Source organism: Nicotiana sylvestris, chromosome 11 (genome assembly GCF_000393655.2).
Source record: "Nicotiana sylvestris chromosome 11, ASM39365v2, whole genome shotgun sequence".
Taxonomy (NCBI): Eukaryota; Viridiplantae; Streptophyta; class Magnoliopsida; order Solanales; family Solanaceae; genus Nicotiana; species Nicotiana sylvestris.
This window is the reverse complement of record NC_091067.1, coordinates 4,365,498-4,416,540: the sequence shown is the minus strand read 5'-3', so window position 1 is coordinate 4,416,540 and position 51,043 is coordinate 4,365,498. Positions and strand designations below refer to the sequence as shown.

The window sequence follows — 51,043 nt, the reverse complement described above, 5'->3', positions numbered from 1 at the left end:
CATGAATATAATTTTGGGTTGTTTTTGAAGTTTTGTGAGTGATCCGAGTGAAATTTTTGAAAAACAGCATTTGGAGTTTTTCAATTTTTCGAAAAATTCCATAATTCATCTTCAATTGAAAATTAAAAATTTTATGGTCAAACACTAATTTCGAAAAAAAGTAAAAGAAATTCGAAAAAAGTGAAAAAAATTCTTATGTCCAAACGGGCTACCTCCCCCATACTCCCCCCCCCCCCCCCCAAATGGATGTATCATGTCTTTTCTTTTTCCTTTTTCTCTTTACCATTATAAGGCTGCAAATTTATAATGTGCCAAAAGAACATCAAAACCTAAAACCAAGATTTCATAAATAGAACTCAACAAATTAACACTAGAAAAGAAAAAAAGAAGATAAACTGTTATTAATTATACATATATAGATAAAAAGAGTTTAACTATTTCTCGATTTGCATGCATCGTGTTGTATATAAATTATACTAATTTTCTCTGTATCATTCTAATTTATCGAAGAGGACAGAGACAAATATACATATATATATATATATATATATATATATATATATAGGTACATAGATATATATTCCTTTTTCCCTTGGCATGAATATTGTGTGTACTATATGTCAGTCTACCAAATTTACATTTTATTTTTTATTTTCCTCATTTTATATGACACGATTGTTTTGGACTTTATCTTAAATATTATGCTTATTCTAAACAAAACTATTAAAACAATTTTAAAATGATTTTTTTCGAAATTAATTATTTCCCCACCTTAATAAGTTAAAGTTCCTACTAGGCTACTAGTACTTTCTTAATGGTCCAAAAGTTCTATTTCTTGGTTTAAAATCAGGTTATTTTTATGATTATAATTTTGTGATATAACTCGGATTATAATCTAAATAGTTTAATTTATTCCAACTTTTATTTGAGATATTATCAAGATTTTAATACAAAAAGATACGAATTTTAGGTTATAATTATAGCCAAACACGAAATATATTTAATTTTAAAATTTATATCAGAATAATTCATTTAATCCAATGAACCAAACAGCCCCTGAATGGACTAATATTCAGTGGCGGAGCCAGGATTCTCACTAAGGGTGTCAAAATATGAAAAAAATAAATACACTGAAAAGTCAATGGGAGTCAATCTATAGTAAATATACATAAAACAAAAAGTTTTATCTAGTAATACAATGTAATTTTCTGACGAAGGGGTGTGGATTGACACCTTCTTGGTTGACTGTGGCTCCGCCGCAACTAATACTTACTGACTATTTTACTTCAAAGGGGAAATAGTAAAATTTCTAGAAAAGGGAGAATATTTCTAATTTTGTAATACTCATTTATATGATTGAAAGATACAAGAAACTAAACATAATAATCCCTAATAATCAATATATAACCAAATCTATGTAAATAAAGTCTTTGGACACCTAACACTTGACATGGCTCTTCCTTTTATTACCTTTTATTTCATCCAAAATTAAAAATTAAAAAAAGAAAAGAAACAAGAAATTAAAACTTTTACTAATATTTGGAAATGGATCATAGCCTTAATAATTACTCCCTATATTGTCAAGTCTTATCATTAATAGGCTATCAGAAAGAACAAAATGCACATAGACTAGTATTTTCAGAACCAAAACAGTGTGTTTTCTGCTTTTTCTACAATATCCCTTCACACATTTTTTTCATTTTTTTCTCCCTTTTTCTTGGTCAAAGTTCTTTTTATTATCGACGGTTGTAGTGAGATGAATTAAAAATTTTAATTAATTTTTTTTTTTATAACTAGATTATTTTATAATTATAACAATAAAAAATTCAGTAAAATCTCACAAAGTGAGATTGAGAGAGGCTGTTTCTAGTATACTCTCGGTTCAAGAAGCATTTTCACTTTTAATAGATCTTATGCGGCGCACGTTTATATTAATTAGGCCCAAAGCAAGTACTAAACATTTAAAAAAAAAGAAGAGAAAATACAAAATTGGCTAGTCAACTGAAACTAACTACATTCGTTAGCCAAAAAATATAGAGTATAAAATATGTGTATTATATATAACAAAAATGACACTGTATAGCTGCTGTAAAAATAATAGCTGAAAAATGTACAAAATTTGTATATATATACACACACACACACACATTCTGCATGTTATATACAAAAATTATACAAATTTTATAGACTTTTTCGGCTATCATATATAAATAGTTTCTAGCGCGAGCTAAATGTGATAATACCCCATTATATATATGTATATTCTGCCCCTTTTTTTGTTTTATTTGAGCCAAAAGTCTTTGAAAATAACCTCTTTATCTTTCACAAGGTAAGAATAAGGTGTGCGTACACACTATCCTCCTCAGACCCCACTTACGACATTACACTAATTTTGTTATTGTTATTATTATATTATATATATAGAGAGATAAAAATATATATATTTTATTGGTTATTATTTTTAAGTACGATTAAAAAAATACATTTTTCGAAGAAAAAAATTTGTTTTTTTTAAGAGAGAGAGGGGGGGTGGAGGGGGAGGGGGGGCACTGTGTGTGTGTTTCCAGTAACAATATATTGCTGTCACTCTCAAATTCTGAGCTTCAAACCAGCTCTTCTCTGAGTCCTCTCTCTGTCACTGCAGGCTTCTCGTATCATATCATCTCCACCTGATTCGCTTAGTACAAAAACTAGGAAAATCAAATATCCAAAAAATAATTATAAAAAAAAAATTTACTCCCCTATAGATAAAGCAAAAAAAAAGAGTGTATTTGGTACAAATACCAACAAAATAGACAGACATATAAAGAAGCTTTCTTTTCTTCCTTCTCATGTTCTGCACTACTCTCTCTCTCTTTAGCTTTCTTTACTTTTTTATTTGACTGAAAAAAAATAAATTAAAATCTATTTTTATGGGTTTTGCTTAATATATTTGTTGGAACATTTCACTTTCTTGATATTATTATGGCTACCATGTTTTTAGTTCTCTCTTTGCTTCTGTTTTCTGCTACTGTTTCTTTCTCATATGAAGCTCGAAATCATGAAGGTAAAAAATAAGAAAAAAGAATAAACCCCATTTATTATTTTTTCATATTTTGTTAGAAAAAAACTTTTTTTTTTGCTCATTGTTTTGTTTTGTTTTTGTTGGTGTAGTGGAAGCTTTAATTGCTATAAGGAGAAGTTTAAATGACCCAAATGGAGCTTTAAGTAATTGGGATGAAGATTCTGTTGATCCTTGTAGTTGGGCTATGATCACTTGCTCTTCTGAAAATCTTGTCACTGCACTGTAAGTTATTGTTTTTTTAATATAATTTTTATGGTGTTTCGGTTTTCTGATTGCATTACTTAGCGTTAGTCTTGTATTTTCGCTTCGATTTTTCGATTGGTTTGCTTGTTGCCCCTTCTCTTTTATTACTCTCTCCCCTCTTAGAGGCTAGAGGCAGGGGTAAAGGTGGTACACACTGTCCTAGACCCCACTTGTATGATTACTTGTTGTTATATATAATTTGTATGGTGTTTTTGTTTTCTGATTGCATTACTCAGTGTAATCTTATATTTTCGCTTCGTATTTCCGATTGTTTTGCTTGTCATTGCCCCTTCCTTTTCATCTTTCTTGAGCCGAGGCTCCACCGGAAACAACTTTTCTGCCTTCTTGAAGGAAGGGGTAAAATCTGGGTACACTGGTATACACTACCATTCCTATGCTCCACTTGTGAGATTACACTGAATTTGTTGTTGTCATAAATAATTTTTATGATATATCATTATTTTTGTAGTCAAGAAATTATTTTACTGTTTTTTTACTGTGCAGAGGAGTACCAAGTCAAGGTTTATCAGGGGTTTTATCTGGGATGATATCAAACCTTACAAACCTTAAACAAGTGTAAGGGACAACATTTTTTTTGTACAAGAATTTAAATATTAATGACCCCATTTTGGTTAATTTTTTAAGTTTTTGATAATTGTGTTTTTAATTTTGTAGTTTACTGCAAAACAACAATATTTCTGGGCATATTCCAAAGGAGTTAGGGAAACTGCCCAATCTTCAAACATTGGATCTGTCTAATAACCATTTCTCTGGTCATGTACCTGAATCTTTGGGTCTACTAAACAGTCTTCAATATCTGTAAGTAAGAGATATTCAATATTTTAGTTTCTGTGTGATTATTGAGAGTTTTTTTTGCCTCTAGTTGTAAGAGCATAGCTTGTGATATGTGGGTTAGACGCACGACAAAAAGGGTAAAGGAGCGGGACCCATTATCTATAGAGTTTCGAATTATCCGCCCTGGGATGTGTGGGATAGGCATACATCGAAGAAGGGTAAAGGGGCAGGACCCATTATTTATCGAGTTTCGAATTGTGTGCTATGTGGTGTGTGGGTTAGGTGCATATCTAAGAAGGGTAAAGGGGCGGGGCCCATTATCTATCTAGGTTTCAAACTGTGCGTTATGTGATATGTGGGTTAGGCGCATATCAAAGAAGGGTAAAGCGGCGAGACCCATTATCTATCTGATTTTCGAATTGTGCGCTATGTGGTTTGTTGGATTGGCGCATATCAAAGAAGGATAAAGCGGCGAGACCCATTATCTATCTGAGATTCGAATTGTGCGTTATGTTGTGTGTCGGATAGGTGCATATCAAAGAAGTGTAAAGGGGCGGGACCCATTATCTATCTGAGTTTCAAATAGTACGCTATGTGGTGTGTCAGTTAGGTGCATATCAAAGAAGGTTTAAAGGGGAGGGGCCATTATCTATCGAGTTTCTAATTGTGCGCCACATGTGATGTGTGGGTTAGGCGCATATCAAAGAAGGGTAAAGAGATAGCCGGGTTATACACCGAGTTTCGTAGTTTCGTACCGTGGCGCAAGGAAATTTCTTGGTTATAGAAAAAATTAAGAAAATTTCTGATTTTTTTAAGTACCCTTTTCCTTTAGTTTATGCTTTGGTATGTTGACTATGTTTAAGTGCTATCTTTTTCTTTGACTATGCTTTTTTGATGTCTTGTTATGTGGTTTTTGTCATTTAATGGAGTAGGAGGTTGAACAACAACAGTTTGTCTGGTGCTATTCCTCTTTCTTTAGCAAGGGTCCCTCAACTTGCTTTCTTGTAAGTATAATTCTTCTTTTTTATCCATGTCTTTGTTTGTGATTTTGTTTTATTCTTTTGTCTGAATGTCCTTAGAATTGAGACATACAATCTTCACTGTAATTTTCTAGTCACTTTCTTGAATTCAGCCTTATGTAAATGTTTTTTGTGAAAAGGGAATGAATAGTGTTTTCTGTTTTTGTGAACCTCTTATCATTTCAGGGACTTGTCCTTCAATAACTTGACTGGACCTATTCCTAAATTTCCAGCCAGAACTTTCAAGTATGTGTTCTTTTGCTAATTCTTACTTATTATGTTACATTAAACATGTGTTTTTAATTTATATATATATATACATTCAAATCATGTATCGAGCCGAGGGTCTCTCGAAAACAGCCTCTCTACCTTCACAAGGTAGGGGTAAGTACTACGTGTATACTACCCTCCCCAGACCCCACTTGTGGGAATATACTTAGTATGTTCTAATTGTGATTTTCTTTATCGTTAATGTTTTTGTAGTGTTGTTGGTAACCCTTTGATTTGTGGAAATCACTCCACTGAGACTTGTTTTGGATCAGTAAATCCGATGCCCCTTTCAATGTCTATTGATTCCACTGGTAAAGTTCAGAAAATTTTCTTGTTGTAGAATGTTTAAACATAACTACAATTTAACCCTCTTAAATTGCTTCCCATTGTAACCAGATAAACGCAGGTCAAAAAGACTAGCCGTTGCACTGGGACTTAGCATCAGCTTTGTCTCTATTTTCCTCATAGGCTTTGGATTCATATTTTGGAAACGAAACCAGAACAGGAAACAGTCAATTCTTAACATTAATGGTGAGGCATCACAAAATTATTACATCCGACAACATTTGTCTATTTGACGACTGTTATAAGATATTTAGGCTTCGTCTTTTTGTTCCAGATATGCAAGAGGAGGATCTAGTTAGACTAGGAAATCTCAGAAGCTTCACATTTAAAGAACTTCAACGTGCAACGAACAATTTCAGCTCCAAGAACATTCTTGGTGCGGGAGGATTTGGCAATGTTTACCGGGGAAAGTTGGGGGATGGCTCGTTTGTGGCAGTGAAACGACTGAAAGATATTAGTGGAACTGCCGGAGAGTCACAGTTCCGGACAGAATTGGAGCTAATTAGCTTGGCAGTACATAGAAATCTGCTCAGGTTAATTGGTTACTGTGCTACACCAAACGAGAGACTCCTCGTATATCCTTACATGTCTAATGGCAGTGTGGCATCAAGACTTAGAGGTAAATTTTGCAGCAAACCACACTGTTTTTATGGGGTCGTAACGTTTCAATTTCTAGTTTCTAACTAATTTGGCTACAATTTGTCGGCACGCCTAATTGCTTCAAATATGCTTTAGTTTCTTGAAGATTTTTTGTATGATTTTATCTAAAGTTTTTGGGAGGGAGATGACAATTCCAACATGCTTCTAATGGCTAAAAGACATAGTGCAACTATAACAAGACAAGTGATATGCCCCCACTTACTTTCTATTTGAATATGATGTGACCAAACTCTTATAATGACTCTTTCAAGTAATAGGAATACATGTTTGTAAGTCATGACTAACTTTCACTTGCAAGAATCTAAAATAGCAAAGACGAGACATTCGACATGTCTCTCTAGCAATTAGGCATTTTCATTATTCTCTCTGTGTGTGTGTGGGGTTTCTTGGCCCGAGATTGAGAATTGGATTGCATCCCATTTCGCGCACAAGCAATTTTGTTAGTACGGCGGTGAGTTGAGGAATTAGAACTCCTCGGGAAACATTCTAATAATATATGGGCCTTTTTAGCATCCACTAAGCTACAGAAGCACTTTAACAACAACAACATACCCAGTATTATCCCACACCGTGGGGTCTGGGGAGGATAGTGTGTTCGCAGACCTACAAAAGCATTTTATTTAATGAAATTCTTGGTTCGTTAGTTTACAACTCTACGACACTTTTGTGCTGTATGAGTTATCTTAGACTTGTGTATTGCACTAGGCTCGTATCCATTTATCAAATTTCTGAAAAAAATTAGATGACCTGCTCAATTAGGAAGTATTTTCTCGAACATGGGATTTCAGTATTTTGAGTCTGCATTTTCTGTTAAGTGTGGAGTATGCACGATTGAAGGTTATTTATCTCATTGTATAAAGGAGGTAGGAGGGAATAAATCTCTGTTTCCAGAAGTCAATCTTACAATTTTAGACTTAAAAATAAAAATGTATGTACTCTAAACATTCTTAATTTCTACCTTTCAATGACAGGAAAACCGGCACTAGATTGGAATACTAGGAAGAGGATTGCAATTGGAGCTGCTAGAGGTCTTCTTTATCTTCACGAACAATGTGATCCCAAGATAATCCACAGAGATGTGAAGGCAGCGAACGTGCTATTAGATGACTACTGTGAGGCTATTGTTGGGGACTTTGGCCTTGCAAAGCTCCTCGATCATGCAGATTCTCATGTTACAACAGCTGTTCGTGGCACGGTTGGTCACATTGCACCCGAGTACCTTTCCACTGGTCAATCGTCCGAGAAAACAGATGTGTTTGGATTTGGTATCCTCTTGTTGGAGCTCATAACTGGGATGAGAGCATTTGAGTTAGGAAAAACAGTAAACCAGAAAGGAGCAGTACTTGAATGGGTATGTTTCTTTCTGCTTCTACCAATTATTAAACTTGTGCCTATTTCTTGAATTTTGACTTTAGTAAACTATAAGACAAAGCTGTTCCTGTTTTAAGGACTTGGCGAACATACTAGCATTCATAGTTACAACAAATTTAATAGGGGCGGCCCAGTGCACTGAGCTCCCGCTATGCGTGGGGTCGGGGAAGGGCCGGACCACAAGGGTCTATTGTACACAGCCTTACCCTGCATTTTTGCAAGAGTTTGTTTCCACGGCTCGAACCTGTGACCTCCTGGTCACATGGCAGCAAAGTTGCAACAAATTTAATAAAAGTGAAAAATGTGTTTTGAGTCAAAGAAGAGTTAATTTCATATATGATCACTAAACTTTACTCACAATAATAATAAAGTTACAATACTACTTTTTATCACATGAAAGTACCTATACTTTACCCATTATAAACTGTACAGTCGGAAAATTTTACATACTATAACAGTAAGATCACCTTGATGGATAGGTTTTGTCGTTATATTGGTATTTAATTGCAGTCAAGTAGATGAATCAAGTTTAAATTTGTCTGAGGGTAACATTCTCACTTGTTTAGTGGCTTTAGCAAGAAGGGTTAAGCTTTTTTGATTTGGTTAGTTTTATACATTCTTGATCTAGAATTCCTCAGGAAATACTGTGCTTAGTAATAATGGCTGCTGAATTAATTGCAGGTTAAGAAAATGCAGCAGGAGAAGAACGTTGAAGCGCTCATCGACAGAGAACTCGGGAGCAACTACGACAGGATTGATGTAGGGGAGATGCTACAAGTGGCTATACTTTGTACTCAATACTTGCCATCCCACCGTCCCAAGATGTCCGAGGTGGTCCGAATGCTTGAAGGCGACGGCCTTGCTGAAAAATGGGCAGCCTCTCATAACTATGATAGTAACAAAACTCAGATTAAACATTCTATGGTCCCTGGTTATGATGACAATGATTATGATCATGACCATTTGACCATGTTTGGGATGATGGATGATGACTATGACACTCATGCTATGGAACTTTCAGGTCCAAGATAATAGCTAAACATCCAAAAGAAAAGAAAATATAACAAAAATAGGTGCTTAATATTCTTTTTAATTATTTAGCTTAGTACCACAATCACTGTCTGAAGTAGCATTAGGAGGAGCAAAAGAAAGTTGTTCTTTGTGTTTTTTGTTCTTTAGGATGTAGAGGGTGTGAAAATTGGCCTTTGTTTCATTTGATACCTTTCTAGGTGTTTTTGGCTATATTGTAAATAACAATATCTACTGGGCTTTAACGAAGTATTTAACTTATTTGCACTGACAGTATAAAAAAGTTAAACTCTGGAGTAAATGGTCTTTCTAGTTGTTACCTTTAGGTTGTAGAGGAAATTGGCCTTTGCTTCATTTGATACATTTCTAGGTGTTTTTGGCTATACTGTAAATATTATCTACTTCTCGTTATTTATTTTGTCGAGTGTCTATCAGAAATAATCTCTTTACCCTCCAGAGTAGGGGTAAGACTGTGTATATTCTACCCTCTCCAGACCTTACTTGTGGATTACATTGGGTTGTTATTATTGTAAATAATATCTATTGGTCTTTATAAATGTATCTAACTTATATGCACTGACAATGTAAAAAAAGTTAAATTCTAAAGTGAATAGTCTTTTTAGTTGTTACCAAGGTTGCAGAGGGTGTGGAAATTGGCCTTTGCTTCATTTTGATACCTTTCTAGGTGTTTTTGGCTATATTGTAAATAATATCTATTGATCTTTATCGAAATATTTAACTTATATGCATTGACACTGTAAAAGAAATTAAAACTCTAGAGTAAATATTCTTTTTAGTTTTTACCTTTAGGTTGTAGAGGGTCTTTGCTTCATTTGATACATTTCTAGGTGTTTTTGGCTATATTGTAAATAATAATATCTACTGGTTTTTATCGAAATATTTAACTTATATATACTGACAGTGTAAAAAAGTTCAAACTCTCGAGTAAATAATCTTTTTAGTTGTTACCTTTAGGTTGTAGAGGGTGTGGAAATTGGCCTTTGCTTCATTTGATATCTTTCTAGGTGTTTTGGCTATATTGTAAATAATAATATCTACTGGTCTTTCTAAGTATTTAAATTATATGCACTGACAATATAAAAAGGTTAAACTCCAGAGTAAATGGTCTTTCTAGTTGTTACCTTTAGGTTGTAGAGGAAATTGGCCTTTGCTCCATTTGATACCTTTTCTAGGTGTTTTTGGCTATATTATAAATAATATGTACTGGTCTTTATCAAAGTATTTAATTTATATACACGGACAGTATATAAAAATAAAACTCTAGATTAAATAGTCTTTTGCACTATATATAATCAATATCTTTCTTATTGTGATTGTGATTGTGCTCTCCATTTGTATGCTTTGTATTAAGTTAATTTAACTTAATACAACTATTATTTATCTTTATGTCTTAAGTTAATTTGACTCTTGAGAGTTAGCATCAAACAACTATTACAAATTATTTTTGTTGCTTAAGGGTTAACATTCAATTTACTTTCTTTTTCTCTTTCTTTGGTGATGAATCTTTTCTATAAATTTAAATTTTTTTATTTCATTATTTCAAATTTATTATTCTTAATATATACGATTAAACGATAAAATCTTTATATTATAGAAAGGACATGTCTAATTAACTGATTTGATATATGAGCTTGTGAATTTATTTTCGTGGCAAACGAGGCCAGAGATAGAAGATAAGTTTTCTTCGAGGAAAAGTTGATGGTAAAACTTCATCATGTTTATACCAAATTTAATAAATATGGAATGCATGACATATCTCTCTCATACATATGTTTATTATTTAACATATCTTTGCCTAATTTTTAGTTGCGAATATTAAATCATTTGATTTTGTGTAAATATAAATAAGTATTTAAGTAATTTGACTATGGTAAATCAATCATTACACCAACAACTCTACAAAGATTATCTTTCTTTCTTTTTTTCCCCTTCTTTTTCTTCTTGATTTTTTTTGGGGGTGGAGGGGGATGGGTGGGGGTGGGGTGGGGGTGGGGGTGGGATGTTATCATAAAGATGCCCTTGCCTAGAATCTCTAAAGAACTTGAGACAGTAAAAGGGTAAAGTAAAAAAAAAAAAGAGAGAGAGATTTTGACAGTTTTTGACTAAAAGTGTGACAATGCATTGTTTTAGCTATTGGTGAAAAACTACCAATTAGTCTTTTTTTCCCACTTTGATGCTTTTTCAGAGTCATGAGATTTTTCTGCTGATTTTTTGCTTTCTTTGGAAGGAAAGAAAAAACTAAGATCTTGTTTGGATTGTTACCCATTGTATCGTATCGTATTGTTACTTTAAATACAATGTTTGTTTTGATTGTTACTTAAATTTTATTGTATCGTATCGTTAAATCCGCCGTTACATAACAACAAAATGTGCCACTTTATGTAACGACTGATTTGATGTGACTGTGTTGTTATCTTGTCTTTTTCTCTCAATCTCACCCTTTACTATTATTAAATTATTTTGTTTTATCATTTATCCTACCTTTTTATATAGTAATTTTACGTTGTTTCATAATTATTTTTATAATATTGCAGGTTTATTCTTCATATTGCTGGTGCATGATATCATGAAACGACGGCAAACGATACAATCTATCTAAACATTGTATTTAGCAAACGATACGATACAATACAATACAAGACAAGACGATACAATACATTATGAAACCTCCACTTCCAACCAAAAGGTTGTGAGTTCGAGTCTCCCCAAGAGTAAGGTGAGAAGTTCTTGGAGGGAAGGATGTCGGGGGTCTATTTGGAAACAGCCTCTCTAGTCTCTACTCCAGGGTAGGGGTAAGGTCTGCGTACACACTACCCTCCCCAGACCCCACTAAGTGAGATTATATTGGGTTGTTGTTGTTGTACAATACATTATTAAACGATGCGTAGTGAGAGAAAGTTGAGTTTTTTTTCTTCCTATTAGTGGATTAAAATTTAAGTTATATACATTGACATCGTAAAGATTTTTACACTTTTGGTGAACATTAATATATGAATGTAGGTCGTTAACTATTTTAGAGATCTATCGATTAATTTTATTACAAAAATATACATATAATTATTTTATAAGTGATCTTGATTGTAAGTAGAAGGAGTATTTTGTGTATATTTTCCAAACATATGTACTATTTCTTTTTAACCTAAAAACTTGTTGCTTTTCCATTTTCTTCACGCCTGCAAACATATGTAACAATGAGTATATATTCAGTTGAAATAATTTTAAAAATGATTTCTTGCAAAATAATTTCTAAACTACATTAAAAAAAATAGAAAAGATGAAATAGACATAAACGATACACAATGTTGCACTCTGAAGCAAGCTAGAAATATATATTTTTAACCACCCCAAAAATAATAGCCGATAAAATATATTTTTTTGTATATATATGTATTATAAACAAAAAATAGATATAATTTATATACTTTTTGACTAGCGGATGCAATTAGTTTCGGCCGTCTGGCCAAGTTTAATTTTGCCCAACTCCTATTACTACGAACCCAATAAAGGCCCATGTTATTTGGCCCATAGTCTTCAGCTTAAGTCCTTTAGCATTAGGCCCTTTCAGAATAGGATGATTTGCACAAATAGGATCATATACGACTGCAGTTTAAATTTTGACCCCATTTAAGGAATTTGTGCAAAAATAACCTTACGGGTCATAACTCATAAATTATGTAGAGTGGAAGAATGAAAATTATGCTTTCACAAGTTACACCTACATGTCATAACTTTGGTATAAATTACTTATATGTTTTACCGAATAGACAAAACTTGGCTTGTTCAAAATTATGCGAGATAAGTATTAATTTGGTACAAATAATTCACACATTTTTTTGGATGGACAAAACATGCCTAAATATATTGTTTAATTATTCACAAGTTCTGTCGGACCGACAAGATTTGATACTTATATATTGTTTATGTAACTATTTTAAGTATGCTATTTAAAATATATTCGTTATTTATAATATATTTAAAAATTAGCCAATTCGCCAAACTTATGGATTAAGTATCCGGAATTTTTGATCTGCTAATTCAGAATTGACGACTTAGTGTCCTAAAATTTTCCTAACTTGAAATTCAGAACTAAGTATCTTGAATTTTTGAACATCTAATTTAAAATTCGTGACGTAAGATTCGAATTTCTGGACATAATTTTTGAATTTTAGGGCGCGATGAAAGTTTGAATCTTGAGGTTTAAACGTTTAGCTAATGTTTAAATACATTATAAACTGCGAATATATTTTAAACAATATACTTAAAAGTTACTACGCGTGTCATTTCCCTCATATAAAAATCAAAACAATTGGACCCAACTAGTTTTTTTTTTCCAATCCCAACTTCATTACCCATATCAAGACAAACAAACTACTACTAATTCCTTTACCTTCTGAAATTTGTTTTTTAAGTCTAATCCAAAACTAATACAGAAATAAACTAATACTAATTACAATTTTTAACTACACTGCACTTTCAATCTTTCTCTGCAATCTGCCATTTTATTTCCCTCTACTTAATCAATCATTCATATACAATAATTTTCTTACTAAAAGAATGGCAAATCAATCCTCTTCTTATCCAATTCTCTGTGCTTCCTTCAATCAAGACAACAGGTAATCCTCTTTTTTTTTTTTTACAAGAAAATTTGTGGGTATTAATTATTCGTCAATATTGTTTTAGTTGTTTGTTTTAATTGTTGTTTTTAATCTTTAAATAGTTGTTTTGCAATTGGAACAAGGGAAGGCTTCAAAATCTTTGATTGTAATACTGGAAGACTCCTTTATGAAAGAGGTATGTAAACAATCTCCATTTTTTTTGGGAGGTCCAGTATTTTATTATGAACTAAAAAGGGTTTTTTTAAAGCTTGTAAAGTGATGATCTTTGATTGAAATATGGAATATTTTGGAAGTTGGACAAGTTTTCAATTCAGCTAAAGGTAGTATTTTTATTTTTTGTTGCTTCAATGTTGTTGATAATCAATTTCCAGTTAAAAGTTCAAAATTTTGGTTTTTTGGGGCTTCTTTTCTTGGCTGCAGGTCCAGTATTTAATTGTGAATTAAAAAGGGTTTATATTAAAGCTTATGAATTTATGATCTTTGATTGATATTATGGAAAAATGTGGAAATTGCACTAGTTTCTTGTAGAAGTAGTATTTTTGTTTTTATTTTTTGTTGCTTCAATTTCCTCGTGCCGAGGGTCCCACTTGAAATGGCCTCTCTACATTCACTGTAGGGGTAAGGTCTTTGTACTTACTACCATCCCCAGACCCCACTTGTGAGGGTATACTGGGTTTATTGTTGTTACTTCAATGCAGTTGATAATCAATATCCAGCTAAAAGTTGAAGAATTTCTAGTGTCAAACAGAACCAATGGGATATAACAATCTTTAAACCAAAAATTTGATTTTTTTGCTTATTTTCTTGGCTGGAGGTCCAGTATTTTCTTATGAACTAAAAAGGGTTTCTTTTAAAGCTTATAAAGTGATGATCTTTGATTGAATTTTGTGGAAAAATTGGAAACTTGCACTAGTTTTAAGGTGTATTTGCTTTCTTGTAAAGTTCAGGTAGAAGGAAACTCAGCTAAAAGTTATACTTCCTCCGTCCCAAAATACTTGACATGGTTCACTTCTCGAGAGTCAATTTGACTAATCTTTGAAGCTAATATGAATCAGATTAATTCAGTAATTTAAAATTAAAATTTTGATATTTGAAAACTATATGAAAAGTAGTACAATTTGCAATTCTTCTCATATCAATATAATGAAAAAATATATGTTAAAATGTTAGTGAAAGATCATGTAGTTTGACTCTCGAAGAGCAAAATATGACAAGTTATTCGGGATGGAGGGGATATCTTTATTTTTAGTTTTTTGCTGCTTCAATGTAGTTGATAATCAATATTCAAATTTTAGTGTCAAAAAAAGGAGCTTATGGGATATAAAAGTCTTTAAATTTATGATCTTTTTGTTGGTCTTGCATAAAAATTTAGAGATACAAGTTAGCTTCAGTATCCTGACAAATTGATTTTATGTTAGCTGCTGGAGCATTCATTATAGTAGAAATGTTGTTTAGCTCAAGCCTTCTCGCAATCGTTGGGGCTGGTGAACAGGTTCCGCAATTTACTACTAAGTTCTAGTTATAGTCCTTCTAACTATTCATTGATCTACAAGATTTCTGTTTAGTTACTTTACTATTTGTGTCGTTTCTACAGCCATCTTTGTCGCCTCGAAGACTATGTATGTTTAATACTATGACTGGAGTAGCTCTTGAGGAACTAAACTTCTTAACTTCTATCCTTGCTGTTCGTATGAATAAGAAAAGGTAAACATAATTTGCTTCATTTAAGATTCTCATTTTCCAGTGTTCTATTTGTTTCGCATGTCGTAGTCAGATATTCTCATGGTAACAAAAAAAGCTTGTAGCATTCTTCTTAGGATCGATTAAGAAAAGTTGATATTAGGATCGATTCGCCTTGGTAATAAAGATTAGATTGAACGTTTAGATGAGAGTTTTCTTACTTTATTAACACTCTAAAATTAAGGTCGACCAACAGCAAAACGAAAATGAAACCTTTCTTGCATTCAAACAACTTGAATTCTCTAATTCTATTTATAATTCCAATGGTACTATTACCTAATCATATCCCTATATATAGTCCCCTTAGATATGATAATTAATATCCTACACAAAAATAACCAAGATGGGCTACTGTTATCTTTCTTGTTCCACTTCTGTGGCAGCTACTTTGCTCTTTGGATTTGCCATTTTTTGGTTATTGCCTCAGTCTGCATTTTGCATGAATAGGCATTATGCATTCAATGTATGTTAAGTTTATAACCTGCAGTAAGAGCATACTTACGTAAACCTCTATGGCTTTATCTTAATAAACAAATTAAACGAGCGATAAGAATTCATTTTGAGATGCAGAAAGACTAAACATAGCACAACCTTTAGCAGGTTTTCTCTCATTGAACTGACAATGGTTACTATCGATTAGTCTGAGATCATACTAGTGTTCAAAATTTTCCTGTTAAATTATCAGACTTCCATATAATCTTTTCTTGTGGCAGCTAGGATCCCCCCCCCCCCCCCCGTACTATGGAATATGCACTTGATTCTGAATGAGAACAGAATGAACGTATTTGTTCTTTGTGACTTGATTGTTAATGCATTCAATTCTTTTAATCAATTTTGATTAAAGACCCCTAATTTGTTATTTCTCCCTTGTTCCGATTCTTTATCAAACAATGTCCTCGAATTTGCAGATTGATTGTCATATTGCAGGAGAAGACATTTATTTATGATATAAACAGTCTTAAGATATTAGACACTATTGATACGGTGCCGAATCCAAAAGGTTTGTCCGGAAAATCTTTTTTTCAAGTTTTAGTGACTTCACTCTTATAATCATTGGAGCAATGACTTACGCCATCCTGCATAAAAAGATCAACCAAAAAGGAAAAGAATAAAAGAAGTCACTGCTTTATAACTGGAAGTCTTGACGTAATTAGTAAAGTTGTTGACATGTGACCAGGAGGTCACGGGTTTGAGCCGTGGAAACAGCCTCTTGCAGAAATGCAGGGTAAGACTGCGTACAATAGACCCTTGTGGTCCGGTCCTTCCCCGGAGTCCGCGCATAGCGGGAGTTTAGTGCACCTGCTCTCACTGCTTTATAACTTTCAGGTTTTTGTTTAATGAAAGTAGATGCTATAAAGTTCCAGTTGGCCTAGCACATTTGCTTATCGACGAGTTCTTGTTTCCAATTTTAGGACTTTGTGCATTTTCACCCAGCTTGGACGGTTCATATTTGGCTCTTCCAGCAAGTACAACCAAAGGATCTTTGTTAGTCTATAATGTTTCCGACCTCCGTTTACACTGTGAGGTCGTGTTTCTTACCGTTATGTGTATTGATCTTGCGAAATTATCTATAATAAGATCAATGGGTTTGAGATGTTATATATCATAATTTTTTAATAGTTTAGCGCTTTCCTATCCTTTAACCAACTCTGTTTACAAACATTTTTTAACTTTACAAAACGGAGGAGTTTGTCTTATTCGGTTACTGTTATAAAAATGCAGATAGATGCTCATCGAGCGCCATTGTCTGTCTTGACACTTTCATCAGGCGGGACTCACATTGCAACGGCGTCTGAACAAGGGACCATGATCAGAGTTCATCTTGTTTCAGACGCGACTAAGGTGAACCCTTAAGAACATATTGTATCAAAATGTGATACTAAGTAGTACTCTCTCCGTTTTAATTTATGTAAACCTATTTCGTTTTTAGTCCGTACCATTTCCATATTTGGAAGCAATATATCTTTATGCAATGATTTGTAGCCACACAAAGTATATGTGCCTCATTTTACGCCACAAGATCAAAAGTCTTTTTTTTTTTTTTTTAACTCTGTGCCCAGTTAAATAGGTTCATATAAATTGAAACGGAGGGAGTATATGTTTCGAGAGATGTATTTCTCTGCCATCATAGAGCTTCTGCATTGGTATGTATACTGATGACTGTCGAGCTCAGCTTACAAATTCTAGAACTAGTTTGAGTTTGATACAAAGAAGTAAATAGCGTGTGTACATTATTTGGGAAAAATGAGAACGGAAAACTATTGGTGGTAATTAATACATTACCTATAAACAAAACAGGTCGTTAACTAGTGGGAAAGTACTGTTTCACTTGCGATATGTTATGTTATGTATCATTACAATTGTCAGGTAATTGATGCTTCTGTGTCACAACTTCATTTGAATTGTGCCTTTTGATTGATTGTTAATTCAATTCCTTTGGCAGTCATATAGCTTCAGGAGAGGGACGTACACTTCAAATATCTTTTCTTTGTCGTTCGCGCCAGCAGCAGAACTTCCAGATATTCTTCTTGCAACTAGTTCTTCTGGTTCTGTTCATGTTTTCTCTTTGAGTTCACCCCCAAATCAAAGGTGAGATATCAATTTCCCAAGTGCATTTTATTAACCTCCATCACTTCTCTTCCTTTATTATTTCTTGATACATAAGTATGCACATTTCTATTTCGTAATAGATTAGCCCTCATCTTTTTTTGTTGCTCAACTGCGAAATAAAGCTGCACTGTTGATGATTTATTCAATTTCCTTATCTTGTATCTTCTCCTTACTTCCACTGTAAATTGTACAAGGTCTTCTGGTCTTTTAGCATCAATAATACCAATACCTCATACTGTTAGCGACGCCCTGGATCCTGCTCAACATTGCATACTGCATCGTGCTGTTCCAGCTGGAGTGAGAAGGTATTGTATTCTATCCACAAAGTATACCATCCAAATTTGATGTTTTGACGTATACTAAATTGGCAGTATTTGCAACTTTCAGTACATATTTAACAAAGGCAACCTAATTATCAAAACCTGTTACCTTTTTTTCACGCACTTGAAGTTGTTTTTTTTTGCATCTATATTCCCTACTTTCATGAAAATTATTCAGATGACCTCTCTGCACTTTGATCCTGTGATTATACTTGAAAATTATTTATATTGAGATTTTACACAATTACTTTGATATTATGATTTCCAAAATATTACCCTGTCATTGTTCTCTTAGCCAGCAAGTTGGTTGCTGTACCAAGGGCCACAGCCTCTTCTCGGATTAAACTTTAAAGACCTTACATCATTACTGAAATTCCAGATGTTTTATAGTACTTGTCGAATCTTTTCTAGAAATAGGTGTTGCAAATTGTCCTGCCTATTATTATGAAATATGGTGTCTCCCGCTTTAGCTATCCTGCGTAATGATGGTGTCACCTCTGCTCCTCGCATCTACAAGTGACAGAGACTTTTGTTGTTACCTCTTTCAACTGCCTCGCTATTTCTGATGATTGAGTAGAATTGACATTTTAATATCAGATTCTCCTAACAAAGTGACTATAATATGTTGCTCGGACTCGCTGAAAATATCGTCGGGTGTGTATCAAAGCATTTTTGGAGGATCCGACACAGGTGCAGTAGACTCTAGTCCGTGCAACATAAACTATAACAGCAATTTCAAGCTTGTTCAAAAATAAATTGGGCAACCTGTACCTGGAATTCAAAGTCAGTAAGATTGCCCTTCAAACGCTATGGAAAAATAATAGGTTTCTTGAGTTCATACCAAGATAAGAGCTGGAATTATTTGGATAAAAGAACTGGAGTTCTTCTATGACTGAAAGCGCATAATTTGACCTATAAGATTGTTAATGAAATTTTGGGATCAGCTGCTGGTAGCTGCAGAAAGAGGTCTAATTACTCCATCAAAGTTCCCCTTCACTACGTTGGAAAGAGACTTCACAAATGTGGAGGAGATACTAATAATCCTTTTCTTATAAAGAAGATATAATCGACTTGATAATCTGTATTTTTTTCAATTGGCTTGTTTTGCATCAAAAAGAAATCTTGCTTTTGAACAATGAAACTAGTATGAATTTCTTCTGTACTCTTCAATCGAATTTCAGTTTGTCTTCCGCCTTTTCTATCTTTAGGAAATAAATCTCCTGAAATCTATCTCTCATCAAAATTCTTCTTAAACACTGTCATGCAGTAATACAGTGATCCGCAAAATAGAGAAATTTGACGAGACAGCAACACCTGAACATGTCGTACTAAGGTGAGAAAATGTGACTGTTTCCATTTATTTATTGTGCATCTATTCCTGTAATATTCACCCTATTTCATGAACTGGTAATATTAGTATTTGCCACTAGTAATCATAAGCTTCTAATGAGCGGCCGAAGTGCCAATGAGATGCAATGTCACAATACATAATTTTTTTTATATTTTGGACATAGTAATACTGAGGCTGAGCACGAGGTGTCAACAATCCTCTGCTCTAGCCTCTAGTTATTAGTTATATGATCTGCAGATTCAAAAAAGCTACTTGCTATATAATCCAAGCATCTTGAGTTAATGAAACTCGAAGCTTTGGGGTTTTAGTGTTCAGGTTATAAGTATTATCTTTAAATGGTACTCCTATTTCGAGTTATGTCAACGTAGCACCCTTTTGATCCTCCCTCGGTTTGGTTTTCATTTTTTTTTTTTTGGGGTTGGGGTGTATTTAACTCATAATGTGACATTTCTATAGTATTGGATGATTTACTGAAGATTTATTGGTATGTTATCATACCAAGTTTCCGTAAATCGTTTGAGTTTGTGTTTGAAAATGGATGGCTCTTCCTTTTTACTCTCTTTGGTCTGTATTTGATTCTGTAGAGCCACTATATCAATGATCACATATGGCGGATACTTCCTGGAGTACGTCTACAATGTCAACCATCAGAACAAGTCTTCGTGGACCTTGGAACGGGAATTCAATCTTTTAACAGCAGAAACGTCCTCATTATCATGAAAGTAAAGACTGCGAACAACAATCTTGAGGTTCATCGTAGCTTTATGTTAAAGCCGAAACTGCAGCCTGTCCTGCTCGAGTTGCCACTCTATCGGTGAATGTACAGTAGAAGAAGAAACTCTACATAACTTGTCCAGTAGAACACAATTGACAATTTGTCCAAAATGTACATCTACTGTGCATATAACTTTAGTGTTACTTTTAATCTGCTCTTGATAGTTCATCTGTGTAGCAATTGTACAGCCAAAAAACTGAAGTTATATTTATGGAAGTTCCTTTGTAATATTAGCCTTGTTATACATTGATATGTAAATTAAGTTTTGTTCCTCGTCACAGAGGCGGAGCTAGGACTTTAAACTTTATGGGTTCTAGATTTTAGAACGACGATTTCAAGTGTTAATAATAGTTTTAAATTTAATATTTGTTCATGTTCAATGAATTTTTTGACACAAAATATTGTTTGAGCAAAAGCTATTGAGTTCAGCCAAACCCGTAGTCGGATTTCTAGCTCTGCCTCTGCGTAATCATAGTAAGAGTTATCGCCGTGTGCCAAGGAGATCATAGGTTCAAGCCGTAGAGCAAAAATCAGTTGATGATGTTGTCAACATTATAATATGGTTATCACATGTGACATACTTTTATATCCAATTTAACACTTAAAAAAGATACAAGAATTTCAAATATCCAATCCTTACACTAAAAACAGATCAGAAAATAATATCATGAATATTAGAGAACATTAAATTAATAGATAAAACTCGCATTAAAATTTCAGTTTCTGAGTGTTTTAGCGATAAACTGTCCCGGTAGGATTTAGGAACATGTTTATTTGGATTTTGGAGTTTCAAATTGATGAAAATATAAAGAAAATATGCCCCTTACAATGTCAAATTTAATTTGATTAAATATTGATCTAATTAATCTCACCAACAGTTTCTTAATAACAATTTTTTTAAGTTCCCAACAATAATTCACTTGCCATAATTATTCACTCTTAAAATAACCCACGTGTTTATATCGACCAATAAATACATGATATGTGTTTGCACATAAAGTTAGTTTTTACAATAATAGAGAGTTTCATCCCGTTCCGAAGACATATTTCCATAAATTATCGTTCTCTTCATTAATCTTTATTGGAGAAGAAAATCTTGTTTTCCAAGAAAAGTACCACTAATTTTTACGGAAATAAATTAAGCTAGTCAATAATTCTTTCCAACCAAGAAAATTTAACCTATAGCACCCCCACCACCCCACCCCCACTCCCACCACACAAAAAAACCACTAAGAAAGAAAATAGCAATAAAATTAGGGATATTTATACAAATAACCAGCCGGATTTACTTATATTTTGCTAGCCGGTATACATATATTATAAATTAGTTATACAAGATTATAAATATATAATACATGAATGATACATATATTACTATTTTAGTTTAAACGGTTGGGTGGCGGCTATTTATGTTAATTCTTCGTAAACTTAATTATAAGCCCAGAGTAACCTATAAATACCTACCTTTCCCTCCAGAATTCTACCAAAGTATTATACTCTTTCTCGTTTTGCGTTTTTCGTCTTACTTCTCTCCAAGGTATGTTTAACAAAATTGTTTTAATTAAATTTTATTTTTTGCTTGAAATCTCAAACTTCTGTATGAGTTGAGCTTAACATTGAGGATTCATATAGTCGATCTCAACTTGTCTAGGACTGAGGATTCGTATCTGTTTGTTAGATATTGATTATGCTTGTTTTAATCTCCTACTTGACTTGAGTTAGCTGATTAATTCAGAAGGTATATGATCAATATGTTTCGTTAATTTTGCCTGTTGAAAGAATATATTGTGATCATCCTACCACTAAAGGATGTGGGGCAGTGGATGAGACTGCTATTCTCTTAACCAGAGGTCTCGGATTCGAGTCTGGATATGGAAAAATCCTTGGTAGGGAGCGCTTCCCCCGAATGAGGCCCTTATTAGCGGCGTGAATTCGAATATAGTCGAGCTCCAATACGGGTACCGGACATCGGGTGGGAAACCCAAAAAAAATAATATTGTGATCATCCTAAAAAAAAAGTAGCTCGTGCATAAAGCATCTCGCATTCACGCAGGGTTCGGGGAAGGGGTGTGATGTAGACAGCTATCCTAATGCGAGTATTACTTCCACGCAATGGAGAAGCGAGAAATTTCCCAAGGGTATTCAAACTTGAAAGAAGAGAAAAATTCCATAACAAAGTGTGTTCAATATATATTACTATATACCTATAAAACCTAATATTTTACCTATATACACAAAACTATAGTTTTTCGACGAACTGACCACCCTTAACCCAACATAACTTCGCCCCTGCTTCCACGACTCGAACCCATGACCTATTGTGATCGTCCTAGTATGTCTTTATTTCCATACCTCTAAACCATCTACCACTCGTGACTTTTGGATGATAAAAGAAAGATTTTTCCCTTGAAAGAAAGTAAGAAGAGTAAAATCTCTAATAAGATTCTCTTCATAAACAAAATTATTTGTTGTAAGATGCTATTCTTTTATTTATTGATATTCCATATCTCAATATTCGAACGCTTAGGCATTGTTTGTCATTAGGGGATTGCGTTTGGTATTAGCTTGTTAGGTTTTAGCGACCGACAAATTCTGTAGCTAAACAGAAAAATCCGTCGCTAATGTCATTTAGTGACGGATAAGCGACAGATTATCAAGAAATTCTGCTAGCTACGAGCATTTAACGATAAATTAGTGATGAAATTCGTAGCTAATTCCAGTTTTTTTTGTAGCGTCTTTGTTTGTGTACTAAATAATCTGTGGATTTTTTTGTTTGAACTGCAGTTTGTCATACAATGATGACAGACGATCACAAGAACGACGAGAATATAGAGATATGGAAGATCAAGAAACTAATAAAGGCATTAGAATCTGCTCGAGGCAATGGTACGAGCATGATTTCTCTAATAATGCCTCCTCGCGATCAAATATCACGCGTCACTAAGATGCTTGGAGATGGGTTTGGAACTGCATCCAACATCAAAAGTAGAGTGAATCGCCAATCTGTATTGGGCGCGATCACATCTGCTCGACAAAGACTTAAACTCTACAACAAGGTACCACCAAACGGGCTCGTGCTATACACTGGAACGATCATGGCTGAAGACGGGAAAGACAAGAAGGTTACATATGATTTTGAGCCATTCAGGCCAATTAACGCGTCTTTATATCTTTGTGATAACAAGTTCCATACAGAACCGTTGAATGAACTTTTGGAATGTGATGAGAAGTTTGGGTTTATTGTGATGGATGGACACGGGACACTTTTCGGGACATTGAGTGGCAGTACCAGGAATGTCATTCACAAGTTTAGTGTTGATTTGCCAAAAAAACACGGGAGAGGTGGACAGTCATCGTTGCGTTTTGATCGTCTTAGAATGGAGAAACGACATAACTATGTGAGAAAAACAGCAGAGCTTGCAACACATTTTTATATTAATCCATCAACTTGCCAGCCTAATGTTTCAGGCCTGATATTAGCTGGATCAGCAGAGTTTAAGACAGAGCTTAGCTATTCTAATATGTTTGATCGTCGTCTTAGGGAAAAGATATTAAATATGGTTGATGTTTCGTATGGAGGGGAAGATGGTTTTAGCCAAGCAATTAAGTTATCTGCTGAGCACTTGATCAATGTGAAATTTATGCACGAGATCGATATTATTGGAAAGTATTTTGAGGAGATTAGTCAGGACACTGGGAAGTATATCATTGGCGTTGATGATACAATGCAAGTTCTAGACACGGGTGCTATTGAGACCATTATCGTGTGGGAAAATCTCGACGTTACTAGATATGTTTTGAAAAATAGCAGTACTGGAGAAACAATAATCAAGTACTTGAATAAGGAGCAAGATGCACATCAGAGTAACTTTCGCGAACCTACTACAAATGGGGAGTTAGAGATTATGGATAAAATGCTTTTACTTGAGTGGTTAGCTAATGAGTACAGGAAATTTGGTTGTAGTTTGGAATTTGTTACAGATAAATCACAAGAAGGATCTCAGTTCTGTCGTGGTTTTGGTGGCATTGGCGCTATTCTTCGTTACAAGGTTGATGTTCGAGTTTTTGATGATGTTTCTGACAATGGTGAAGTTTATGAAGAAGTTTATGTTGATTCTGAATAGCAATCATCCAATTTCAAAAATGTCAGTTTAGTAATGGAGCAGGAATGTTGCACTGGTGCGCGACGACTCATGCCTGACTCGGGTGCTGATGTGCTTAGCCACAAATTAGTGGGAGCGCTTAAGGTAAGTGAGCAGAGATGTAGTCTTATTTCTTGAATGTTATAATCTATCTTCTTTTGCGTGCAAAATGTCTTTTGAAGATTAAACTTATCTGCATCATTCACTACTTAAAAAACAGACGGACAAATTTTGTAGCTAAACAGCAAAATCTGTCGCTAATCCTACTAAGTTACGGGTTAGCAACAAATTATCAGAAACTCTTGTTAGCTATGAGCAATTTAGCTGACAAAGTTTGTAGTGATTTCCTTTCTAATAATCTTTTCTTTTTTTGTGGTTTACTAGATGGATGACAGGCATGAAGAAATGAAGTCGCGAGTAGTTTCTTCGCGTTTGTCTGAGGAATATGAAGGTCACTTTCATCTCACAAATGCCGGTGCAGCAGTTGAGCAGGAAGCCAGTACTGGTGCACAGCGTCTAGCGCCTGGATTGGCCGCTCATGTTAGCGGCCAATTACTGGGAACTCTTCAGGTAAGCGGGCAGAGACCTCGTCTTGTCCTTGAACGTAAAGTAGAAAAATCTGCAACATTCTTATAGTCTTTTCTTTTTCCTGGTTTACTAGATGGATGACCTGCATCATGAAGAAACAAAATCGCAAGTAATTTCTTCGCGTTTGTCTGAGCAATCTGAAGGTCATGTTCATCCCTCAAGCGGCGCGTCTGCTGAAAGAACGGAAACAAGATCCATATAGCGGTTTAGCAGCTTTACGCTATGCTCCTTCGAGTAGTCTATTGATTAAGTACTATCATATTATCTAGGAAGCAAGAAGTTTTGAATAATATGCAGTATTATATTCTCTGAAGTCAGTAGTATGTAATGTCAATAACTATATCATGTTGCTTGATTTTTATGACTGGTATGTTGTGGGATAGCTGATTTCTGAACTATGAGTTAGTGATAATGTTACTATAGTTACTACTATTTCGAGCTGCGGAAGCAGACACTAATATTTACATTAAGGTAGGCTGTCTACATCACATTCTTTGGCCCTGCGTGAATGGGGATGTTTTGTGCACCGAGCCGTCGGCTCTTACATAACAGAGATGCAGATAGATGCTCATCGCTCGCCATTGGATATTTTGACTGTTTCAGCAGATGGGATTCACACAATGCAGTGGCCATATTTTGGTAAATGCAACACGCTAACCAAATCAATAGAGGAGATAAAGCTTGGCACTAAGATCCAAAACAGCATCACCCCTAAATATTAAAAATGTATTGTAATATTCTCACCACTTATGATCCACTAGTTTAGTGCTTTGATAATCTCTAAGAGGTTAGTAGTTCAAAAATATTAAAACATTGAATAAGTTGCATTATTCAAACTCTCACATCAAAAGTATTAAAACATAAAATGAGGCTGGCCTCACATAGAAATTTTCAAACTCCAACTTCATAAGTTACTTAGCTCTTTGTGACAAGCGCTATCATTTTATTATATTTTACTGTTTTCTTATTTTTTTCATTTGGATTATATATGAAAGATTAGTAAAAAAAATTTGACGAAGCGGTATCCCTAACTGTTATATTTTTTTCTTTAATTTTGAACTACTAAAACTAAATTATTTGATTTGATATAAACACCGGATGCAAGTATGTATTTACTAGAAATTTAATTCTGGCTTGTGTTTGTGTTGTATACCATATTTGGAGAGAAAGTAATATGAGAGTTTTCAAGTGCAACAACAACATATTGAAGTGCTAATTAAATATATTATTCAAGAGGTGATAAGTAGAAGATTAATGCAGAGTAGACTATCAAGGAAGCTTGAAGAACAGAACTTTTATCCTTAGAATTGTATGATTGCTGAGTAGATAGAGTTGTTTGAGCCTAAGGTCTGTCTAGGATCAATTTGATTTGCTGTTTTGTATATATTGATACAGGTAAATAAAATCATTTACTTACAAAAAAAAAACTAATATCATTTATAATAGTTTCTGAATCTTTTTTTACAATTTCAAATAAATAAAGAATGAATAGTTTTACACTAAAGAAAAACGTCCTTCAAGATCCTCTTCTTTGTAAAATTCTTTGATATTCTTTTTAAACTAGATTTAAAATAAGTACTTGCTTGTTTTAAATGCACGTAAGTTAATTCGAATATTATTGTCATAAAATAAATTACTTACTTGTTGATGGTTACTTTTCGTGAAAATAGCATGAGCTAGTCATTTTCGAATTGGTAATCGAAAAATAGTCAGTGTTTGCAAAGTCATTGAAAAATAGTCATTGTTTTGCTGAAACACGAAAAGTTTGAGCATAATATGCAGAATTATGGAGCTCATGCGTATAAACTTCCAGCATATTATGTTGGAACTCCGCCACACGAAAAGTTCTAGCATAATATGCGAGATTATGGAGCTCCTGCATATAAATTTCCAGCATATTATGTTGGAACTCCAGAACACGGAAAGTTCCAGCATAATATGCTCGATTATGGAGCTCCTGCATATAAACTTCCCGCATATTATATTGGAACTCTAGCACATTATGAAAATCCACCACATTATGTTGGAAGCTCATATGTAAAACTTCGAACTCCAGCATATTATGCTAGAATATTTCCGAAATTTTAAGGGTATTTTTGTTCAGATTTTATCTTTACATAAAAAAGTGGCTAGATTTCGATTACTTTTAGAACTGTGGCTATTTTTCAATTGCCAATGATAAATATGGCTATTTTTGTTTTTTTCCCTTACTTTTCTAATCTAGGGGAAAATGAAAATAAAGAATTGGGCCCGTTCACTTAAGTTGAATTTCAGAATTATTTTGAAAATTGAAAAGCTCCAAAAAATTAATTTTCACTTCAAATCACTCACAAAAATTCAAAAATAGCTCCAATTGATATTCATATCCAAATATATCTCTAATTTTCAAATACCATTTTTACTTGAATATTTATTTTTTTTAAAAAAATTCACAATTCTTATGTTCAAACGCCAACAAAATATATAGGGAAGTAAAGTCGGTATTTTATATTTCTTTGTGGGGCCCAATTAGAATAACTATATATACAAAACGCTCCCTCCGTTTTCTTTAGAAATTCCATAACTGCCGTGTCAGTCTCTCTTTCTATTTTTCTCTCTTTTCTTTTTGACGAATTCTCGTCTCAATTCTCCCTAAGGTATGTTCATCGTTTCGATTTATTTATTTATTTATTTTAAACTTGAAATTTGTGTTTCCTTGATGAGTGATCTATTCATTTGTTTATTAATATGTGTTTTTTGTTTAATTTTTATTATGTTTTATTGATCTAACTAGGTGAAGCGATTAGATTATGTTGTTTTGTTTGGATTATGAAACTGATGATTTAGATTAGTGATTATTGCTTAAAATCTAGTACTCTTACTATTTTATATGAGTTACTTTTATTGGAGAAATTAGTGAGCGCCTTTAAACAAAGTGATCTTAAACGTGGTTATGATTAATGAAATTGGTTTAATCAGAGAACATGGTAAAATCAAAGAGAGTTAAGGCTGTTTATTTTTTTCTGGAAATTTATGGCGGGATTAGACAGAAACAGAATTTATTGTAGGAAATTAAATCCCAACGGATGCACAAAAAAACAAAAAAAATAGAAGCTAGTGATCTCTTACCTTGACTAAAGCTTGGTGGGTAAAGTTACCTGATACTGGTGGAAGGTATTAGGAATCTAGTGGAATAGTCGAGGTGCGCGCAAGCTACTTCGGACACTACAATCATAAAAAAAAAGAATTTATTGTAGGAAATTAAATCCCAATGGATTCAAAAGACACTAGTGATTTCTTGATATGACCTGAATGAGAGCTTGTACAGACGAGAGGAGTACCTTAGGCTTTAAGAGTAGTAATGGAATAAAAGTAGTTATGTTAGTTACTTAGTTTGAGAAGTTACAGTTTGGTCCTTGTCTTATATTTCAATTAGGCCCATTAGTTATTTACTTTACAAATTAGCCCAACTATGAGAGTATATGTACGAAACAATGGCTGTATACTGGTTCTTATGATATGAGATACTATTAGCTCATCTTCTTAGATTTCAATTCTGCAATTTTCTTCTGTGTTTTCTTTCAAAACCACATCATTTCTTCACCTGGATAAGCCATGGTGGGCAGTTACTTTGTACTTATTCTGGTGGGAGGTAGCAGGTACCCGGTGGAATAGTCAGAGGCATGCGCAAGCTGGTTCGGACCCCAACGTTGAAAAAAATTTGAATTTATTGTCCAAAATTACAAAATTTGCCTGAGAAATTTGTTAAAGTTGAGTAATTTAATGTGTACTATAGTGTTCATGGAAGGTTGGTAAAAAATTCTCCATCCTTGTTTTAAAGAAGGCATGTAATTTATTGGTTTTGACTTGATTGATAATCTTTTGGATAAAACACTGAATCCACCTACTGATTCGTCTTGCTTTGGTATGTTATCCCTTTGAAAAGCATCAAGTGAATTAGCTTTTTGTTTGTCAAGTATTCATGTTGTTTTAATCTTCTTCGCGGTTTGAGTTAGCCGGTTAATTTGATAATTTATTATTGATATATCCAAGGGGTGAAGTAGGAGGTGTTGTGGAGTGAAGAGAAGTACACGTTGCCTATCATTTAATCATCCAAGAAAAGAAGTTAAATCTCTTAGAAGATATTTTGCAGAAAAAAAGGTCTCTTAGAAGACTTTTTTTTTGGGGGTGGGGGTGGGGGTGGGGTGGGGGGTTTGGTGGGGATGGGTTTAAAGAAAGAGCTTTCCCTTAAAAGGAAAAAAGGAAAGAAAGAAAGAAGATTTGTAGTAGCTGTAATAAGAAGCTTCAAATCAACTTTCACAAGATTCTAATTTTAAGGGGGAAAAAGAAAGAAGATTTTGTAATAGCTATAATAAGATGCGCTTCAGGAAAAAATCAACTTTTATAAGATTTTAATTTTTTATTATATCAAGATGTATATTCACTATTCAGTACTCAATGAGGCAGTGATCACATAGTTTTTAGCTTTTGTTTGATGTTACAGCGATATAGTAGCCCCCGTAAACATTAGGCCTTTTAAAAGAAGTAAACTCGTGAAGATTATCAGCACATATAGATATTAGCTCTGGAATTGGGGAAATTGGATGTTATACAAGCTCATTAAAGTTCCTATACGAACTTCTAAGTGGATATTGTAACTGTCCCATCATAAGTTTAGCACTCAATAGCTGTCATTGATTGGTTGTTAGAAGGCTCGGGCATTTGATTTGTCACTTGGAGCTTACTTATCTTAGTCTTTGGTTGTGCACTAATATCTGATGATTTTTTGTTTTTATGAACTACAGTTCGGTGTACATTGATGGCTGACGGTCATGATAACGATAAGAATATCGAGATATGGAAGATCAAGAAACTTATAAAGGCACTTGAAGCTGCTCGAGGCAATGGTACCAGCATGATTTCTCTTATCATGCCTCCACGGGATCAAGTATCTAGGGTCACTAAGATGCTTGGAGATGAGTTTGGAACTGCATCGAACATTAAAAGTAGAGTTAATCGTCAATCTGTGTTGGGTGCAATCACATCTGCTCAGCAGAGGCTTAAACTCTATAACAAGGTTCCACCAAATGGGCTTGTGCTTTACACTGGAACGATCATGACTGAAGATGGGAAAGAGAAGAAGGTTACAATTGATTTTGAGCCCTTCAGGCCCATTAATGCATCTCTATATCTTTGTGATAACAAGTTCCACACAGAAGCCCTGAATGAACTTTTGGAATCTGATGACAAGTTTGGATTTATTATAATGGATGGAAATGGGACACTTTTCGGGACATTGAGTGGCAATACCAGGGAGGTTCTTCACAAGTTTAGTGTTGATCTGCCCAAAAAACACGGAAGAGGAGGACAGTCAGCACTGCGTTTTGCTCGTCTTCGGATGGAGAAACGGCACAACTATGTGAGGAAAACAGCAGAGCTTGCAACCCAGTTTTATATTAATCCTGCCACCAGTCAGCCCAATGTTTCAGGCCTGATACTAGCTGGATCAGCTGACTTTAAGACAGAGCTTAGCCAGTCTGATATGTTTGATCCTCGTCTTCAGGCAAAAATATTGAATGTGGTCGATGTTTCTTATGGAGGAGAAAATGGTTTCAATCAAGCAATTGAGTTGTCTGCTGAGATCTTGGCCAACGTGAAATTTATACAAGAGAAGAAATTGATAGGCAAGTATTTTGAGGAGATTAGTCAGGACACTGGGAAGTATGTTTTTGGGGTTGATGATACCTTGAAAGTTCTGGAAATGGGTGCTATTGAGACCCTTATTGTGTGGGAAAATCTGGACATGACTAGGTATGTGCTGAAAAATAACACTTCTGGAGAAACAGTCATCAAACACTTGAATAAGGAGCAAGACACTGTCCAAAGTAACTTCCGCGACCCTGCTACGAATGCAGAATTAGAAATTCAGGATAAATTGCCACTGCTTGAGTGGTTTGCAAATGAGTACAGGAGGTTTGGTTGTAGTCTGGAGTTTGTTACCAATAAATCACAAGAAGGATCTCAGTTTTGCCGTGGTTTTGGTGGCATTGGAGGGATTCTCCGCTACCAGCTTGATGTTCGTGCTTTTGATGACCTTTCTGATGAAGGTGAATTTTATGAAGATTCTGACTAGCAATTAAGCAACTTCACAAATGCCAGTGCAGGAATGGAGCAGGAAGCCTGCACTGGTGCGCAAGGGCTCTTGCGTGGCCCAGCTGCTCTTGTGCTTAGCGAAAAATTACAGGGAGCTCTTCAGGTCAGTTGGCAGAGACGCCGTCTTGTTCTTGAATGTGAAGTTATGATCAAATTAGCAGTAAAAACCAACTTTGATGATCAAAACCACCTATCTTCTTTTGTGTGCAATATCTCTTGGAGATTATAAATATTTGCCTTAATTTCTTTCTAATATTCGTTTTGTTCTTAATTTCTTTTCCAATATTCTTTTTGTTCTTCCTGGTTTACTAGATGGATGACCTGCATGAAGAAATGGAGTCGCCAGTAAATTCTTCACATTTGTCTGAGCAATGGGAAGGTTGTTTTCATCTCACAAGTGCTGGTGCAGGAGTGGAGCAGGGAGCCTGCGGTGGTGTGCGAGGGCTTGCGCCTGATTTGGCCTCTCATGTTCTTAGTGGCAAATTACTGGAAGCTGTTCAGGTCAGTGGGCATAGACTTTGTCTTGTCCTCGAGTGTGAAGTTTTGAATTAACTTAGTAGTAAAGATCAACTTTTTTAATCGAGCCACCTATCTTCTTTTGCATGCAATGTCTATTGAATATTGGAGATTTTCATTATCCCTTTCTAATATTTTGTTTCTTTTTTCCTGGTTTACTAGATGGAGAAGTTGCCACTAATTTCTTTGAGTTTGTCTGAGCAATATGAAGGTAACTTTCATCTCATAAACGCCGGTGCAAGAGTCAAGCAAGAAACTTGCACTGGTGTGCGAGGGTTCGCGTTTGACTTGGCCGCTCATGTGCTTAGCAACAAGTTACCGGGAGCTCTTCAGGTCCGTGGGCATGTCCTTTGAATGTTAAGTTTTAGTCAGCTTAGCAGTAAAGATCTCCTTAATTTGATGATAGAACAATTATCTTATTTTGCATGCAATTTCTTTTGAAGATCGGGAATATTTGCATCATTTCCTTCCTAATGTTCTTTTCTTCCTGGTTTACTAGATGGATGATGAAATGAAGCTGCTAACGATATGTTCATGTTTGTCTGACCAATCTGAAGAGGGTCGCTTTCATCTCTATAGTGGCTTGTCTGCTGAAAGAACTGAGAAGAAGATCCATGTGGCAGCGTAGCAGCTATGCAAGAACCTAATCTGTTCTGTTGGAGTTGATAGGGAGTTACCTGCTATGCGCTCCTTGGAAGAGTGAAATGTCCGAGTACTATCATATTATCTAGTAGCTTAATTATTATCATATTATCTAGCGAGTAATATGCAGTATGATTTTGCTGAAGTCGGCTGTATATAATCCCAATGACTATTTCACGTTGTGAGATCTTTTTGACTGGTATGTCGTGTGATAGACCGATTTCAGTACTATGAATAAATACTATGATAGTATCTATGAAGTTGGGAGTTTTTACTGATATGCAAGTATGATTCTACTGAAGTCAGTAGTATGTGATCTCCCTGACTATTTCATGTCGTGGTACGGTTGATAGTAGTACTACTTTGTTGGGTGATTGCGACTGCTTGGTCAGGATTATGATACTGGCTTCACTTTTCTCTCTTCTCTTCGTTTTTTAGTTGACTGCTTATCTTGCAGATCATGAATAGTCTTTGTTCGAATTGAACTGCCGATAGTCTGTTCTGCTGAAGTTAGTATTATGCAATGTTCATGACATTCATATTGTGAGATATTATGATTGTTTATTCTGAAGACTGGCCTATACTAGTACAGTATATCATTGGAATACTGGACTGCTTGGCAATATGCTAAGGTAACTACTGTTTATGACCGATACTCGGTTAATCCAAGGTACAGTTCAGTGTGCTGAAATGTTGATTTTAAGGGTCAACATACCCAACAATCCACTCTTTAGCAGCCTCTTTTATCACCTAAAGATCTGCTTCGCCTAAAAATAACTGGTGTTCGGATCAACTTGCTCGTTCTTCGACTAAGTTGCTAGCGACTTTTTAGATAGACATTAGGTAACTCTGTCCATTAAGACTTAGGCAACAACAACAACAAAAACAAAGTGTAATTTCAATAGGTGGAATCCGGGAAGGGTAGTGTGTACGCAGACATTACCCCTACCTTGCGAAGGTAGGGAGATTGTTTTCAATAGACCTCCGGCTCAAGGACCACTACCCTACGTAGATCATACTTGTGAGACTACACTAGGTTTGTTGTCATTTTGTTGGGAAAAACTCAGTATATTTTATTTTTGTCTCTATTAGATTGGATCCTTGGATCAATTGAATCTCCTTTGCCAAAAAATAATTAACATTGTGCATCGATTGGTTATCTTTATATATAAAAAGGGGATGGACTCGAAGCCTGATGGACTCTTAAAGTACAAAGAAAGATACAACCGTACAAGCTGGCTTGGACAACACTGTCATCAAACAGAAACAAAGTACAAAGAAAGATAGAAGGTTCTACGACCAAAAAACATGATATATGTTTTAGTAACCTACAGTAGATAACCAATCAATATATCCGCGCTACAGCTTGCGCAAAATCAAAGGAGCACCATGTTGAGGTTGCAGAGTGATAATTGTATGAGGAGCATGTGCATAAGATGGAGAGAGCTCAAAAGCATAGTGTTGTAGAATCAATGCAAGTGCCATTTTTGCCTCTAACATTGCAAAATTCAGTCCAACACATATTCTTGGTCCCCAACTAAATGGAAAATATGCAAATTTACCCTTTGTTGCTTTATTAACTCCTTCACTAAACCTCTCTGGTTTGAACTCCTTTGCATCATCTCCCCATATTTCATTGTCATGATGCAACCAAATTGCAGGTAACACAAGCTGTATCCCTGCTGGCAATGACAAGTTCCCTAATTTGGTATCCTCGTGTACAGTTCGACTTATGGTAATTCCCGGTGGGTACAACCTTAAAACCTCGTTGAATATCATCGTTACCTGTAAAAGTAAGTAGTAAAAATACTGTCTTGTGAGGATTCATCATAAATTGACTAATCATACGCTGGTTGTCAGCCAACCCTGTCCCTCATCCATTCAGACTTGGTACAGGTAAAAGGGCAGCCCAATGCACTAAGCTCCCGCTATGCGGGGCGTCTGGAAAAGGGCTGGACCACAAAGGTCTATTGTACACGGTCTTATCCTGCATTTTTGCAAGAAACTGTTTCCACGACTCGAACCCGAAATCATCGTAAATTGACTAATCATACGCTGGTTGTCAGCCTACCCCCGACCCACATCCATTTAGACTTGGTACAGGCGAAAGGGCAGCTTGATGCACTAAGCTCCCACTATGCGCGGGGTCCGGAAAAGGGCATGACCACAGGTCTGTTGTTACCCTCTATTTTTGCAAGAAGCTATTTCCACGGCTCGAACCTGTGACCTCCTGGTCACATGACAACAACTTTACCAGTTATGCCAAAAAATAATGTATTGTAAGGATTCATCGTAAATTGACTAATATACGTTGGTTGTCAGCCTACCCCGACCCTCATCCATTCAGACTTGTTACAGGCTAAAGGGCAGCCCGATGCACTAAGCTCCCGCTATGCGCGAGGTCCGGAAAAGGCCGGACCACAAGGGTCTATTGTACGCGACCTTACCTTGCATATTTGCAAGAGGTTGTTTCCATAGCTCGAACCCGTGACCAGGAACCTGTGACCTCTTGATCACATGGCAACAACTTTACCAGTTATGTCAAAACTTCCTTTTAAGGAAGACGTGATATAGGCTAAGCACTAAAAAATCTAAAATACCAAATTTTGGATAGCAAAAGCTAGTATGGTGGATATTGACAGTACTTACAACTTTCAACTGATTCAATGCGTCATAATCAGGTTTGTTACTTCCAAAGACTTGATGAACTTCTTCTCTAGCTCTTTCTTGCCAATCGACATGCTTACTCAGTAAAATCAAAGTCCAAACAAGCAAAACTGAAGTAGTTTCTTGCCCAGCAAAGTAAAATAACTTGCACTCTTCAATCACTTCGTCGATAGTCATGCCAAAGTTCTTGTTTCCGTGCATTTGGATTTCTTTGAAATTAGATTCCAATAGTATTCCCAGTAAGTCATCTTTTGCAGCTTCCCCTGCTTTCATTTCCCTTATTCTCTTATTGATTATTCCCAACACTAATGATCGTACTTCTTTAGCGATTTGCTTCATCCTCTTGTTCCTCTTTGTTGGCACAAACCTATGCCAAAAACACAGCGTTAATTTCACATATGATCACTAGCTTTTATCCACTAGTGAAGTCAGAAAACTATAAGTCAAGTTTACTCTATGATAGTAAAATAACAGAACTATTTTTCTTGAAAGTGTTTACCTCCATCCGGGGATGTAAAGCCATCGCGCTGCTTGTAAAATCAACTCAGCTTGTTCTTTTTGAAGCTCAAATATCTGTCTCCCGTCTTCATAGTTACTACCAAAAGCTGTTCTTGAAATAGCATCGCTTGTCAACGTTTCCAGAAAAGGCCACACGTCTATTTCTGATCCCTCTGATGAAGCTATACTTTCCCATTTTCTGAGCATGTCACAACAACTCAAGTAGAATGATGGTAGCATATGCTACATATACACCAGAAATTAGTCATACTTGGATTTTTCACATCTAGACTTTATCAAAATAGGCTACTGATATTTCTAGATTAAGTCTTGTCCAGCGCATATGTGCTTTCGGACGTGCATTGTGAAATTGTTAAAAACAACTTATATTTCCTACTCTTAATAACTAATATTATGGATAGAGGCGGATCCAGAACGTAAACTTTATGGATTCAAGGTAAAACATGTAATATTTATAATAGTTTCGGGCTTTTCCCTTTTCACATATATATATTGATGGTCTTCTAAATAAAAAATTGTCGATTTAGTTGAACTTAGCCTAAGGAAGCCCTAATGACAACAGATCGAACCTATCCAATTTTTACTACGAGCGTTGGCTTTTCACCTTGTACCGATAACATTTTTTTTCTTTCTGGGAGTAATATCAGCTATACAGTTCATCCAATGTAAACTGTAAATCCCATAGGTGGATGCCTGGTTCATCTGAACCCTGTACATTCGACAGGAAGCATAAATTTATGTGTAAAAATCTATTAAAATTGTAATAAACAGTAGATATGCACCCATAACTTTAAAAATATGATAGGTTCAACGCTAAAAACCTTAAAGGTTGAACACATAAAGTTTAAATTCTGGATCCGTCACTGATACATCTGTCTCTAATTCTGAATTCATCCTAATACAGTGGTAGTATAAAATCATCTAAAATAATATAAGTTAGCATCAAGTGATTTAGGATGTTAAAAATACCTTCAACTTGTCAAGGTGAAATGCAGGATTGATAATTTTTCTATGCTTAGCCCATTTCTCTGCTTCATAACTTACTAGTCCTTGTGCTAGCAACTTAGTGATTGGATTGCCTTGAATCTTCTGGTATATGTAACTTTTTGACAAGATCTCCCTTATTAGTTCAGGGTCTGTGATAAACATTGTTGGTTTTGGCCCTAACCACATAAAGCTATTCTTGCCTACAAGATACAACAAGCTAGATTAGAGCTAGGTTGCGCGGACTCTCCAAAATGCAGCCGCTTTCGTGTCGGATTCTCCAAAGATACACTATTTTTGGAGGATCCGGCATGCACCCGGTGATATTTTCGAAGAGTCCGAGCAACATAGGATTAGAGAATACACAAATCTCAAACTATTGGGAATCTATAAGGAAGTTAAAAGAGATTCAAGAATTGAACTGAGCCTCATTTAAAATATGATTTATTATAGACAGACTCCCAATGTAAAGATAGTTTACACTATCAGTCGAGGGCGGAGCTAGGTAGGCGGAAGGGGGTTCAGAACCCCCTTCACCAAAAATTACACTATATATATAATGTTAAATTTTTTTTGAATGCATATATATCAGGAGTTGAATCCCCTTAGCTTTTTTACGTGTTTATTTTTTTTATTTTTTGAATCCCCTTGGTGAAAATTCTGCTTCCGCCACCGCTATTAGTGTAGGTTTACCTGTGACATCAAGTTAGTTATTACTTTTATCAGATTACTAATTAAAGCTTATCATAGATAATGACCTGATTGTGTAATTATTACACTGTGAGTGCATAGAGTAACTCTACATGTCAAAACCTGATATAACAACCTCTTAAATAGCGTCATGACCTGCTATAATCAGTTAAATTGCACTAATATTGTAAAATTTCAAAAATAATATTACATACCATATTGGAGCATCAACTTTGTGAAGTGAGGCAAGACTCTAGCCACATAATCATTGGTAAAATTCATAGGCTTGGTTTTGGCTTCTTCAACCATTGTATTTATTTCTTTCATATCTCCAAATAATAGCTTATATGAGCTTCCTTTGAAACCTTCCATTTTTAGTCTTTTTTCCATTTTCTTTGGTTGAATCCACACCCAATTCAAGAATTTCCATACCCATCTCAGAAAAATTATCACAATTACTAATGAAACTGCAACTTTGATGTTAAATAATGTCTCCATTTTTATTGTTTAGTGTTTCTAATAATGGAGTTTTCTTTTACAGTATTCCTACTTCTATAACATGCATTTATATATAGTTGTGGAGAAGAAAGTATCAAGTTGTCTTTATGAGAAAATGTCAAAAATGGTTCCTTATATTTGGGTTATGTTCAAACTAGTCCCTTAAATATATTTCTAAGTAGTTTTTGTCCTTTAAATTTATCAAAAGTACTTCTTTAAATATTTGGCAAACTTTCGTTGTTAGATTTAATGAAAACTATGAAATAAAATGATTTAATATGAACTCTGTATTTGGTGGTATAGTTTTTATAGTTTCTGATATTATATGGTCAAATTCAGAGGCAGAGCTAGGATTTGAACCTTATGGATTTAGGATTATAATCCTTTTAAGTTATTGGATTTTAAATTAATAATGTGTACATATTTATCGGCTTTCTTAATACAAATATAGGGTATGAATAAAAGCTACTGGATTCGGCTGAACCCGCAATTAATATTGTGGCTCCGTCCCTGGTCAATTTCTGGAGTTTGTTGTAGCTATTTTATTTTTGCTACTTACTCCCGTCCCAATTTATATGGCATCACATGATTTGACATGGAGTTTAAGAAGGAAGATTTTTAAAATTTGTGATATAAAACAAGTCTTAGACATTTGTGTGGCTACAAATTATAACATTAAAGGTAAATTAAAAATTTTAAAGTTAAATTATTTTAAATATAAGATGACATTCTCTTTGGGACAAATTAAAAAGAAAAAAGTGCGACATAAATTGAATTTTTTAAATCTATTTTTGGTGTTTGGTGTAGTTTTTATTATTGTAGTTTTTGGGATTTGACGGGACTTTCCTGAAATTTCTGGTTATAAATATTTGACGGAGATAAAAAGTGCTCATTTTTGATAAACTTAAAAGATCAAAATTGCTCAGGAGTATATTTAAGGAACTATTTTCAACTTACTCCAAAATATAGGGACCATTTTTTACATTTCTCTTGTCTTTATCAACTGAAGTTTCGTGATCCAATAAATGCATACTGTCCCTTAAAAACTTTATGTGATCAATGAATACACGTGGCAGGAAAATGAGGATGAAGTTTCTTCTTTTACTTAACCAGGTTAGTGTCCGAAACCTAAATAATGACTTTTGGGACTCAAATTACGCTTTTACAGTTTAAAAAAAAGTTATTTTTCTACTTAAAACGCAGTATAAAACTACGCTTTACTTTAATGGAATTTTAGCCGTTAAAGTAAAGCGCAATATTATACAATAACGCATTATAATAGTGCGTTTTACACCTCTGTTCCTTACTAGAGGTCGGACAAAACACACCCTTAAGAGAAGTTTTATTTTGTGTCTCATATAACTTACATTAGTTGTATGAGGCTCCTTTTTATCTCACAAATTTGTGGACTCAATCTTACACTTCTGGGTTATTGAAATTTTTATTGCCCAAGGGGGATTAATACAACTCTGAAAAGAAACAAAAACTAAAAAAAGAACAAAAATATTACAGCTTGTGTAGAAAATTCATCCAAATAACTGATACTACACCATTTTTATTGTCCTTCTATTTATTCCCAAAAATTACCCCTTTAATCTGGGTCCATGAAATTACGAGACAAAAAAGTTGTCTTATACAACTAATATCAGTTGTATGAGACACAAAATAAGAATCCCCCGCGCTAAATGTAAGGAGTATATGCTATTGCTTTCTCTCTTTTCTTTGATGTAGGGACTCATGAATTGACCGGTCACTATGATAATGAAAACGGAAAAGGTCCAATAATATCCTTAAACTATTGGATATAGTTCAATTTTGTCCACCATTAATAAACTGTACCATTAATATCCCTCACATTAGTAAACTGGACCAATAATGCCTTCATTTTAACGGCAGTCCATATAAACCTTCTCAAAGGCATTAATTAGCTGACATGACATCCACGTGACATCCACATAGGCGGATCTCTCTTAAGCCCGCTCCAATAACCCATTAACCCATAAAACAAATACCAAGTTGTCAATCAAACATTATTGGATTTTCAACGTACTCCAAAATATAGGGACCATTTTTTACATTTTGTCTTGTCTTTATCAAGTGAAGTTTCATAATCCAATAAATGCATACTGTCCATTAAAGAAATTTCTGTGATCAATGAATACACATGGCTGGAAAATGAGGATGTAGTTTTGTACACGTGTTTTTTATTCTTTATTTGTCCAATTAGGTTGACTAGAGCAATAATTTAACCAATTTTATTTCACACTGAGGTGCATTAAATTTCCTTGTTTTTTCTTATTTGGTTTTAATTAAAGTAAAAGAAGTTAGAAAACAGACAATGACATATTTTGGATTTCTTGGAATTTCCTTTTTTTTTTGTTCTTGGTGGTATCAAAACGTCGGTATGTCGGGATATTTTATCTGTAAAAACAGATATCTCTAGAAAATTTTTTATTAGAAATAATGATAAATGAGATTGTATTCTTAGGAAGCAAAGGAAAGCAAAGTGACAAGCTACTAGAACAAAAATTTGGTATCATTTTCTTGTTTTTTGCAAATATCTTTTACTTTTATAGGGTGGAGGAGTCAGGAGAGGGGAAATAGTTTGATATGTACAAAGAAATAATTATTTGAGTTTAGTTTTTGATATTCGAAAATTTATTCCGATTAATTCAAATTCGCATTGCGTATTACCCTTTAAAGGAGAATCACTTTCTACCGCAAATTTCTTCATTCTCAGAGTTCAAAGAAATGATTTCTTATTTATGACCTGTTTTGTACTTTTATTTTGTACTCATGTAAAGAATTTCTTATTTATTACTCGCATTAACCGCAAATTACTTTTATTTTGTACTCATGTAAAGAATTTTGTGTTACTAAATTTAATATTAAAAATATTTAATGCCATTAAAGGGCAATTTGAACATTAAATAGATGTTATTAGATTTTATCATGTGAATTTTGTTTCGTTATAAAAAATAAAAATAAGAGAGGTGAGTGTAATTCTCAAACCGCAATAGAAGTTTGTATTATAAGGAAAATCTCAGAGGAAAGTTTCAACATTATCCCAAATTGTAATTATATCTAAATATTAAAACATGGGATGAATTAATATTAAGCTTTTAATTAATGAAAAAAATATTTTCTTTAATGTTTAAAATAAATAATCAAATTATCTAAGTAGAAAAAAATGCAATTCAATTTTTTCTCAAAATTATCATATAAGTAAAAATATTTTCCAAATAAAAAAAACTACTAGGAATGTATTACGTTATTACTTTTCTTTGATAGAGAGAAAAGTAGGCTCTTAGAAAAAAGATACATGTGACTAAAGTAATGATTAATATTAAAATATATTTTACATCAAACAACTAAATATATTAAAAAAAATACAGGGAGTTCAATTTGTGGAAATGTTTACAAAAATAAAAAAGAAAAATAATTAATGACAAATGATATGGAATATAATTTGTCTTCTAAGGGGGCCCCTACTAACATGCATATTTAATTTTTATTATCATAGTAACCTGATCGGTCAATTCCTGAGTCCCTACATCAAAGAAAAAAAAGAAAGCAATAGCATATACTCCCTACATCGAAGGGTGTTTTTTTGTCAGACCTCTAGCAAGGTGTAAAACGCACTATTATAATAACGTTATACTGCGTTTTAGATAGAAAAGTAATTTTTTTTAAAAAACTTTAGAAACATATTTTGAGTCCCAAAAGTTATTATTTAGGTGTCGGACTCAACCAATAAGGTTGACTAGAGCAATAATTTAACCAATTTTATTTCACACTGAGGTGCATTAAATTTCCTTGTCTTTTCTTATTTGGTTTTAATTAAAGTAAAAAAATTTAGAAAAACAGACAATGACATATTTTGGATTTCTAGATATTTCCTTTTCTTGTTCATACCGGTATGTCTGGATATTTTTTATGTGAAAATAGATGGCTCCAGAATTTTTTTAATTAAAAATAATGATAAAGGAAAGCAAAGTGACAAGGTACTAGAACAAAATTCTTGTATCATTTTCTTGCTTTTTACAAATATCTTAGTTTAATCATCTAGAATTCGGAATCTCTATCTCAAATAATTTGAACTCTGTAGGATTCATTAACACCTTGTTTGGATGGTTGTTACTAATTGTATTGTATCGTATTGTTACTTTGATTGTTACTTAAATTTTATCGTATCGTATCGTTAAATTCGTCGTTACGTAATGATGAAATGTGCCACTTTATATAACGACCGATTTGGTGTGGTCGCATCGTTACCTTGTCATTTTCTCTCAATATCACCCTTTATTATTATTAAATAATTTTATTTTATCATTTACCCTACCTTTTTATATACTGTATCATAATTTTTCTATATAATATTGCAAGCTTATTCATCATATTACTGGTGCGTGATAATATGAAACGATGGCAAAACGACACAATTCATCCAAACATTGTATTCATCAAACGATACAGTACAATACAATACAATATAATACGATATGATACATTATGAAACGATATAAAACAACCATCCAAACAAGCTGTAAAGGAGGAATCACTTTCTACTACAAATTTCTCCATTCTCAGAGTTCAAATCCGACACTAAAAAATGATCTCTTATTTTTTTTCAAAATCTGTCATTCATTTGTTTAATGTAAATATCATATAGAAATAATATTAGTATATTTTAATCCAAAATAAAGAAAAATAATTTGAGTATATTTAAGGGACAACCCCTCAAGTAGTTAAAATATTTTTTTAACTATAGTACCCTTCCCAGATAACTTATCCTAATTAAACTTAAATAATCAAATTAAGAACGAATATAAACTTCGGTTCAAAAATATCTTTTGTAACATATTTTATGATAGAAGTGGTCTATTCTCAATATTGTTCCACACGTAATATTTCTTTTTGTTATAACAAGGAAATTTGCGGCCACTATCCTTCGGGTACACACATAACAAAACTCCGCTCTTATCTAATAGTTCACAAACTACACAAAAGAGTAAATCGCACTAGCAAGATCGTACGACAAGCTCGACCGAAAAAGTATGCAAGTGGATTTAAACCCTAAACCTCCTATTTGGGAAGTTTTCCCAACGTAATATATATTGCATGAATCCTATTTCATTTTTCTTTTTGTTGCATCCTATAAGTTGGTAAGTTGGACTATTATATGATCCTTTTATTTTGGTCTTTCTTTTTCTTACTTTTTTCGGTTTTTCATTCGACGTCCGATATCCATATTGGGATCCGATTAAATCCGGATTCGCGCCGGGAAGTCCCACATTTGAAGGGTAAAGCGCTCCCTAACAAAGGCGACTCCATACCTACGGACTCGAACCCGAGACCTCTGGTTAGCTATTAAGTTCTTCACAAAACATAAAGGGCATAAAGGTCATTGCAAATTTTGTTTCTCCAGATATTGATAAAGGGTGTTGCTATAATTTCATAAGACTAGAGGAACTGTACATCCAATATAGATAACTTAGAGGGATGTCCCTGTAAATTACTCAAAATTTCAATGTTTTTGTCAATTAATTAAAAGTATTTGTAGTAGGAAGATGACATCAAACACAATGACTAACCAATGTTTCCTCACGACATTTGTAATAAGCTTTCTCCATCACCTAATTTTTATTAAACTTTAGTTCCTTAGCAAATAAGCAACTGTTTGTTCATCGTAGTTATTTGCCCAATTAGCCAAATAGTTGCACGGAATTATACGGCAGATATGAACTCATAATTTTAAAAAATTTAATGAGTACAATATTAGAAACTTTAAAAGTTGAACCAGTAAACAGATTCTAAACTAGCGTGCTAAAATAGTGTCAAACTCAGTTGACTAATAAAAATTCCATCCTCTTGCAAAAATTTTGTGTTTCGAAAATATACTTCTATCATAATATACTCGTAAAAAACATAATCTATCTTCTATCTATATAGAATAACAAAAGCAAAACTATCTTAGGCTGCCAAGTGGAATAGCCACAATTCTAACACATGTCAAAAATTAGGACAACTCTCCGAGATAGTTGGAGTTTCAAATTCAAACTACAAATCAGGAAAATAAAGTTAAATTTATCAAATTTCAAAAACTTCCAATCCTCCCACGATTGTGTTTTTGCAGTTGATCTCATTATTATTATTATTATTATTATTATTATTATTATTAGATATTAGATTATTAGACTTGCCTATTAAAAACAGAATTCCTTCCCCTTTTTTTTGTTGGCTGTTATAAAAAAAATCCTCCCACTTTCTTAGTTGGCCGTTTTTTACTCAACCACTACCCTCTCATATTTGTAATTATATTTTTATAAAAAAAAAAGTTAACAAAAAAAGGAGGAAAACAATTTTTTTTTAAAAATTCGACCATGTATGAAGTTGGTCGTTTTTCTTTAACAACTGCCCACTCAAATTTGCAATTATTTTTTTTATACATAAAAGTGAAAAAAAGGAGGAAAACAGTCAGATTTTATCCCACGACTGATCGTGCTCCCAAACGTGGGCTTCCAACCAAAAATCTCTATTTTATCTACACCTCCATAACTAATTGATTTATGCGCTTTATATTTTCAAAGGCTTTTCAACTTCATATTTTATCTACTCAATATACCAGTCTGATTACAATTGCTTTGCAAATATGGTTACACAACTTCATGATATCAAACAAATTCCAAGCAACTCGATGCAATGGAATCTCAAAGTTAGAGTCGTTCGAATGTGGGTAATGTCAGATCACTTTAAGCCGGAAATACCGTATTTAATTGAATTGGCTTTACAGGATTCGAAGGTAACATATTCAACTTTCTCATATTTTTAAACTTCCGTTTCTCTAAATATTTCTTTTGAGTGAAGAACAGTGCATGTATGAATATTATGCTGCTCTTTTTTCACATTAGAACAATGGTGGACACGAAGAATTTTCGTAATTAAACCATCAGTAACTTCAAAGACTGCTTTACTAAAGCAAGAAGTGTATTATGTATTGGGTCAATTACATACTAAAACGTTACCGATGCACTATCCAGGTCTGTTAAAGATGTCGATAAATATCCAATTATTAAACATTAAGCAGCCAAATTGTTGGTTCTCATAACATATGCAACTTCTTAAAGATTTTTCAAAGTAAGAATCACTAACTGTCTATTTTTGTGTTTTTTCTTCTGTATAATTATGCATCTTCACATAATTGAATTTCATCTCTTCAATCTCATTATTTGATTCTATTCATATAATTTTCTCCAGTACTATACAGTCTTTTGTCATACAAGACGAGATATTCTCATATAGTATTGACAAGGATCTCATGTATTGTGAAATCTTCAGAGAATCGATTAATAATAAGCGAAAGCTTCGGTTTTTCCATTTGTTAAGCATAAATATTCTCAAGTCTAAAATCGTTACTATTTTGGTTATAATCAAAATTTCTTTTTTCTTTTTCCATTTACTGTTCAGTTATGTCAATTGCAACAGATTATAAGTTGAATTTTTTAACATTCTATTCGAAATGAGTAAGTAAATGCAATTCGTTTTGGTTTTCTTATATTCTGCATTTTTTTAGTTTTGTAATGTCGATTTGAAAGAGTGGTATTCTTATTTTCTGAGATAGTATGAAGAAATTTGATGTCTGGTCATAGAGTATTGACAAAGATCGAATGTTTTACTTGTTTAACAATGATATGTGTTTGTATCGTCAACGATTTATTTTGTTTTGCAGACGAATTAGATGCAAATGACAGTAAGGGAAAAAATTTCAATCATCATTGAAGGTATGTTGATGGCCTTAATCTATACAACTCCTTGCTTTCCTTCTATGATTGTAATGCAATAGCAACTTGGGTTGCATAAGTTGGACATATTTAAGTATGCTATACAGCATGTCAGCATCAGATTCTATACTTAAAGTTTCGACCAAAGAAAATACACCCTCAATGGACAATTCTGAACTAATATCATAGAAGGCTATACCATTTTTCATGACTTCAAAAATCATGTCGCAATAGTATCTGAAAGGAAACACCCTCATGACACGGCAAACATACTCCACAAGGTGATATGGAAAGAGCTACAACAGAACATAATGATATTAAGTTATTGTGCATTAGTCCCAATTCATAAAGTGCATATCCAAGATATAACTTTATTGGTCTTGAAGGTAATAAAAAATCAGCATTTGACCAACTTCTATAATCTAAAGGTTCAACTTGCAATTACTGAAGCCAAAAAGGAGCTCCTGGAGAGGCATCATAGCTTTATTTTTCAAGCTGGGGAGTAGTATGCTGAATTTGTAGCACATGCTATGTTGTTGGAATTTGATATTCAGACTGCTGCTCCAAGTCAACTACTAGACTACTTAAGCCACTGCTTCAAATTTTGCAGTAGTACTGGAGATGATGTTCATCGTAAGCTTTCAAAGGTGATTGGATATCTACCTTGTGTGTGTACTTATGATATCATATCCTCGTTATAATATAGCTAGATGTTTTGTCTCTTCTTTTTCTAAAAGATAATTGAAATGCAAATTTCAATTCGTGCCATCTTTTCCATTCACAAACCTTATTTTGCCAGGTGCTCTGCTCATTTAATTTAAACAGTGACGCTGCTACCTTGCTCTCTTTTTCTTCGAAGGTATGGAGTTTATACCTTGGCGCAAAATTTAGTGATTCTTATGGTTGATGTAGAATTACTTAAACATTAACTTTATGCATCTCTAACGCATGATTGTACATCTTTCTTTGATAATATGTCACTGAGGCCTGTATGTTTGAAATGAAGCTTCTTATGCCCTCCAATATAATGAATTTGCTTTACATATAGATTTAGCATTAACTTACCATTTGTTGCTGCAGTTTTCTTCGTCCTTGTCACACCTCCTTTTTCCGGCACCGCTAGGGTACAAGGAGTTTTTTTCCAATTAAAGGACAATCGAAACGGGATTTGTTTGTTTATTTCAGAGTCGCCACTTAGGAGATTTTAGGGTGTCCCAAGTCACCAATTTAATCCTGAATCGAGGAAAAGAATGACTCCATATTACAGTCTGCGTACTAGAAATCCGGATAAGGAATTCTGTTAACCCGGGAGAAGGTGTTAGGCATTCCCGAGTTCCGTGGTTCTAGCACGGTCGCTCAACTGTCATATTCGGCTTGATTATCTGATTTTATACAAATATGAACTTATGTGCAAATTTTAACTTTCTACCGCTTTCATAATTATCATTATTATTTTTACAAGGAATTGCAACGTTGTGAAAATGTATCTCGAACTGCGTCACAATCAATGTACCCGTGGTCGTCGACACACTTTGACTCCGTTGAGATTTGGATTTGAGTCACATAAATGTGCACCCGAGTTTAAGGAAATTAAATTATTAAAGGCGCGCCTAAAGTGACTAGCGTATCATTTACTTTGGGTAGAGCCGTGGAATTCGCTAAGCGGCCTATCCCGAGTTCTAAGTAATTAACACGTACATTTTTGTGAGGGTCCCGCAATCTGTGCGTTTTATTTGGTGAGGCTCATCTCATTTTATTTAAAAGGATAAACCTATAGTGACTACATTTCTTCTATTAAGTTCATCTCTAAAATAAAATAAAATCTCCCAATTAATTACATGCTGAAAAACGTAACTTATTAGTTATTAGTTTACGGCTAATACGAATGGAAAATTGCGATCGAGTTTGTACAAAGAAAGACTGCTTTCATTCTATATTCTATTATTTAATAATACTAGAACATGAGATTGACACACCATAATATCAAAACAAATTAACTAGTCTTTGATTAATTTAAACTAACATTATTAGATGAAGAAGTTATACATATGCAACCCCATTACTCATTAATCAGTCAACTACATTTTTATACAAAGAAGGGAAAATTCTATTCAAACACAAATCTAAACAGGAGGAATTCAACCGGAACAAAGCCGGATTAATATTTCATTTCACTTCAAGCCGAGAGTGTACAAATGTGTACCTGGAAATGGCAGTACAAGAAGAAAAGAAGGAGGAGTCAGCAACAGTAATAACACAGCAACAACAGGTTCAGTAACACCGCAAAACCAGTAACGACCCGTAGAATAACCCAGTAACAGATTGAAAAATCAGCAATACCAAAGTGCAATCGCAGTCAAAGCAGAAGAGAGACGGATACAAGATGTCGTAGTTTACTGATTTCGAATAACACTCGAGGAAAGACAAACGAAAATTATTCAAGTGAAAGTTCAAATTGTCTTTCTCTTTTACTCTCAAATTCTGATTTCTCAAAATTCTTTCAAGTTCAAGTCTCTCTCCTTAAGTCTTAATTCTTCTTTAAGTGTGAAGTCTTCTTTAAGTTCAAGTCCTAAAACTCTCTTTCTTTTTTAAACTCCCCGTTTTTTTTAGTTCCGCTCTCAAGTGTAAAAAGTCTGTCTTCATAATGTGTCAAATGACCCTATATATAACAAGACTCTTGTCTTGAATTCCCCCCCCCCTCCGAAATATTCCCCTCAAAGCATGCTTTATTTCCCATTTTCTTAAATAAATGAATTATTCCCCACTATTTTGTGTCTTGTCCCCCATTATATTAAATAATTGTATCAACCCCACCCCATTACATCTTGTCCCCCATGCCTAACATAAACAATTACAATATTCCCATTCACTACATTATGTCTTGTCCCCTATTATATTAAACAATTATATCACCCACACCCTATTACATTTTGTCCCCATGCTTAACATAAAGAATTATTCAAAATGTTCAATTCCCAAACTACCCCTCCGACCTTATTGCAATTACCATTTTACCCCTGAACGTACTGCAATTTACCAAACTACCCCATCAGCTATAGCCGATTCACCTAATCAATTTCAACCAAATATAGTCAATATGACCAATTTCTAAACAAATTCAACAACAAAAATCATATGAACACAGATGAACAACATCAAATTAATGGAAATAAATTAACCATATTGGGAACCAATCCTGGTTAACTTAGACCAAAAAAATGGATGAGCAAGGAAACAACAATATTAACAACACAATACATGATTCAAACTAAATCAACAAATCAAAAACAAAAATAAACTCAAATTAAATTACTGGATGGACTTCAAACAAAGAATAAACATGCATTAGATCCATATTAAATAACAAACATGACAGATTCAAATGATTTAAACTAAATCTAACAATATTAAAATTAAACTAACAATTTCTTTTACAAAAATACAAAATAAAAGCACATGAAATAAACTGAAAAACTAATTAATCAAAGTTCCATTTGAATCTGAAAATTAAATCAACAAAACATATGAACAAACTAGAAAATTATTTCAACGATGAACAAACAAAACAAGAATTGAACATTTATCGATTTTGGATCCGAAAAATATCAAACAAAAATATGGACAAAATGATGGACAAAATGAACTTAAAAAATCCACTAACCGGATCGAAACGACGAACAATGACTGACCAACAACGAACTCGTATGGACTGTTTTGACAAACCCCGACTAAAGTGAAGTAGCGACGAGCTACTGTGATGGAGAAGTCGAAGAAGAAAGCAACGATGTTCGACGAGATGGGCATGGTTGGACATAGCGGAAGCAGCAGAAGGATCTTGGTTTTGGGAGTAGCTGCTCGTCATGGCTGGATCGTAGCAGAAGCTGCAAGAAACAGTAACAGGAGCAGCTTGGCCATGAAGACGATGAAGTGAAGCAGCAGCGCCATTTGCTGTTGCTGCGTCGCCTGGAGGTCGTCGAAGATGAAGGCAGAAGCAACGGGAAGTAATGGCAGCAAAAGGGTGAAGCAGCTATGGTCATCGACTGTTGCTACGTTCAGCAGCTATGGTCGTCGAGGAGGAAGATGGCGATGAAGAAAGCTGAAACAGTAGTAGCAGCTATGAAAAAAAAATGGAGCAGCAGCGCGAGCTGAAGAAGCAGACGACGCAGCAGTGAAGCAGCTCGTCGAGGGTCGTTTGGTTATTTGGACGAAGAACGAAGGAGGAGGAGCAGCCATGAACGTTGGTGAAGCAGTAGCAGCTTAGCCATGGCAGCCATGGTGACGGGTTGACGACGAAGACGCAGTAACGTCAACAGAAACGAGCTCAATGGAGGAGAAAATGGCGGTGGCTAGAGCTTGTTCATGGTTGACGAGCAGAAGCAGTCGCGGGGTTGAGGGCAGCCATGAATGTGTGTTTTGGAGTTTGGAGAAGATGGAGAGAATGAGAGAGGGGGCGGATGGGTTTTCTTAGGTTTTTAGGGTTTTGTTTTCTTTTTGTTTTGTTTTGTTTTTTGGAAAAAAAAATGAAAAATATGGGGTGTTGGGCATTTGGGTTATGAGGCGGACCGGGTCGACGCGTGTGGAGATGGACCGGGTCATGGGGAAGGTTGAGCAATTATTTGGGCCTGTGGTTTGAAATTGAAGAAGAGACCCAATTCCGATTTTCTTTATACTTTTGCTCTCTTTTCTTCTTTTATTTTTCTAAAACTAAATTCTAAAAATACTTAAATTATTATTAAGAACTAAATTAAGTTATAAAAATGTAAATTAACTCCCAATAACAATTAACGCACAATTAAGTAATAATTAAGCATAAAATTGTACAATTGGACATTAAATGCTAAAAATGCAAAAGATGCCTATTTTTGTAATTTTTAATTTTTGTAAAACAAACTTAATTATTAACAATTGTAGAATTAAATCCTACATGCAAAATGCGACATATTTTTGTATTTTTTATTAATTTAACAAATAAACATGCACAGACAAATACAAATAATTATCCAAAAATGTCACAAAAATTCTCAAAATTGCACACCAAGGAAAATCATTTTATTTTGAATTTTTTTGGGAGTAATTCTTTCATAGGGCAAAAATCACGTGCTTACAGTCCTCCTCTCTTTAGAATATCAAAACAGTATCTTTAATTTTCTTTTGCCAGATTTGTTTATTACTTCCAGTAATAATAATCTGCATATCTGCATGTGGAAGGGACAATATGTACATAGGAACCGATCTTTCTGATATTCATGATATTACTTTTAACTACGCAAACCATTCAGTTAGAGTTAGCTCTTTTGTTCTGTCTGGACCAGAGTTTTGAGCCAAGAATTGTATTCACAGAGAAACTATTCTGCAGATTATAAACACAACCAGAAGTGTATGCACTAAACTTTGTAATAGAAACTATACATTAACAATATAACTTCCTATATTTTTGTATATGACTTTTTAGATTTAATAAAATTGAACTATTACCATGAAACATACATGAGGAACATGATTTCAGCAATTTTGTGGGATGAACTTGTGGATCAAATTCAACCATACTTTAATGGATCTATGATGAGTAAGGATTTAGTGAATAAAGCTGTGGAAAGACTGAAAAGTTGTGGGGTACAATTGCTATGCATGTGAAAGATTGATCTTTTTGCTGGA

General features: G+C 34.1%; 5 protein-coding genes across 5 annotated transcripts; 4 read left to right on the top strand and 1 right to left on the bottom strand.

The window, feature by feature from the left end:
• The first annotated feature begins 2,623 nt into the window (after nt 1-2,623).
• Nucleotides 2,624-9,097, top strand: LOC104242944 (probable LRR receptor-like serine/threonine-protein kinase At4g30520). Its single transcript, XM_009798060.2, has 11 exons — nt 2,624-3,046; nt 3,154-3,286; nt 3,812-3,883; nt 3,983-4,126; nt 5,035-5,106; nt 5,308-5,367; nt 5,605-5,702; nt 5,788-5,922; nt 6,011-6,355; nt 7,368-7,747; nt 8,449-9,097. The coding sequence occupies exons 1-11, from the start codon at nt 2,965-2,967 to the stop codon at nt 8,797-8,799; spliced, it is 1,872 nt and encodes a 623-aa protein (XP_009796362.1). The 5' UTR covers nt 2,624-2,964; the 3' UTR covers nt 8,800-9,097.
• Nucleotides 9,098-13,257: 4,160 nt separating this feature from the next.
• LOC104242950 (autophagy-related protein 18b) lies at nt 13,258-20,459 on the top strand. Its single transcript, XM_009798064.2, has 11 exons — nt 13,258-13,430; nt 13,535-13,608; nt 14,852-14,925; nt 15,028-15,137; nt 16,082-16,173; nt 16,586-16,698; nt 16,896-17,015; nt 17,617-17,762; nt 17,978-18,088; nt 19,371-19,436; nt 20,039-20,459. Exons 1-11 carry the CDS (start codon nt 13,372-13,374, stop codon nt 20,172-20,174), a joined length of 1,101 nt encoding a protein of 366 aa, XP_009796366.1. The 5' UTR covers nt 13,258-13,371; the 3' UTR covers nt 20,175-20,459.
• Nucleotides 20,460-22,949: 2,490 nt separating this feature from the next.
• Nucleotides 22,950-24,405, top strand: LOC104242959 (eukaryotic peptide chain release factor subunit 1-3-like). The gene has a single exon (XM_009798072.2). It carries the CDS (start codon nt 23,025-23,027, stop codon nt 24,351-24,353), a length of 1,329 nt encoding a protein of 442 aa, XP_009796374.1. The 5' UTR covers nt 22,950-23,024; the 3' UTR covers nt 24,354-24,405.
• A 3,104-nt stretch (nt 24,406-27,509) lies between these two features.
• On the top strand, nt 27,510-31,540 carry LOC104242975 (eukaryotic peptide chain release factor subunit 1-3-like). The gene is made up of 3 exons (XM_009798098.2): nt 27,510-27,595; nt 29,744-31,194; nt 31,404-31,540. The coding sequence occupies exon 2, from the start codon at nt 29,758-29,760 to the stop codon at nt 31,069-31,071; it is 1,314 nt and encodes a 437-aa protein (XP_009796400.1). The 5' UTR covers nt 27,510-27,595; nt 29,744-29,757; the 3' UTR covers nt 31,072-31,194; nt 31,404-31,540.
• Nucleotides 31,541-33,355: 1,815 nt separating this feature from the next.
• Nucleotides 33,356-37,652, bottom strand: LOC104242999 (cytochrome P450 CYP72A219-like). The gene is made up of 5 exons (XM_009798116.2): nt 37,325-37,652; nt 36,405-36,622; nt 35,416-35,657; nt 34,899-35,283; nt 33,356-34,034 (listed from the first exon to the last, which is right to left on the bottom strand). Exons 1-5 carry the CDS (start codon nt 37,605-37,607, stop codon nt 33,609-33,611), a joined length of 1,554 nt encoding a protein of 517 aa, XP_009796418.1. The 5' UTR covers nt 37,608-37,652; the 3' UTR covers nt 33,356-33,608.
• Between the last annotated feature and the right edge of the window lie 13,391 nt (nt 37,653-51,043).

What these genes read in the sequence shown, in the direction of transcription:
- LOC104242944 (XM_009798060.2), top strand. Translation starts at nt 2,965, where the DNA reads ATGGCTACCATGTTTTTAGTTCTCTCTTTGCTTCTGTTTTCTGCTACT. An exon ending in CTTACAAACCTTAAACAAGT is followed by an intron (nt 3,884 to 3,982) that starts GTAAGGGACAAC and finishes TTAATTTTGTAG; the next exon opens with TTTACTGCAAAACAACAATA. An exon ending in AATGTCTATTGATTCCACTG is followed by an intron (nt 5,703 to 5,787) that starts GTAAAGTTCAGA and finishes CATTGTAACCAG; the next exon opens with ATAAACGCAGGTCAAAAAGA.
- LOC104242950 (XM_009798064.2), top strand. Translation starts at nt 13,372, where the DNA reads ATGGCAAATCAATCCTCTTCTTATCCAATTCTCTGTGCTTCCTTCAAT. An exon ending in TCGTTGGGGCTGGTGAACAG is followed by an intron (nt 14,926 to 15,027) that starts GTTCCGCAATTT and finishes TCGTTTCTACAG; the next exon opens with CCATCTTTGTCGCCTCGAAG. An exon ending in GTTCGTATGAATAAGAAAAG is followed by an intron (nt 15,138 to 16,081) that starts GTAAACATAATT and finishes TCGAATTTGCAG; the next exon opens with ATTGATTGTCATATTGCAGG.
- LOC104242959 (XM_009798072.2), top strand. Translation starts at nt 23,025, where the DNA reads ATGATGACAGACGATCACAAGAACGACGAGAATATAGAGATATGGAAG.
- LOC104242975 (XM_009798098.2), top strand. Translation starts at nt 29,758, where the DNA reads ATGGCTGACGGTCATGATAACGATAAGAATATCGAGATATGGAAGATC.
- LOC104242999 (XM_009798116.2), bottom strand. Translation starts at nt 37,607, where the DNA reads ATGGAGACATTATTTAACATCAAAGTTGCAGTTTCATTAGTAATTGTG. An exon ending in TTCACCTTGACAAGTTGAAG is followed by an intron (nt 35,658 to 36,404) that starts GTATTTTTAACA and finishes GTGTATATGTAG; the next exon opens with CATATGCTACCATCATTCTA. An exon ending in CTTTACATCCCCGGATGGAG is followed by an intron (nt 35,284 to 35,415) that starts GTAAACACTTTC and finishes TTTTTGGCATAG; the next exon opens with GTTTGTGCCAACAAAGAGGA.